This window comes from Carcharodon carcharias, chromosome 3, assembly GCF_017639515.1.
Source record: "Carcharodon carcharias isolate sCarCar2 chromosome 3, sCarCar2.pri, whole genome shotgun sequence".
Taxonomy (NCBI): Eukaryota; Metazoa; Chordata; class Chondrichthyes; order Lamniformes; family Lamnidae; genus Carcharodon; species Carcharodon carcharias.
Window position 1 is genome coordinate 86,744,477 of NC_054469.1, and position 72,089 is coordinate 86,816,565.

Here is a 72,089-nt window from a genome sequence, read left to right on the forward strand (position 1 = left end):
CCAGAGGCCTAGGTCACATGATCCCCTGCTCTCCACCAGGTCCTTAACAAAGGATGGGAGGTGGTGGCATAGTGGTATTGTCACTGGACTAGTATTCCAGGGACCTAGGATAATGCTCTGGACACCTGGGTTCAAATCCCACCAAGGCAGATGGTGAAATTTGAATCCAATAAAAATCTGGAATTAAAAATCTAATGATGACCATGAAACCATTGTTATAAAAACCTAAAGGCAAAATACTGCAGATACTGGAAATCTAAGTCCATATGGACTTGAGACGTTAGATCTGTCTTTCTCTCCACTGATGCTGTCAGACCTGCTGAGTTTTTCCAGCATGTTTTGTTTTTCTATCGTAAAAACCTATCTGGGCTCACTAATGTCTCTTACCTGGTCTGGCCTACATGTGACTCCAGACCCACAGCGATGTGGTTGACTCTTAAATGCCCTGGAACAAGGGCAATTATTGATGGGCAATAAATGTTGGCCTAGCCAGCGATCCTCACATCCCATGAATGAATAAATAATTTTTTTAAAATCATCTGGAATTCGACTGGGTCTCAAAGACTGATAAACATCCCAGCCATTATGAATTGAAATGAATTTTTGAGGGCCTTTTGTCTTAACAGACCTTCTGTCTCTTGCAAGCCAACTAGGTTATCAATTTCAAATTACCTTTGTGTAGCTCTCATTAAAGTTGAGCTGTGTAGTCAATGGGTGATTGTTAGTGGCTCCTCAGAGATAATGAGATGTGTGTTTTCCAAAACTGCAAAGTGGCGTCTTTTGTTCTGGGGTCACAGACTGACATAGGTTCACCCATTTTAAGGATCTTATTCAGCCAAGTTCCAGCTTTAAAATTTTGCAATAGCAATTTTGTTATCTTGTAAAGAGAGTACAAGAAGTCCCTAAGTCACATTCTCTTTTGCAAAACTGACCAGTTATTCCAATAACAGTATTCCAGTGTTAAGTGAAGTTGGTCTTCATGTGGAATATGATGATACATCCCATTAGTTTCCAATGGCAGTAGTAGGAGGGAACAAAGTCTTTCTGATGGAAAGAAATTGGCTCAAGAAAATATGGTTAAACTTGGAGAAGTTATTTACAGTAGGGACCAGTAAGAGTACATCTGGCAAGGAGAAAGTGCAAAGACAGCACAAATGCAAGTGCAAGGAAGACCAGATGATAAAATTAGCCACCAGTACAATGTTAAATATCATAAGTCAGCAGGTGGTGCAAACACAGACATTCTTTCAAGATTCCCAATATTCATTTCTAGACACTGAGTTACTTATGAATTACTTTACATATACAAATGACATGCCAGTGTTTGCCAGAGAAATTAGTGAAGAAACTCCCAAGGATGTGGTGCTTAGTATAGTGCTCAATGATGACTGGCCTGAAGAGTGTGATAATAAGAAATATTTCAGGAGTATTTCACACAGAAATGAACTGAGTGTAGATGAAGGCTGTATCCTATGGGGTTTAAGAATCATTATTCCACCAAGGTTTAGAAAGAGATCGTTACAGGAACTTTGTCAAGGCATCACAGGGATGGTCCTTATGAAAGTGGTGGCAAGAAGCTATTTTTAGGTATCCATAGAACCATAGAAAAGTTACGGTGCAGAAAGAGGCCATTCAGCCCAATGTGTCTGCACCGGCCACAAAGAGAAAAAAGAAACAGGCCGCTCATTTTAATCCCACTGTCCAGCACCTGGTCTGTAGCCTTGCAGGTTATAGCATTTCAGATGCAGATCTGGGTACCTTTTTGAATTAGTCCAAATGTAGATAGACATATTAAAGAGTTTGTGAAAATTTGTGAAGTATGTCTCAGTGTGAGAAATGATCCAAGCAAGGTTCCTCCCATACCATTGTTACAACCAGCTGAGGAGGAGTGAACTGGTTTCCCTCTATTCAGCCCCCTCAGTTGGTCACAAAAATGGTTTTAATTTTTTTTCCCCATGGATGCCTGTTCCAAATCCAAATGTATTTTTACTATCTCTGCAATGAACAATAAGGAGCCAATAATTAGGTTTTCTTGAGTCCAAGAAAGAGCAAGTTTATTAGCTATGAAATCCGAGGGAAAAAAATAAAAGATGCCACACACACACACACACACACACACAAACACACACACACACATATATATATATCAGAAGTAAGGAAAGTGAGAGTCCAAATAAAAAGTTAAAATAATATACGGTTAATTCCTTTGCTTGTCCTTGAGACATAGATTGTTGAATGCTGCGGCCATTTTAAGTTGGCTGGTCTCGTTCCTTCAAAATCCCAGAGTTAAATAGATGTCCATGTAACTGCATTTGCTGAAGACAATTTCCTTTCTTTAAATCCGTAATCCGCCTTCCAGAAATCAGAGTTCCTCCTGGAGTTTTTTCCGATGGACATGCAATGTCTCTTGTGCTGGAATTTTAGACTTTAGAGATAGGGCTTTACTTAATTGGAGAGAGAAAGAGAAATTTCATACTGCTCTACTAGCTGCTTCTCCAGATTCCTCTGTTTCTGCTTGGCAAACCCAGTTCTTAAAACCCTGTTTGCTGTATATTCCAAAGAGATTTTATTACCATGTCTGCTGTAGTCATTGTAAAACAAGTAGTCACATTTCAATGTTTCATCTCAGAAACCTTTTACACATTTCAAGATAGTAGAAACCAACAGGAATTGGGGTTCTTTCATCCTCTCCAGGGGGTTTGAGTGTCTGTTGGTTGTAAATTCTGGCTCACTAGCAGTTCCCCATAATAGGATTACAGTTGATTGAAGTCCAGCACTTTGCCTTTTTAATATCTTCCTTAGTGTTGAGGTATGATGTCTCACTTCACAATTCCTTGTTTTTGGGGGATGGGTGGGGAGGATGATGGTGGTCTTGGCTGCTTTTCTCACCTTTGGATTGGAAGGCAGCCTTGCATTTTTAAAGCAGTTTGTTCTGTCTTATTTCAAATTACAGAGTTGTTGCAGGATTTTATAACTCACTTCCTGATTCCCCAAAGCTTATCCACTATCTACAATGCACAAGTCAGGAGTATGATAGAATACCCTCCACTTGCCTGGATGAGCACAGCTCCACCAACACTCAAGAAGCTTGACACCATCCGGAACAAAGCTGCCCGCTTGACTGGCACCACATCCACAAACATTCACTCTCTCCACCATCGATGAACAGTGGCAGCAGTGTGTACCATCTACAAGATGTGCTGCAGAAATTCACCAAGACTCTTTAGACAACATCTTCCAAATCCACAATCACTACCAGCTAGAAGTACAGGAGTAGCAGACACATGGGAACACCACAACCTGGAAGTTCCCCTCTAAGCCACTCACCATCCTGCCTTGGAAATATATCACTGTTCCCTCACAGTTGCTGGGAAAATCCTGTAACTCCCTCCCTAACAGCACTGTGGGTGTACCTATACCACATGGACTGCAGCGGTTCAAGAAGGCAGTTCACCGCCACCTTCTCAAGGGCAATGGGGGATGGACCAATAAATGCTGGCCTAGCCAATGATGCCCTCATCTCGTGAATGAATTTTTAAAAAGTTGATAGCTATGGCAGGTGAATAAATGACCAGTCTATGCCTAATACCACAACTGCCAAAACTGTTGAGGTTTTAAGATGTTGATTTGCATTTTATGGGCTGCCGGAGGTTTTGGTGTCAAATAATGGCCCACAGTTTACGATCAGAAAATTTGAAATATTTCTGAGTAAGAATGGAGTCAAATACATCCTCATACCTCCTCATCAGCATTGAATGGTGCTGCAGAAAGAATCTTACAGATTGTGAAGCGGTCTTTGCAGAAGTATCTACTAGGTGACAAGCTAGGCAGGAATTTCCATGTTTCACTTCCACACAGGTTAGAAATTTTCTGTTCTCTTACAGAATAAGGCCACAGTCTACAACAAATTGCCTACCTTACAAGTTAGTGTTTAAGCACAATCCTAGGACAAGGTTGAGTTTGGTTAAACCCAATATCCATAGCAAAGTAAGAGAAAAGGCAGATGAGGTGAAGATGAGCCATGGTACACGAGGCATGAAACTTAGGGTTCAGTGCTAGCCAGAAGATCAAGGTGAAAAACCACTGAGGTAATGAGGATAAGTATGTGATTGGAGTTTTGTAAAGAGACTAGGTGTCAGGTGAAGACTGGAGAGAGTCTCTGTCAGTGTCATGTAGATCATTTGCTTGAAAGAAGAAATCTGACAAATGAAGAGCATGATAAACCTCCTGGATCAAATTCCTCCCATAGTCCAAACAGAAAGTCAGAAAGGAAGTGAAAGTCACAAAGAAGATGAGAGTTTGCCAGCATCTCAGACTCAAGCTCTGGAGTGAGACTTGAATCCACAAACCTCTAACTCAGAGGCTACTAACTGAGCCTCAGCTGACACAAAGCCACATATTCACAGCTTGTTTTATCCAAAATACAAAAGAATGATTGACCAAAGGTCTAAATGTGGATTGCAGGATAATAGTAAGATTTCTTGTATTTGGGCAGTATAATGTATTCTACATATGAACGTACAAATTAGGAGCAGGAGTAGGCCACTTGGCCCCTCGAGCCTGCTCCACCACTCAATAAGATCACGGCTGATATGAAAGTAACCTCAACCCCACATTTCTGCCTACCCCCGATAACCTTTCACCCCCTTGTTAATCAATAATCTACCTAGCTCTGCCTTAAAAATATTCAAAGACTCTGCTTCCACCGCCTTTTGAGGAAGAGAGTCCCAAAGATTCTATAAATAGCTGTCAAAACTACTGTAGAAATTCGCTAGTTAGAGTATATTTCTGTGGAGGTTCTCCTTTGGAAGATTCACTTATAAAAAATTAAATTAGAAGTGTATTTGGAAATAAACGTGAATGTTTTCTTGTTTCTTGCTTCTATGCACAAATATATTTATCTCAAGTTGAAGTTCTGTTTCATAGAGTCATACAGCACAAATGGAGGCCATTCAGCCTATTCCGCCTGTGCCAGCTTTTTGAAAGAGCTATCCAATTTTCATTTATTCTTTTATGGGATGTGGGTATTGATGGCAATGCCCATCCCTAATTACCCTTGAGAAATTGATGGTGAGCTACCTTCGTAAACTGCTGAAGTCAATCTAGTGCAGGTACAATCATTGTGCTGCTGGGATGCCAGACAGTGCGTCAGATTTAATTCCAATTTGACTTTTTATGGTGGTCTGGCCATTTCAGAAGGCAGTTAAGAGTCAACCACATTGCTGTAGGTCTGGAAGCCAGACCAGATAAGGATGGCAGATTTCCTTCATTAGTGAACCAGATGGGTTTTATGACGATCGATGATAATTTAATTGCACCATTACTGAGACTGGCTTTCAAATCCAGATTTTTAAAAATTAATTAATTGAATTTAAATTCCACAAGCTTCCCTGGTGGGATCTGAACTCATGTTCCCAGGGCATTAGCCTACGCCTATGCATTACTCGTCCAGTGACATTACCACTTCAATACCACAATGACATTGTTAGTTACACTCCTGTGTTCTTTCCTCATTAACATGCAAATTTTTCCTATTAAGGTGTTTATCCTTTTCCCTTTTAAAAGTTACTATTGAATCTGCTTCCACCACTTTTTCCAGTGGCGCATTCAAGATCATAACAATTTGCTGTATGAAGACATGTTCACCACATCTTCCTTCTGAGGGCAGAGTTGGCTGGAGTGGGTGGGCTGGGAAAGGAGTTTAACAGAAAAGACAGGTGATGAACAATAGCAGACGTTTAAGAAAATAGTTCTTGACTCACAGCAAAGATATATCCCAGTGAGGAAAAAGGATTATAGGAAGGGCTAAACCAACCATGGTTAACCAAAGAAGTTAAGGATAGTATCAAAGTGAAAGAAAAAACATACAATGTGGCAAAGATTAGTGGTAATCCAGAGGATTGGGAAAGTTTTAAAAACCAACAGAAGATGACAAAAAAAAACGAGGGGGAAAATAAACTTTGAGGGCAAACTAGCAAGTAATATAAAAACGGACAGTAAGAGCTTCTTTAAATATATAAAAAGGAAGAGAGGCCAAAATCAATATAGGCCCCTTAGAGAATGAGGCTGTGGAAAAAATAATGGAGAACCAAGAAATGGCAGAGGAGTTGAATGAATACTTTGCATCAGTCTTCACGGAGAAAAAGTGCTAGGAAAACTAATGGGGCTAAAAGCCAATAAGTCACCTGGACCTGATGGGTTGCATCCTAGAATATTAAAGGAAATAGCTGCAGTGGATGCACTGGTAGCAATCTTCCAAGAGTCCTTAGATTCTGGAAAAGTCCTAGAGAATTGGAAAACTGCCAAAGTACCACCCTTATTCAAAAAGGGAGGGAAATTAAAAAAAAACAGGTAACTATATGCCAGCTAGCTTAACATTTGTCATTGGGAAAATGTTAGAGTCTATTATAAAGGATGTAATAGCAGAGCATTTAGAAATGCATAATCTAAGCAAGCAGAGTCAGCATGGCTTCATGAAGGGGAAATCATGCCTGACAAATTTATTAGATTTCTTTGAGGAATAAAGGGGAACCAGTAGGTGTAATATATTTGGCATTCCAAAAGGCATTCTATAAGGTACCACACATAAGACTATTTGATAAGATAAGAGCCCCTGGCGTTCGGGGAAGTATATTAGCATGGATAGAGGACTGGCTAACTAATAGAAGTCAGAGAGTTGGGAGATGGTGGGGTGCATTTTCAGGATGGCAACCTGTAACTAGTGGAGTGCCCCAGGGATCAGTGCTGGTGCCACAATTATTTACAATATATATTAATGATTTGAATGAGGGGAATGAATGTACTATCACCAAGTTTGCGGATGACTCAAAAATAGATAGGAAGACAAGTGGTGAGGATGACACAAAGAGTCTACAGAGGAATATAGACAGGTTAAGTGAGTGGGCAAAAATATGGCAGATGGAATATAATGTGGGAAAGTGTGAGGTTATGCACGTTGGCAGGAAGAATAGAGGAGCTGAATAATATTTAAATAGAGAAAAAAAATAAAAACAAAAAAACTGCGGATGCTGGAAATCCAAAACAAAAACAGAATTACCTGGAAAAACTCAGCAGTCTGGCAGCATCGGCGGAGAAGAAAAGAGTTGACGTTTCGAGTCCTCATGACCCTTCGACAGTTCTGGAGTTGAGGATTGTCAGATCAGCCATGATCTCATTGAATGGTGGAGAAGACTCAATGGACCGAATGGCCTACTTCTGCTCCTACGTTTTAAGGTCTTATAGTTCTTTTGCCAAATATCTTAAATCCTTGTCCTCTAGTTAACCACTGTCCAGCCAGTGGACGTAGTTTATCTTTATCTATTCATGCTTCATACTGTTTCATTTTTTTAAATTGGGTTATTTAAGTTTATGTATCAAGGATGAGAAAACGCATCCATGCTCACTCACATCATTGCCTTAATTAATCCCCAGCTCAACCTTTCCCCACCACCTGGGAGAAGAAAAAGCATTCAGAGTTAAAGGCAAAATAGCTCTGAAGAAGAGTTATACGGACTCAAAACATTAACTCTGTCTTTCTCTCCACAGGCGCTGTCAGACCTGCTGCGTTTTTCCAGCATTTTTTGTTTTTGTTTGGAAAAGCATTCAGAGACCTGTTTTCTCACTGACTAAACTATTTGAATCAAATATGCACAGTTTCAGAGCAATAGTTTGCAAACTGAAGATAATCCTGCCATGACTATCATGAACTATCAGAAGTGCTATGCTTCCAGAAGAAATAACCTGCAATTGGAAGTGTAATCTTATTTGGACAGATGTCTACTGGTTGAGTTATTTGACGTTTCCATCATGTTTACAATTTGAAATGAACATGAATGTAAAAGAGTTGATCAGAATATTACAAGTATTGGCTAATAAACCTCATGCAACTCAATTCTCTTTTTCATATCCACTTATTTCAATTTTCATTTCCTGGCCTCTAACCTTGTGATATTTTATAGTATTTATATTACAAATCTAAAAAAAAAAATCTTCAAAACTAAAACATGAATTGCAATTTTGACTAAAAATGCATTTGTCCATAACTGAATTATATTTGTTTGATTTATTTTGAGTCATATTCATTACATACAACCGTAATAGCACAAAGCAAGCCTACACACAAACCCGTGTATTTGCAGCAGCTTTGAAAATTATGGTTGTAATAAAATAAGTTATTAAACTCTTGTAGAAATAGACTGTCAAAATCTGTAAAAAAAAAACAGAAAAAAAAATCTAGGAGCGAAGCAGTCTGGATGATTTCTGTTTTGAAATCTACTTCAGCATTTATGTGAATAGCTTTATTGTTACAGCTTGTTGTCTAAAGGTTGACAGAATGTTCCTTGGGAATTATCTTTTCCAAACAAGCCAGATTTCCCAATGATGAAAATGGTACATTTACCTAACCTGTGAAACTGTTGAGATTGAATAAATAAGTACATCCTTAATGGTTTTGAATCTCAAATATCACTTTAAAAAATTGCTTGACAAAGTAAATGACTTATAAAAATGTTTGCTGTATCCATGGGACTCATAATGGTTTAACTAATTATGTTGAGTAGGTGCCATATATTGGTCCAACATGCACATGTAACTGAAACACAGACTGCCGCACATTTACATTACAACCCACAATGTGGCTCACCGAGTTCCTTGAATTATTGAATTCGATGAAATGTAGAAGAATGGATACCTGAGTGTGAATTTACAAGACGGAATACATGATTAGTTGACATAATAAACCACAAAGTTGGTTTGGGGGAACTATTGTGAAAGCTCAAAATCATGAGGGGTCTAGATGAAGTAGATAGGGAGAAACTGTCCCCATCAGTGGAAGGGTCAAAAACCAGAGGACATGAATTTAAGGTGATTGGCAACAGATGCAATAGTAACATGAGGAAAAGCATTTTTATGCTTACAGGTGATTAGAATCTGGAATGCACTGCCTGAGAGTATGGTGGAAGCTGATTCAATATTGGTTTTCAAAAAGGAATTGGAAAAGCCCCAAGACAGAAAAGGCTGGGGAGTGGCACTAACAGAGTTGTTATTATGGAGTGCCAGTACAAACAGGACAGGCCGAATTGCCTCCTTCTGTGCTATAACCTTTCTAGATTTAATGATGTGATTCAAAGCAATTACAGAGTCTCCCTTCCATACTAAATAACATCCACAAAGAACATTGAACTGGTTTGTGATTTACTACCTGAGATTTAAAAGAATATATTTAGCAGTAGTTGACAGGAAGATTCTACAGACATTTATTTATATGATATTAAATATCATGTAGGTTAACAGATGGCTGGGAACATGCTGCAAGGGAACATCTCAATTGAGAGGTTTGGATGATGCTCTTGGAGTTTGTAAGTCCTACCCAAATGATGTAAACCTGAACGAAGTTTATAAACAATGGATATTTCTGTGTTTGATCTTAAGATTTCAAATTCTGTATTATTTGAATGTTATTTCAGAAATAGTGTTGCACTCAGCTGCCCTGTGAGAGGATGTTTCACAGGATGGCAATTTTCAAGTGGCTACTTAAGAATCTCTTCCTGCCTCCATTGGCATAACATCAAAGGTGGGGGGCCCTCTGCCGTGTAGGGAGAGACCACCAGGTAAAACCCTGGTGGCCTCCCATCAGGCTCTGGGGGAGGGGGTGTCCTCCTTTTTGGGTGTTCTTTGGCTGAAGATAAGGCTCCCTGACAGCAATGGCCACCCGCTTGGCATCAGCAATGCCTGTGCTCATGAACCCCAGACACCCACCAGGGCCTGCCTGACAGACCCCAGTGCCTCCAGACCCCATTTACATAAGTTTGTGTACTCCTCCTCCAGTACAGCCACAGCAGTGGTAGCTATTTGGGGTGGGCTACTGTCCTTAATAGAATTACAGGCCCAGGGGCAGTCACCTGGCTGGCTGCTGCCCATAAAATGTGACCTGGGTCATGCCACCCACCCAGGGGGTGGTTGCCTCCTGTTTTTGGATCTGTTGGAAGAATTCCTACTGCTTCCCAATTCAGGAGAGCTGAGGGTGGTAGCCATGGCAATCAGAGGGGAACCCCCTCATGGGGGATTATTGGGACCAAGGAGGCTGCCTTACCTGCCCCTGGTGCTCTCTGTGAGACTTGGAATCTCCAGCTCTGCCCCCTGGACTGCTGCAAGGAGAGGTCGGTGCACTTCCAAATGCCGGAAGGCCCTTAATTATACAGATTGACTGCCTGCCCTTGTGGAATGGGCAGCCGACCCTACCTTGCAGCCAGCCATTGGGAAACTTCCCTGGCAGAGGAACATTGACAGAGAGTCATCCCAACGCAGGTCCCCAATATTCCCCCCCCACCCCTCACCTCCCCCACCTGCCACTTTGGTTCCTGCCACCCAAGGGTCAGTAAAATTCAGTCCATACTAACTTGTCAAGTTATCATCTTTCTGTATATATTATTACATTAGATAGCTACGTGATTAATCACAGTGTTCAGTGAGAAAATTGCACTAGAATCTTTAATTGCAGTGTCCATATACCTCTTTTTTGACATTCCCTAAGCTGTCATAGTGTGTTGAACTCATCAAACGTATGTCAATTATCATATTTTTACTGCATTGATAAGCGGTTTATCAGCTAGCTTCAGTTACTTGCAAAAGAAGCTAATGGCACAACAAATGCGGTGATATATGTAAATAACTTGCGTGCATTATTGCATAAATAGCCCTAGGTGACTTTACTAATGTTTCATTTTGTTTTATCTGGAATGTAACTAACTTTGGTAGCATCTACTGCATTGAGACTTTGAGTTCTCTCATTGGCAGAACACCTGATGCTGTCCAGAAAATAGTGGCATAAAATTGGCCTGATCATTTTATTAGTGTGATCCAGCAATTTTTCAATATGTAGGGACCACTGTTGCCCATTTGAGACCTTATTTTGACCAAATTTAATCAATGTTAGTCCCTGTTTAGAAACGTAGGCCATAGCCCTAAGGGCCGACTCTTAACCCTGGTGAGAGTCATACAGGCAGTGCCAAGGCAGGCAGTAAACTGCTGGCCTTCCTCAGCATTGGATCTTATCTGCATAGCCCATACCTGTCTCCCATCTGAAGCCAATGGGAAAAATTATCTGGCCAATGGACAGGGAGGGGACTGCGGTGGCAGGACATTGTTACCAGGGACCTGATGAAGTGCAAGTGGTTAAGAAGATGTTGGAAGATCATCACAATTAGGGAAACGAGAGGGTAGCCCAGAACAGGTGATGTAAATGCTTTCCTTGGGATGCTTGAAGAAGCACATCTACTTTTCCTGGCTTGCAAGGAAACCATTTTCTGGCTCGACTGAATTGTGACACAGTTCTGTGGTTAAAAATATGGTCAGCCCCAGTGACATCATGGTATGCCACTCTGAAAATTTACCGCAGGATCTCATTGCCTTCCAGTGGGTGTCACACTTACCTGCTCCAAGGAGCATGTTAAAAATCCAACCAGTGGAATGGCAGGGGCGAAGTTGCCACAGTAACTTCAAATTCTCACCAGCCCATTCCCTACCTTTTAGAATGGGGGTGAAACCTTTTACAAACAAAGTAAATGAGAATTTTTTAAAAATTAATTCACGGGATATGGGTTTCACTGGCTGGGCCACCATTTATTGCTCATCCCTAGTTGCCCTTGAGAAGGTGGTGATGAGCTGCCTTCTTGAACCGCTGCAGTCCATGTGGTGTAGGTACACCTACAGTGCGGTTGGGAAGGGAGTTCCAGGATTTTGACCTAGGGACAGTGAAGGAACAGCAATAGAAACAGCCAGGATGGTGAGTTACTTGGAGGGGAACCTTCAGATGGTGGTGTTCCCATCTATCTGCTGCCCTTATCCTTCTAGATGGTATTAGTTGTGGGTTTGGAAGGTGCTGTCTAAGGAGCCTTGGTGAATTCCGTATAATATTTATTGAAGCTAAAACAGTGAAAATAAATAAAAGTTGAAGGACAAGGAAACATAAAAAATATTTGCTTTCGTAACACAACACTAATAATGCAATATGAAAGCTACTCCTGGTACCTGCATAGTACTGTAGAGCCACAGACATTACAACACAGAAGGATGCCATTTGCCAATAATGCCTTCTACCCATTCTCCACATCTTTTTTAGTCCTTTTCAATTCCCTCCAAAATGAAGATGTAGCCTGTTTCATTCCAGAAAGTCAGTTGGTTGGTTAGAAGGCCGGCATTGGTTCTCTGGATTTCTTCACAGTTGTTTTTGAGGTTGATAGACCCTCTGGCCCTCAGAGCCTCTCAACTCCACCATACCTATGTCCCCTCATATCCCACATGCCAACTGAGTGCCAATTCATGCCCCTCACCCATCTCCATGCCCCCTCATACTCCTCCATGCCACTTCTAAAGCCACTCACCCACTATTCCCCATGGGCAGACCTCATTTCCACATGGAAATTAAAAATCTAAACTTTTAAAAATCTAATACAGATTTCTGTCCTACATATTTGATAGTGAAAAAATTGCCACTTATAAGATCTATTTAAAGATTTTAACCTGATTCCATGAAAATAAGACCCACGGTCTCTACTTTGTAGCTGGTTGTGGTAAAGCTTGCCATGTTCTAACTTCTCATGTACTCTTCTCATATAGACTTCAGTCTATTGCCCCTTCTTAGTGATTTGGAAACAGTGGCAGTAAATCTTTGATGCTTAAGCTCTGAAAACATTGCTTTTTAAAATAGACTTGTTTGGATCTATCTTTAACCTCTTTTCCAGTGGAAAAAATGTCCTTTTCTCACCCTTTCTTCATGACTATAATCTAATTCTTGACATCATCATGCTCGTGAATTGTTCATATATCTATATCTACACTTGAAAAGTATTTTATTGGTTGTGATGTGCTTTTGGATGTCCTGAGGTCATGAGAAACACTGTATAAGTACAAGTCTCTCCTTATTTTATCCTTGCCATGACTCTTAAACCTTTCTTCAATGAAGTGCACAGAATTGCAAAATTAATCCAGCTGTGGCCTAACCAATGTCATATACAAATTTAATGTCAACTCCTTACATTTATATTTAATGTGCTTATGTATAAAACCCAGAATCCTATTGCCTTTTTATGACCCTTCCTAACTGTTCTTCCACCTTCAAAGATGTGTGTGTACTACCACAAATCTCTCAAGGGGAATTTCTCTCTAAAGTTTCAATAAATTTTAAAATTGCTTTGATCATAATACTGCTGATACATCAATTTGTCTTAGCCTCATGTGTATGGTTACTGCCTTCACCTTGTCATGTTTCATTTCATTTAATTGGAACACCGCATCTGTCTTTTGCTGTTTTAATATAACAGTTTGTTATGGTGATGTGAGAGCAGATCAGAAGCTTTGTTCAAATTGCTTCACAGTTAATGGTTATCACCTCTTATGTGAGACTCTTTATTACCATGTGTAAAGCTTTGCCACTAGTATTTAACAGGCCTGCATTAAAATACTGGCAACAACACAGAGATTTAACTAGATTTTTTGATAGACTGGCTAAAGCAGGACTGTATTGAATCTGATTTATACTGTAAAAACAATTGTAACTTATTTAATTAAACTGTAGTCGCTTTTTGAGGAATTGCAAGATTGATGGTATAATGATGCATGATATAATGTTATTTTGTAACATAAAGCACAATTCTCCGAGCCATATATCACAGATAGACATTTAATGGAACTGAGAGTCACATTAAATGATTATGTATTAAATTCAAAATCCTTATTTTCATCTAAAATTTTCTTCCAAAGACGGCCTCACCCTATCCCCATGCTCTCTTTTAGCCAACTATTCCTTCGCTAATGCACCATTCTTCTGACTTCAGCTTTCTCCCCCTTTGCTACACCATAGGTGGCTGGTACATTTGTTGCCTCAGAAACTTACTAGAAATTTCCCCCTAAGCTCCACAACCTCGATCACCAGCTTTAAACTCTCTCCCCAAAATTCACCTCTTCAGCCTAGTTTTTGATTGCCCCCATTTAATTTCCTCTTTCGTGACTTGGCATTCATTGCTCTTTCTGTTACTCATGAAGGGTCTTGGGCATTTCTACACTCAAAAGAAACAAGTTATTTTTGAGGTAAGATTTAACAGTTAAAACAGCAACACTAAAGGATTTGAATGTGGAAGCATAATTTAATGGTTCTTACGACATGAAAAGAAATCCAATGCTGCATGTTTAAAAGCTTTATTCTTATTGTAATTTTTTTTAATGGATTTTCTGTGGAACCAAAAAGGATGGCTGCTAACAAGTCACATGATCACAACCCTTTGTTCCAGGAGCTACCACCAGGAGTTATAAGAACTCAGTCTGTGGAATCTCACAACCCATTGTGCAGACCCCCTGTAATTAATGAAAGCAGAGGAAGTCAAGATGAACTGGCTTTCCCAACCAGAACAATTACAAAAGAGTGAGAGAAACTGTTTATACTGGAAGAAATGCTAATAACCATTAGTCTCACTCCTAAGGAAGGACAATGAAATTCTGGCCAGAAGCATAGAAACTGATTGCTAAGCTGGAATTAACCATTAATGCAACATGTCACATGATCCAAGCCTCTGGCCATTTTTGGACAGTTTTAACATTACATCTTTAGCCTCACAAGCAGTCAGCTGTTTAACATCCAACTGGTGAACCACTAAGAAGCAACCCTTCAGGCAGCACATCAGCCTGCTGCTCAAGCCTGTCTCTGCTAGAAGATTTCCTACCATCGCCTGCAGAACCGAACCAGTCTCTGGGCAGAATTTTGATGTGCAGAGTGTGAGCCCTGCACATCCGCATGTAAAATGATGCGCGGTGACATCGGGCGAGTGTCCCGACGTCAGCGCGCGCCATCGCAATATCTCGCTGGGTGGGTGTGCGATGAAGTTCGATGCCTGCCCGCCATTAATTAACAGGCCACTTAAGACCCTTTAGGCTTTAATTGATGTTGAATTTTCAGCGCCCGTGCAATCTTCGGATCGCAACGGGCAGGCGGATAGGAGACATTTATATTAACCTCATCCACAGGTGGGATAAGAGGGCTCAGTGGGGTCGTGAATCTGCTCTGTGGAGTATTTATTGGTGAAAGTTTTTCAAACTTGCTTGTGTGATCTGCAACTTCAGAACGCATCCCAGCTGCTTTTTCTGGACACTTAACCTTCAGGTCAGCACTCTGCATTGAGGAATCTTTTCCGGGCTTGCAGGTTTCAGGAAGCCTCCTCTTAGCCTGGGTTTGGGAGCTGATCTGTCCACTGGAGGCAGCTCCTCTGAGGAGGAAGGGAGGGCTAGAAGGGGGAGGAGGCCAGGAGTGCACATTCAGCCTCCAGGGGAGTCACCTTTGGGAGTACTGGTGCAGGCACAAGGGGCACAGGGCCAAGAGGTAGTCCAAGGCGGAAAGTGCCGCAGAAAATGCCACCATCCTGCTGCCAGGGTATACAGGTGGCAAGCAGTTACCTCAATATGACTGAGGTGCAGTGCCGAAGGAGGCTCTGACTCTCAAGAGAGATGGTCAACTATATCTGTCAGATGATTGAACCTGAGATCTCCCCTAACTGTGTGGGCGGACACCCCATGCCAGTGGCCCTGAAGGTCACAGCTGTCCTCTGGCTCCTTCCAGGGCTCAGTGGGTGATCTTTGCGGTGTCTCTCAATCAGCTGTCCACACTTGTGTCAAGCAGGCCACAGATGCTCTGTTCAGGCATGCATTGACCTTCACCCACTTCCGCTGGGACCAGGCATGCCAGACACAGTGAGCCAGAGGCTTCACAGTGATTGCTGGCTTCCCCCGTGTCCAAGGTGCTATAGGCTGCACACATGTGGCCACCAAGGCACCGGCAGGTGAGCCCGGTGCCTTTGTCAACAGGAAGGGCTTCTACTCCATGAATGTGTAGATAGTGTGTGATCACAGGATGCAGATTCTGCAAGGTACCCAGGCAGCTTCAATGATGTCAACATCTTGAGACAGTCCCTGGTGCCGAGGCTCTTCAGTGCTCCAGCCCAACTGGACAGATGGCTCCCACCATGCCTGTATCCTCAGACATTCCCAGGTGCTGGGCCACTTCAGTGCTCTGACCCGGCTTGATTGATGGCTGCTGGACAAGGGCTATTCCCTCAGAAGGCTCATGACGCCTCTCTGCCATCCAAGAACAGAAGCTGAGCAGTGGTACAATAGGAGCCACGCCTCCACAAGGGCTGTAGTGGAGAGAGCCATTGGTCTTCTCAAGATGCGCTTCCGATACCTGCACCATTCAGGGGGCACACTCCAGTACTCCCCAGATCGTGTCTCGGTGAAAGTGGTTGCAAGCTGCGCCCTCCATAATCTTGTGTTGGAAAGGAGGGACGCAGTGGACAATGAGGACATCGACGCAGTGTCTACGGCTGCACAAGATGAGTCCAGCAGTGATTCCGAGGATAAGCATGCACAGGGAAATGTTGAGGGGGTAGATGCTGACCCGGGACTACTCCAGGGAGGCAGGTACACCCGAGATGCGTTAATCCAACGAACCTCCAGCTAGCACAACACAGATGGGTCACCAGGACAAGCCTGGGCTGCCGCCTCAATACTCGACACCCAAGTGCAAAAGCTGCCAGATCAGCAGCAGTAATTATGGGCCTTGTACATAAAGCTGAATGTCCAACAAATCACTCATTACACTTTTCTTCAACATATACATGCAGAAGAAATGAGGCACCCTCAGCCATGGTTACACATCTAGCATTTAATGTGTGAAGCAGAAGTTATCACAAATAGAAAACAATAGTATAAAGAACCAAAAATAAATCATAAGGACCTAATCTCGGGCCAACGCAAAAGCACGAGTGAAAAACCCATGGTGTGCCTCAGGTGCCTTATGCTTTCGTTTACGGGTGCTACATCTTGGCGCTGCCCCATCGCTTGGAGTGGCATCTGAGACAGCCTGCTGACTCTGCTGTCCTGTTGGCCATGATGACCTTGGCTGTCGTCCTCTGGCCCATGGAGACTGTGCTGGCCCCGCCTGGGAGGGAGCTGCCTGTTCCACAGTTGGCATCTGCCCAGTCGTCACAGCCTCACCAGATGAAACGGTCACTGGGAGAGGGGTGGAGGAGCTGCCGCCCTCATCGGGAGAGGGGTGGAGGAGCTGCCGCCCTCATCCGGAGCGCCCTGAGAGGGGCCCGCAGAGACGACAGGCAGTTGCTGCATCGACGTAAGATTGCTTCATACCTTGCTGCTCACAGTGGATGGATGGGCGCCAAGCTTGGAAAGTTGATGCCCAAACCATTTCCCACACGGCACTGACCAGCTGAGATCAATGCCCATGTGACGGCTTGCTGGTCAGAGTACATCCCTAGGAAGCCCTGACAGGTCTCCTGGAGGAGGCTCTCCACGAGAGTCGCCACTATCTCCATGGAGGACGCATGGCGCTCGAACATGTGGCTCATTGCTCTGGCAATCGTCCGTGTGCTCTCCTCCACCACAGACACCATGCCAAGCACAGCCTTATGTATCACTCTGAGATGCTCTCGCACACCTGGCCGTATTTCCTGCACCTGCTGCATCACAGACGACTCCAGAGGCACATCATCAGGCACTGACTGAGCATGTGCCTGGTCCCCTGCAGTCCTCTGACTGCTGGTGCCATGGGCACTCTCTGGGCAGAATTTTGCCCTTGGTGGGTGTGAGGTCCTGACCGGCTATGTGCTTCCTGTGTAGGGGGGGGAGGGAATGCCCAGCTGTCAAAGTGCGCTCTTTCACGCATGTGCATGAGAGCATTGCTCCCTGAGACCAAGTGCTGTCTGAGGGAGGTTAGTGACAGTCTAAAAAACTTAAAAAATAGAAAAATAAAAATATTATTAACGTGTCCTCCTCATATGACAATGTCACACGAGATGGGACATGTTAATAATAAGCACAGAAACTTTATTACACTTTTAAAAAAGGACATGAAACCTCATCTTGCCGGTGGATGAGGTTTCTTGTATTATCAGAAGCCTGTGGGGGCTCCTGGCCTGTCCGCCAGCATTAAGGTTGGACGGGCTGGTCTCAATTAGCCTATCAATGGCCTAAATTGGTCATTGACAGCTCGGCGGGCGGACAGCTAATTTCGCTGTCCGCCTGCTTTCCTAAAAATTTAAAGGATGACGTCAGGGGTTCCTCCCAACATCATTCCATGTCATTTTCCCATCGGCGAGTGGCCCCGCCCCCAAATTGCCGACGGGAAAATTCTGGCCTCTGTCTCTGCCAGCTCCTCCAGCAAGTGTGAAGTGCCAAATCGAAAATCCTGGCCTCTGTGTACCTATTTCACCTTGTGATATCAGCATCAACTCTAAAGCCAATTCTACAACTCTGGTTGTCAGCCAGCTGAACTCGAAATGCTATGAAAGAATTCCTCATTGGATTTTGACTCTGAACGCTGGAAATCAAATGGACAAATATTCATTTCTGTGGTTCATGTATTGTTACTATCCATGGTGTAAAACTCCTTTCCTTATCCCATCCCCTCCTGTTGTGTGTGTCTAGTGGAGTGCGAAGTTGCATAGACACATAGAAAATAAGAGCAGAATAGGTCATTTGGCCCTTCAACCTAATCTGCCATTCAATGTAATCATGGCTGTTCCTTTATCTCTACACCATAATCCCGCTCTCTCCCCATACCCCTTGATGCCTTTAGAATCTAGAAATCTATTCATTTCCATCCTGAATATATTCAGTGACTTGGCATCCATAGCCTTATGTGGTAGAGAATTCCACAGATTCACCACCATCTGATGAAGAGGTTTTTCTTCACCGCAGTCCTAAATAGCCTACCGCTTATCCTGAGACTGTGACCACTTGTTCTAGACCCCACAGCAAGAGGAAACATCATCCCTGCATCCAGCCCTGTCAGAATTCTGTACCTTTCAATGAGATCCCCTCTCATTCTACTAAACTCCAGTGAATACAGACCTAGCCGACTCAATCCCTCCTCAAAAGACAATCCTGCCATCACAGCAATCCATCTGCTGAACCTTCGTTGCACTCCGTCTATGGCAAGTATAAATTTCTTAGGTAAGGAGACCAAAACTGTACACAATACTCCAGGTGCGGTCTCACCAGGCCCTGTACTGCTGCAGTAAGATGCCCCTGTATCAAGTCTTGCAATGAAGGCCAACATACCATTTGCCTTCTTAACTGCTTGCTTTCAATGATTGGTATATAAGGACACCCAGGCCCCTTTGTACATGAACATTTTCCAATCTATTGCCATTTAAATAATACACAATTATTTTTCCTACCGAAGTGGATAACTTTACACTTATCCATGTTACACTGCATCTGCCATGGATTTGCCCACACACTCAACTTGTCTAAATCGCCTTGAAGCCTGTTAGCATCCTCCTCACCACTCACCTTCTCACCAAGTTTCGTGTCGTCAGCAAACCTGGAAATATTATATATGGTTCCCTCATCCAAAACATTAAAATCTATTGTGAATAGCTGGGGTCTAAGCACTTTTCCCTGCGGTACCCCACTAGTTACTGCCTGCTACTCCAAAAAAGACCAATTTATTCCTATTCTCTGTTTCCTGTCTGCTAACCAATTCTCAGTCCATGCCAACATATTACCCCCAATCCCATGTGCTTTAATTTTGTGCACTAACCTCTTTAGTGGGACACAGACACATAGAAACTAGGAGCAGAGGTAGGCCATTCGGCCCTTTGAGCCTGCTCCGCCATTCAAAAAGATCATGGATGATCCTGTATCTCAACGCCATATTACCACATTCTCTCCATACCCCTTGATGCCTCTAATATCCAAAAAAATATCAATTTCTTTCTTGAATGTACTCAGTGACCTAGCCTCCACAGCCTTCTGTAGTAGAGAATTCCACAGATCGACCACCCTCTGAGTGAAGAAATATTTCCTCATCTCAGTCCTAAGTGGCTTGCCCAATATCCTGAGAATGTGGCCACTGGTTTTAGACTCCCCAACCAGGGGGAACATCCTCCCTGAATCCAGTCTGTCTAGCACTGTTAGAATTTTACATGTTTCATTCAGATCCCCTCTCATTCTTCTAAACTGTACTGAATACAGGCCCAGTCAAACCAGTCCTGGCATCCCGGTATCAGCCTCGTGAACCTCCACTGCACTCCCTCCATGGCAAGTACATCTTTTCTTAAGGTAGGGAGACCAAAACTGCACACAATACTCCAGGTGTGGACTCATCAAGGCCTTGTGTAACTGCAGTAAAACATCCCTACTTCTGACTTAAATCCTCTTGCAACATACCATTTGCCTTCCTAATTGCTTGCTGCACCTGCCTATTTACTTTCATTGACTGCTGTACCAGGACACCCAGCTCCCATTGTATATCCATATTTCCCAATATATCACTATTTAAATAATACCCCGCCTTTCTGTTCTTCACACTGAAACGTAATAACTTCACATTGATCCACGTTATACTACATCTGCCATGTGTTTATATGCACACAACTTGTCTAAATCACCCTGAAGCCTCCTTGCATCCTCGTCACAACTCACAACCCCGCCCAGTTTTGTGTCATTAGAAAACTTGGAAATATTGCATTTGGTTTCCTCAGCCATATCATTTATATATATCGTGAATAGCTGGAGCCCAAGCACAGATCCCTGCGGTACACCACTAGTCACTGTCTGCCATCTGGAAAAAGACCCATTTATTTCCACTCTCTGTTTCCAATCTGTCAACCAATTCTCAATCCATGCCAGCATATTACCCCCAATCCCATGTGATTTAATTTTGCCCACCAGCCTCTTATGTGGGACCTTATCAAAACCCTTCTTGAAATCCAAATACGCCACATCCATTGGTTCTCTCTTATCTATTCTACTAGTTACGTCCTCAAAAAACTCCAGTAGATTAGTTAAGCATGATTTCCCTTTCATAAACCCATACTGACTTTGTCTAATCCCATTAATGTGTTCCAAATGTTCTGTTACCATACCTTTTATAATAGACTCTAGCATTTTCCCACTACTGATGTTAGGCTAACTGGTCTGTAATTCTCTGTTTTTTCTCTCCCTCCTTTTTTAAATAGTGTGATTACATTTGCCACCCCCAATCTGTAGGAACTGCTCCAGAATCTAAAGAATTTTGGAAGATGACCACCAATATTTCCATGGCTACTTCCTTTCGTACTCTGGGATGTAGGTTATCAGGCCCTGGGGATTTTTCAGCCTTTAACCCCATTAATTTCTCTAGCACCATTTTTTTACTAATACTAATATTCTTCAATTCCTCCCTCTCACTAGACCCTTGGTTCCTTTACATCTCTGAGAAATTATTTGTGTCATCTTTTGTGTAGACAGAACCAAAATATGCGTTCAATTCTTCTGCCATTTCTTTGTTCCCCATTATATTTTCCCCCGTTTCTGACTGTAAGGGGCCCACAGCTAATCTTTTTCTCTTCACACATTTATAGAAGCTTTTACAGTCAGTTTTTATGTTCCCTGCAAGTTTACTCTCATACTCCATTTTCCCCGTCTTGATCAATATTTTTGTTCACTTTTGCTGAATTCTAAACTGCTCCCAATCCTCAGGCTTGCTGCTTTTTCTGATAATTTTATATGTCTTCTCTTTGGAGCTATTACTATCATTAACTTCTTTTGTAATCCATGTTTGAGCCACCTTTCTTGTTTTATTTTTGCGCCATACAGGAATGAATAATTGTTGTAATTAATGCATACTTTGCTTAAATATTAGCCATTGCCTATTCACTATCAACCCTTTTAGTAAGATTCCCCAATCCATCATTGCCAACTTGCACCTCATACCCTTGCAGTTCTCTTTATTTAGATTCAAGACCCTAGTTTTGGATTCAACTTCATCACTCTCCATCTTAATGAACAACTCTATCATTTTATGGTCGCTCTTACCCAAGGGACCCATTGCAACAAGATTGTTAATTAATTCTTTCTCATTGCACAATACGCACTCTAAGGTAGCCTGCCCTCTGGTTGGTTCCTCAACGTATTGACCAAAAAAACCATCACGTACACAGTCCAGGAAATCCTCCTCCACAGTATTATTGCTGGTTTGGTTTGTCCATCCTATATGTAGATTAAATTCACCCATGATTACAGTTGTATCCTTATAACATGCATCTCTAATTTCCTGCTTAATTGTTCCCTTACATTTCCATTACTGTTTGGGGGCCTATAGACAACATCCACCAACATTTTGTGCCCTTGATGTTTCTTATCTCCACCCAAACAGATTCCACATTATGATTTTCCAAGCCAATATCCTTCCCCACTATTGAATGTATTTCTTCCTTTACTAACAGTGCTACCCCACTTCCTTTCCCTATTTGTCTGTCCTTCCTAAACATTGAATATCCCTGGATGTTCAGTTCTCATCCTTGGTCACCCTGCAGCCATGTCTCTATAATTGCAACTGTATCTAACTATTTATATCTATTTGCACTGTTAATTCATCTATCTTATTGCAAATGCCCCACACATTAAGATACAATGCCTTTGGACTTGTCTTTTTAACTTTATTAGTTACCATATCTTTATTTTGCACTATGATCCCGTTTGTTTATCGCCCTTGTTTTATTGTGCATTCCACTATTGCTTCTTACTTTTCTATCTTTCGTTTCTATCCTTGTTTTCCCTTCCTTAGGTTCCCATCCCCCTGCCATTCTGGTTTAAACCCTCCCTGCCCACACTAGCAAACAGCAACCCCCCCCCCCCCACCCCACCTCCGCCAAGGACATTGATCCCGGTCCTGTCGAGATGCAACCTTCCCCAGAACCAGCCACAATGTCCCAGGAATTTGAATTCCTCCCCACTATACCATTTCTTCAGCCAAGTATTCATTCGATATATAAAAGCTTTCTGAAAATTTAAATACACCACATCCACTGGTACTCCCTTATCTATTCTGCTAATTACATCCTCCAAAAACTCCAGTAGGTTTGTCAAACGTGATTTCCCTTTCATAAATCCATGTTGACTTTGTCTAATCCTATTGATATTTTCTAAGTGTCCTGTTATCACATCCTTTAGAATAGACTAGCATTTTCCCTGCTACTGATGCAAACACTCTTTCTCCATGGTTTGAACGTGAAATAAACTAACCTTCTGAGTTAATCATAAGGTGAGATTGCTGCAGATTATTAAATTGGATCATACAAACCAAGGGTTTGAGAAAGAACACCACTGCTTACTTTAAAAGTAATTCAAAACATCTTCTGCTTACAGACAGGTGGTGAGAGGAATTAAGTGCAATTTGCCTGTCTCTCTCCTGTCCATAACAGTGCATAAGAATCAATGCACATAAGCATGTGAACAGAGTTGGCCATTCTGGAAAACATGGACTCCAAGGTTGTGCAAAGTCTGTGCCAACTTGGTGCTGGACACTTCTATGCTTTTTGATGTTGAATGCAGGCTCTCTAATAGACCACCCAGTGCACCAAGCATTTTACTATGCATACCCATCAGCCTTCTTCTGTAGACTGCCACATCAGAGTCATCACCTGAGTCCTCTGGAACTGAAACCATGTGCAGCCCCACCCTCTGTCATGTTGTTGCCTGCACTATGCTTGTTCTCTGCCCTGGCTGCAGGCCATTCATGCCCTGTGTCTCACCACAGGCAGATTTCACGGCTATGCTATCCTCTAAAGTATGTGCAGTGTCATCTCTGAGCTAGTGACTATGAGCATAAAGTCAAGTATTGTGTGTTTCATTATCACTGTTTTATTGCTATTCCTCCACTGTCTGGACAGGTTGCACTCCTTGGGTATCTGAACAGAGAAAGGCACAAAGGTAAAATTGAAGTATTGGGTGGAGAGAAAGTAAGAGGTGCATGTTTTTGCATATTTGCGTCTTGGAAGTCAGAGAAAAGTGTGGGATAAGAAGGAAGTGGCATGTTAGAAGGGCTCTTTCCCAGCCGACAGCAATGCAACTTGTCTAGCAAAAGGTGGTGCCAGGCTCAATGGTCTGTATAGTAAGTACATGGTGTCATCTATGATGCTTTGTATTCTTTGGACTACTGTGATCCAGAAGCGGTCCTGAGACATACCTTGGGCAATAAATGCAGGACCTTCAGTAATAAATAGATAGATGATATTTGAGATATAGTAACATCTGTCTTTTCTTGTCCCCTGAGGAACTCCTCTTCCTCTCTAAATTCAGAAGTGTCAATGGAACTCTCAGAGGAATTCTCATCCTGTTCACTTTGGTAGCTGGAAGCGAAATTGCGGTTAACAGCAAGATAGTTGGAAAAAACAGATTCTGAAATAACAGTCCTAGGATGCAGAATAAACTGACCTGAGCAAGTACAAAAAGTAATACACCAATAAAATGCAAATAAAACATTATTAACAAATGCAGACTTTTCCATCAATAATTATGAAGCAATACTCACCAAGCCATCTGCATATTGCTGCATCAAAAATGAGTGAGTGGTACTGCCAACTCTGAAAACTGCTGAGTCCAGGGTCAGGCTAAAATAAAAGCAAAATACTGCGGATGCTGGAAATCTAGAACAAAAACAAAAATACCTGGAAAAACTCAGCAGGTCTGACAGCATCTGCGGAGAGGGATACAGTTGACATTTCAAGTCCATATGACCCTTCATCAGAACTAAGACATATAGAAATGAGATGGAATATAAGCTGTAGAAGGGGGTGGGACAGGAGAGCTTGATAGGGGGCCAGTGATAGGTGGAGGCCAAGATGAGATTGCCAAAGATGTCATAGACAAAAGGACAAAGGGGTGTTGATGGTGTGATATTATCTAAAGGATGTGCTAATGGGGACAGTAAGGGAAGCAAACTAGTGGCAGATGGCCCTAGTGCGGGTGGGGTGGGGGCAAGGGATCAAAATGGGCTAAAAGGTGGAGATGAAACAATAGATCGAAATAAACGTAAAAATAGGAGGGAAAAAATAGACTTGTAAAAAAATTATAAATTATTGGAAAGAGGGGGATTGGAAAGGGGGTGGGGATGGAGGAAAGAGTTCATGATCTGAAACTGTTGAACTCAATATTAAGTCCAGAAGACTGTAAAGTGCCTAGTCGAAAGATGAGGTGTTGTTCCTCCAGTTTGGGTTGAGCTTCACTAGAACATTGCAGCAGGCCAAGGACAGACATGTGGGCATGAGAGCAGGGTGGTGTGTCTTCCTTCTTCCTTAAGTGAGGTTTTCCACCCACGGTGGTTGACAGGGCCCTCAACCGTGTCTGGCCCATCTCCTGTGCATCTGCCCTCACACCTTCCTCTCCCTCCCAGAACCATAATAGGGTCCCCCTTGTCCTCACTTATCACCCCTCCAGCCTCCGTGTTCAAAGGATCATCCTCCGCCATTTCCGCCAAATCCAGCATGATGCCACCACCAAACACATCTTCCCATCACCACCTCCCCCCCCCCACCCCCGGCAGCTTTCTGCAGGGATCGTTTCCTTGGGGACACCCTAGTCCACTCCTCCATCACCCCTTACACCTCATTCGCTGCTCCCAATGCAGTCTCCTCTACATTGGAGAGACCAAACACAGACTGGGTGACTGCTTTGCGGAACACCTTCGGTCTGTCCACAAGCTTGACTCAGACCTCCCTGTCGCTTGCCGTTTCAACACACCACCCTGCCCTCATGCCCACATGTCCGTCCTTGGCCTGCTGCAATGTTCCAGTGAAGCTCAACGCATACTGGAGGAACAGCACCTCATCTTCCAACTAGGCACTTTACAATCTTCCGGACTTAATATTGAGTTCAACAATTTCAGATCATGAGCTCTCTCCTCCATCCCCACCCCCTTTCCGAACCCCCTCTTTCCAATAATTTATAATTTTTTTACCACTATATTTTTTTCTTTTCCCTCCTATTTTTAAAATTTATTTCGATCTATTGTTTCATTTCCATCTTTTAGCCCATTTTGATCCCTTCTCCCCATCCCACCCACACTAGGGCTATCTGCTACTAGCTTGCTTCCCTTACTGTCCCCATTAGCACATCCTTTAGATAATATCACCACTGGTCAACACCCCTTTGTCCTTTTGTCTATAACATCTTTGGCATTCTTGGCCTCCACCTATCACTGGCCCTTTATCGAGCTCTCCTGTCCCACCCCCTTCTACCAGCTCATATTTCATCTCATTTCTATATGTCTTAGTTCTGATGAAGAGTCATACGGACTTGAAACATCAACTGTTTCCCTCTCTGCAGGTGCTGTCAGACCTGTTGAGTTTTTCCAGGTATTTTTATTCTTGTTAGGCTAAAATAGATGTTTTTGTAGATTTAATGGGTGTGTGCACCTACCCAGTGAAACCTCCAAAATTCTGGAATTTCCTGGCTGCAAAACAGTACCTAATCACTTGATTTTGTGAACTAGCTCTGCACAATTATCAAAGACTCACAAAAGCAAAGCTATTATTTTGTGAATAATTTCCAAGTGGCATAATTTTCCAAACTAAAACCACATTTCAATAAATGTAAACCTTATTTTTAAATCAGAGCAGATAATTCCATTATGCTATTCCCAAAATACTCCCACAGTACTAGAAAATGAGTTAATGTTAGCTTCTGGTACGTGCTTTTGTGTAAAGCAGAAAAATGCTTCTATACACTGAAGGACAATCGTTTTGGCTCTGTAGAATAGATTTGGAAAAGTCATGTCATTTATGTAATTTGGTTAGAAGTTACTATTTGGATGAAGTTACTAATCATTTAATCATCCATTTAAAAGACAACTGAGCTTTGCAAATGTTTCCATAAATGAAAACAATCTAAACTTAATCTAAGCACTCAATACCTTTATTCAAAATAGTACTTTTCCTCAAATTTTTTCTATTGTTATTATGATCATAAAACTTATGCAACCACAGAATGGGATCCCCCAAACATGAGTAAAAATCCCAGAGCCTCATGTATTTAACATAAAATTTGGCTTATTTATTCTCTAAATCCTGATTATTAAACATACTTGATCCTATCGAGAAATAAAAAATGGGTTAAGGCATTTACAACTGTTTGCTTGTGTGGAAAGTGAAAGCTGTCACAGGCTGGTTGGGCCAACTGGCCTGTTTTCATGTTGTAAACTCTATGTATTTTTATCTAAATATTTAGAGGTCAGCAATTATGGTGCAAATAGGACTTTCAAAAATCAGAAAACTATATTTTAATTTTATCTTTCCTATAAAATATCCTGGTTAGATCATAGATTATTAAATATATTAATGGATGGTGACAAAATATAATCTTTGATTTATTCAATGATGTCTGACCCCTGCTGAGTTTCTGGTCCAGGGGTCATTTTAATTTTCCAAGTAGGCAGAGATCGGCTTCTGCAACAAAGCATGACCACCTTTAAAAGCTTCAAAAATATCTTCTTTGTTATTTTTAAATAAAAGCAACTCAGCACAAATGACTGGTTGTCCAGTAATTGATTTTCAGGGCTCTAAGCATTTAAATTCTAAATCCCCTTCATTGCGCAGGGCAATGTTAAATACCAGTCATTTATTTCTGGCATTTGCACAATATTATAACATCCAAATCCATATTTGGATTGCAATTTAAATATACTCAGTCATTTCTGATGGGAGATTGGGTGGCAGCAAAATAAGCGAATATACAGCAGAACAGGGATTGACTCACTTTTCACACTGGCCCAAAGCAGTTTTGCCTATCTTTTTACGGTGGATAATTCGGGCTAAATTCTACATTGAATGACTCAGCCCTGGAATGATGCTGAAATAAGGAGTGATGAAATAACTAAAACATAGGGCTAGAACTGGACCTCTCCATTCAAGAGTTAAAGTTGTTCCACATTTTGAGCTACTGAGCTATTTTCTCTCTTAACTTTGCTAAACATTTTACTATGCTTTTCAAAACCTGCTTATAATTACCACATTAAGTTGGCTTCGTGACCATTTTTTTTTCTTCCTCCTTCTCCCTTTTATTTGGTGAGTCTATCAACTTTTGAAAAAAAATTGAGAAAAATTAAACCCTGATTTAAATATCTTTAAGTAATCCATGTTCAAAAATCTTTTCTTAGTTCATGACCTTTACTTTGAGTTTGAAGGTTGTAGCTTCACAGTCCCGCTACAGAACTTGAGTATATAAAGCTAGGCTGATACTTTAATATATATTAGGAGGGTGTGCTGTCCGAAATGCTGAGCAGAATTTAATCGTTGTGGTGGGGGGCCCGTCCACCAATTGAAACCACACCAAGGTCGCTGCTGGGCAGCCTGATTGAATTAAGAACCATTTGGGCACTTACCTTCCCATTATCCAGCTTCCTGGCTACTTTGAGGGGAACTTTCCCTCCAAGAAATCCTTACGTGGGGTGGATATCCCGACCCCGAGAGTTGCTGGTAGGTTGGAGGCTGGCAGCTCTCCTGCACTGGCAGCATCGCTGGGAGCAGTGGCCACTGCCAGGACTGCAGATGTCCCAGCCAGAGGATCAGTGATAGAGCCCCAGGGCTCAGATAATTGGGGCATGTTTGTCAGGATAAGATGGGAGGTCTGGTGAGAGGGAGAGGGGCGTTTAGTATTTAGGGAAGGTGGGGGTCTTCACCCTTTAGTAGCTCATTCCTCTGCTGAGTCTCTCCATTAGACACGGGCTGCCCAAGTAGAAGGGACTCCAAATTACCGTGCCCCGTCACCACCCCCCCACCCCCCACCCCCAGCCCCCCCCCCTCCCCAACAGGCCACATGTTGGGTCTCCCACTGACCACTGGTTAAATACCAGAAATGGCAAGGTGAGGCCCTTAAATGACCTTATATTTTGAAAGACTCTGGAGTATGTTAAGCACTTCCCATACCTTGGCAGCCACCTCTTTCAAATGGCCACCATTGACGAGAAGATCCACCACCAGATCAGCTGCATCAATTCAGGTTTCTACAAACTACAGCAGTGAGTGTTTGACAACAAAGACCTCTGCAAGTCAACAAAAGGCCTAGTGTACAGAACAGTTGTCATCGCCACACTCCTGTACTGCAGTCAGACTCGGGCTGTGTGCCAGTGACACATAACATATGAAATAGGAGTAGAAGTAGGCCATGTGACCTCGAGCCTACACTTCCATTCAGTAAGATCATGGCTGATCTGTTTGTGTTTCGAGTTCTACATTCCCATCTACCCAGGAACCTTTGATTCCCTTGCCTAACATGAATCTATCTGCCTCTGCCTTAAAAATATTCAGTGACCCCACTTCCACTGCCTTCTGAGGCAGAGATTTCCAAAGTCGCACAGCCCTCACGGAAAAAAAAAAATTCTCCTCATTAGGGGACCCCTAATTTTGAAACAGTGTTCCCTAGTTCTGACTCTCCCACAAGAAGAAATATCCTTTCCACGCCCATCTTGTCAAGACCATTCTGAATCTTATATACTCCAATCAAGTCTCCCGTCACTCTTCTAAACTCCAGTGGAAACAAACCCAGCCTGTCCAGCCTATCCTATAAGAGCGTTAGAGAAATTCCATCAGCAGAACTTCTGCCACGCCATCTGGATTCAATGGGAAGGCAATCAAACAATCCCTAGTGTCTTTCTTGAATCCAGGTCCACATGAATTCAGGCAAAACTCCTGCAAAATCAACTTTGAGGGCACTATGACGGATGACTGAAAACCATCTCTCCCGGCAGGTCCTGTTCTCTCAACTCTCAAGAGGCTAATGTTCCAGGAGAGGGAAAGGAAAACATGTAAGAGACACCCTGAAGCTCTCCTTGAAGTGTAGTGGCATTAACATTATTGACTGGGAGGAGCTTGCACCAATCGTTCAAAATGGTGACAATTTGTCCATCAAAAATCTTCATGATGAGGCAGAACGGCGGCAAAGGAAGAAAAATAAGGAAGCAAATCCAGCTTTCCTGATCCAGCTACCTTGTGCAACATCCTGTCCATGTGCCCAAAGACCTAAAGGTTGAAAATTGGTCTGTTCAGTCACATGAATACCCATAGCAGAAACTTGTGACCCTGAATGGACATGATCCTTCAATCAAGGGACAGCTGATGATGACGATGATTGCAGCTGTGCACTGGAACTGGCAAAGTGCAGGTGATGTCACCTATGGCAACCTGGAAGGAGGCTAAGGTGAAAAAGCTCAGGGTGCTGATGACTTTGCCACTGGAATAGCAAGCCTCCTGCTCTTGGAGATTGCATAGGCCTGTTACAGACTGGTGGCAACTAATGAAGCACAGCTTCCTGATTTACAGTTCCTGTGAGATGTCCAGAAAAGTAACTTTTAGCCTTTAGATGTTGTTGGCTAGCTAAGACCATCTGTGAGCAGCCCCCCATCACCTGCTGTGCCCTAATGGACCTCTGCTCCTCTTGGTTGTGGAGACTGCTGCTGGTCCTCTTCCTCCAATGGTCCAATCCAGATTAATGAAGCAGAAATGGCACCCATGATTATCTGAAAAGGCTTAATCAGAATGAATCAGGTAAATGAATAAAAAAGAAATAATCTCCCACTTCTGAAATGTGTTGGCATTCACAAAGCACAGAGATCCATATGCCTGCAGTTGAGTACCTCTTTAAGCAGCTTTTCCAGTCACGTCAATCAATTTCTGAAACCAATCCCATGAGGATTTACTGAGTGGGTTGGCCGGTGGATGGATTTCTGTCCTACCAAAGTAAAATAACGTTGGTGTCCCATTGACATTATATGATCCCAATTTGAATATATTCATCAGAGACAAGCCTCTTTTCAGTGGGTGCATTTTTCACCTCAGCCAGTGGGATAATTAAAATCATGATCGGGGAGTTTGCCTCAGGAATGGGACTGTAAGTCAATTGCTGCTATGTTCTTTCCCTCTCTCCTGCCATGTTCCTGTCAGATAGATAGAATTACAGTTGGGGTTTAATACAAAAGTACTGGATGCATTTATCATCCAGCCACAGCTCTCTCAACTGCAGTTCGACCAAATTTGACCAAAGTGCCACCAAGCAAAAATTTGACTTTGAATTAGCAAGGCTGACTGATAAAATAGGCGCTTAAATATCACAGCAAGAAACTCTGCAATTCTTAAGTATTTTTTGCAAAGGATGGAGAGGCTAAGGTAATATCTGCCTCTTCTAAAATTTCATTTGTGGATGCTTGGTGATTAAATCTCTTTGTAGGAAATGGGTTTGGCTCCAAGGGAAAGTGAGAAAGTGGAGGGAAGAGATAACGTTGCTAAGTGAAGAGAGTGAAATGGTCTTGGAGAGATTATACGGATAGAGCTGAGACTTCCGTTCACTGAACTCCGGGAGATCAATAAAATTCGGACAAAATCCATATTTTATCAGTGAAAATGTTTTTTTTAAACTTTAGCCCACAGTGAAGGTCAATGCCAACATTGAAAGGAGAAGATGAGATAATACAAGAAACAGTCAAATATTTTGGGGAAAATTAATTCTGTTTTATATTTGTTTTAATGAATACTACATATAGGGAAGGATGTTTTAAAATGTAAGTTAAGTGCATTATATTTAACTGTCTTTTCATTGCGTTATTTTTTTATTTGAACTGTGAATCTTGAAACTTTTGGGAGAATTGGTTTTAGAAAATTCTTGAATCAGATATTCTGCTGAAGATGAATTAACAGTCATGGTTGAAATGATCAGAGAACATAGAAGCATTCTCCTGATATTAATTCAGCTCTCACAAAGACTCAGGCACACACACTGTTCCAAGTTAGCTACTCAAGGCAGTCATCAGATGTTGAGCAAAAGTATTTATCATATCAACAGAAATGAGCAAAGCATTTGTCAAAGTTAATTTATCGCAGATCTTTGAAACTGTTTTGAAGGATGTGACGAAAATATGGAAGATTGGGGAAATTTTAGTTCTATTAAGCAATTCTACTCAAGCAGGTCCTTCTGTTTATTCCTATGTTTACAGATCTTAGCAATATTGGCCATTTAGGTCCAAATCTCCTAAACCTGAAGGGGATGAAGCCAGCACTTTAGTTATGTTCATATGCTTTGTAAGTGGAATCCTACCACATTTGAAGGTTGTATGAGGTCAGGACAAAAAGTGGGTTTTCCCGCTTTCACTAGAGGCGGACAGTTAATGCGCCACCTCCGGGACTGCCGTCCAATTAAGGACAGCAGGTAGAACCTCAAGGTAGAGATGCCCTCTAAAGATGTGATATTAAAAAAAGCTCATAATTGTCGCAGAGGCTTTACAGCGATTGCCATTTTTGAATAGGCCGCCGGGTTGCCATTGGACCCGGCAGTCATTGGCCTCCTGCCGCCGCCCGCCCCAATCCGCTGATCTCGGGAGCCACGGGCCCACCTGCGTAAAATGACGGCACAGAGCCAATCACGGGCGGCCGCCCACGCCCACTCCAGGCCAGCCCACCAGCCAAAAGTAAAATCCAGGCCTATGTCTTCAAGCCCACTTCCACAGGATCGGGAAGATTCCAGCTGTGGGATGAGAAAAAAATAGCACAGGGTTTTAGTCCTTTAAAATGATGAGATATATTAAATTTGTCGAACTTAGTGGATTCTTTGACTGTGAGTTTGCAGAAATAGAAATATGAAAATTCGAGATGCTTTAAGCGAGATGAGAGCTTAAAATCAATAAATATGCATAGTTGTATTGATTAATTCAAAGAGAATGTGGCTCAGTGGAAGATTTAAACTAAATAGGAAAGGACGGGCATAAGCGATGAAATTTTCTTTGCAGTGCAGCAAGAACTTCATGGGCAGGTTTTTCCGGTCAGTGAGCGGGGACGGAGCCCACTCGACAACGCGTAAAATGACGCGGAGATAGGTTGGGGGTGCGTCCCAACATCACCTCACACCATTTAGATTTTCAGTTCAGTGGGCGAGCAGCCAAGCTGTCAACAGCCTGTTAAGGCCATTAAAAAACTAATTAACCTCAATCTTAAGATTGGCAGGCAGGCTGGGAGCCCAGGCGGGCCTCGTTAAAAGCATGAAACCTCATCCACGGGCGGGATGAGGTTTCATGAGGGTATTTAAATTTTTAAGAAAGGTTTCAATAAAACTTATGGACATGTCCCAACATGAGGGGGCATGGCAGGGAAAAATTTTAAACATGTTTCTTAAAAGTTTTAAATCGGAGCCGATCTCCCTGAGGCAGCGCTTTGTTTGCACGAAAGAGCGCACTCCCAGCTGAGGGAATGCCCCCCCCCACCCAGCCTGCACAGGAAGCGTATAGCGCTTCCTGGCAGACATCACGCTGGGCGGGCCTTAATTGGCCCGCCTACTTAAAATGGCTGCGCTCCCCCTGACTGGGGGCGCCGATCAGAAGGCCGGCCACTGGCGCCCGCTCCTGCACTTCCCCCCCCAACAGGGGGAAAATATTGCCCTGTGAGTCACGCATGCATTTGGTCAGAATTGAATATTGTGGTTGTAATATTTAGTTCATATATTGGAGCTTCATTCCATTAAGTTCTGACATCAGGGATAATGTTACTTGTTGATTTGTGTTTGGTTGCCTCTCTCAGGAAATTGAGTATGTCGAATATTAAGGCAAATGGTTGTTTAAAAGTTTCTTTTTCTTCCTATTTTTTAATTTTGTCTCCAATGACTGTTGCATTTTTCAGAAACTACTCAAGTTGTCCAGATAACATAATGCAAAAAACAGGCCAAGTTCAGCTCATTGGCTTTCTGAATGTCCTGAGGCTAGTTAATTCCTCTCATGTGGCTATCAGATGATATTTCCCATATTGGGAACTTGTTATAAAACTGCAAGCCCCGTATAGGTTGACTTTGTTGATAGTTCTGAAAGCACTTCTGAATGTTCATGTATCCCAAGGATACATCCTCTTTTCCTCCTAAATATGTTCCTATTCTGATTTGTCTTTTTCATGTAACTTATAGTGATTTGGTTGTGTGTCACAACTTTTTAATCTGGTTAATGGCAAAAACAAACGCAAAGATCTCAAAATGTTCAGCAAAGTCAGCTGCAACATTGAGATAAAAACAGAGATAAGCTTGTTTGTCGCTACAACCACACCAACCCCCTCCACCTCTCTGTCTCTCTATCTCTCCGCCCCCCACACACACACCTTAAACCAGCTTATATTTCAGCTCTTTCCTGGACTCGAACTCAAGTTCTGTCGAAGGGTCATGAGGACTCGAAACGTCAACTCTTTTCTTCTCCGCCGATGCTGCCAGACCTGCTGAGTTTTTCCAGGTAATTCTGTTTTTGTTTCAGCTGCAACATTGTTTGAAATCCATGGTGCATGATGATTTCCAGATTACATTAATGCCCATTATTTATTTTCAACTTGATTTAAGTCAAGCTTTGACTAAGCTTTGTAACTGATTTAATGATATTCTATGCATTTACTGTGGGGATGAGTTATGTGTAATAACATTTTAAACAAATTCAGGAATGTTTTCTCTAGTTAGAATTTTGAACAGTCACAAATGCTTCAAAAAAGATTAAGTTTAATTTCACAAGAACTTTTGACCACAGTAAACCATCCTCCAATGTGAACCATTATTTCAGGAATGCATCACTGAAAGAAAAGTTGAAGAAAAGTAGACCAGTTTGGAGATTCATTCATAAAGGTAAATATCATAATGGTTAAACTAAAGTTTGAAATACTTAAGAAAAGGTCAAACAGGTGGTTTAATTGTGCTAGACAGAAACAAAAATATAAAGAGCAGCTGAAGGTTGAGCTGAGCAAGTATATTAGTTGAAGACCATCAATTACATGGTTATGGAAGAGTTGGCAGCTGATATGATATTAGGAAAGGGCAGTAAGAGCACTGAAAGGAGGAACTAAACTGGAGATGTTGATGGATAGGAAAATATTATCTGTATTTTGGAGGCTAAGCCTGACAATGAACATCAAACCCAGTAAATCCATAATAAATGTGCTATTTGTTCTGGAAAACAGGACTAGGCATTGTTGCATTTCAGTCACATCTAATCATATGTCATTCACTTTTGTGCCATCTTAACTTTCCATACTGGATTTACTGGGCTTGATGTTTGTGTGTCAGGATTTGGCTCCTAAACCCAACAACACCTACATTTTCGATCTTGCTTTTAGTGTTGCAGTTTATTCAATTCAAAGAGAATAACAAAGCCAAAGTGTTCAATCAACTTTAAACTTAGAAATTACTGTTTGAGGAAAATTTTCAGGGGCAAAGGAAGTGCATTGTACTCAATGAAATTAATTAGTGCGTGAATATCCTGTGGGTTCTCATCTACATACTGAAGAATGGTTTTAATTCACATGATTGGGCATAGTCCACAAGAGAGAAAGTTCAGGAACAATTCAGCAGGCCTCAATGACTTAAATGCCATTAGAGGGGCAGGTACATTATAATTCCATGCCAGAATGACATTCTGGTATCTGTTTATATATTTTTGACCTAATTTTTAATCTAGCGGCTGAAATGAATAAGTCTGACTTCAATTCATTACAGAAGCAAAAATTTGAAAATCTGTTCTTATATGAATATTTTCTGCTGCTGTGCTGCTGGGGTGATTATTGCACTGTATCATGAAAGAATTACAAGGGGATGGCACCATTGTGCCAAGCAATAGGTAGAAGAATGGGTAAAACAAGTGTGGAAATGAAGGACAATTATGTTGGTGCTGATTTGACTTTGAGGCTTCTCTTATTTCAGAATACACAGAGCGAGCGGACAGTCATGGAGAAGTAGTAATTCCTACTCTGTGGTAAAATAAATTGTTGGTGGTCGAGAGGTCCAGATGAATGACTTAAGTGGCTATAAAGAAGTTGTGGCAGTTTGCCCATGTCTGCTTCCAAATAAATCATGTTACAAAAAAGTGGGGTAGCACACTAATAACCACAAACACAATCACTCGTGTAAAACACAGTGATTTGCAACATATCCTAAAGCTGCAAAACTCTTTTGACTTTTTGGTCAAATAACCAGTCTATCTCTTTAGAGAGCTTATGTACAAGCGGGAGCAATTGGACTAGATTTGTATGGAAGCAATCTGTTCCTGAACAACACTAGGCACTATTATAGGAAATCTGAATGCAGGAACACCTGGCTATGATTTGCTTGTTCTTTACATATTCACAGCCGCTTCAGCTACAGACATCCTAAAAGTTGTAGAGAAGCCTGTGCTGTTCAGGCACAAAGTGGCAACAAACATTTACTGTCCAATTTTCCTGTGTTTAGCACTTGTTTTTTCAGGCGCTATTCGCCATGAAAACCAGAAAAAATTGACACTATTATTGAATTTATTGATTTTTTTTGCCTTCATTACCTTTTGAATGTTTTGCAACAGAAGTACATACATGAGAAACAAAAGACTGGTTGTAATGCTGGATGTTAACTTGGGAATCTGTAATCAACATCAACTGACTGATTGCTTAAATCACACTTTAAAAGAAACCAAGCAGCATAGTGATGCAGTGTATAACTAAAAGAAATAACTTAAAAAGATCCTTCTATCAGTCAGGTATTTGCATACTCGCAGCTTTTGCAGCTACTCAGTAACATTGTTGAGAGTTGTTTCAGACCTTCTGGAGTGAAAATGCTGCATGCACATTATAAGGTATAAATATTTCTGGCACGCTTTTGCCTCTTGTGGGTTAGAGTTTAGGGAATTTCTTAGTGTTTAAGCTTTCCATTGCTACCATTTTTAAAAATCATTTCTATCCAACAGTCAAATGTCATTAACAACATTTTCTCCCATATGTTCAAGATTAATAGGTTAGAATTTTTGCCTACTTAATTATGTTAGCTAATATTGTGTAACTCAAATGACATTGTTGACATTGAACATTTTATTGTATATTGAATATGACAAAATGATAAATCTGGTTATAAAGAACCAAACTTTTTGACAAAGGAAATGTCTTGCCTCAGAGATCAAGGCCCATACAATACTATGCGGTATTAAAATGTCTATCCTCAATGTTCTCTGACCCCTAAAGTGTAACATTTTCATTCCTAGTTGTTGTTAATGATATATTAATTGGGTGTCAAATTGTCTTTGGGTGGTGTTCATTAACCGGAGATTCACTTGTGCTTCTATGTGTAGGTGCAGACTAAAACTGTGTTGGTTGTGTTTGGAGGTGCATTTTTGTAATGTATGTCCCAGTAATAAAGCTTATATGTGTGTAAAGACTAGGCTCCATTTGTGCACTTGACCACCTGGAGATAGAGTGTATCAATTTTCTGCACTGCAAGTCACGGTACATTGTACTTTAGATTGTGATACAAGCACCAGTTAGCAGATATACCTCTGGAATGTAATTTAGCCCAGTGGATAGGTGTTTTACAGTGCCTGAGAATTACTTTTGTAGTTTTTGGTGCCATCTGATACCTTTGTGTTACCTCCTGTAACTCCTTCCTGTCCAAATCTTTTGTTTGTTAGTACATCTCCCACAGCATTGCTAACATTGAGTCATGGATTGGAAGTTACGTACTCATCTCACTGAAAAAAAAACTTGTAATAATGTTTGAATGATATCTCCTCCAAAGGCAGCTTTTCCCTTAGGTGTTTCCCTTACCCACTGCAAATAGATAAATTAAAGCACCTATAAAACCATTTGCAATGCATTTTGTAAATTAAAGTGCATATCTTCAAAGTAATTTTCATTACTCACAATCACTTGAATATAATAACTTTTGTCTTTTTTACAAATGTTACATCTCAGCAGAAGTTGAAAATTATTTTTTTTGTTTTAGATGGATAAAGGAAATACCTACTTAATTTGCTGTTTTCAAAAATAATTTATTTTTATCAGTTTGTTTTGAATCTAAGTGAATCTCCTGGCTGAGGGCGGGGCCCACAAGCAGTTACTAGCAATACATTCTGTGAGTGGGCAGTTATACTGTCAATTATTTAGACAATACTTAGTGTTCCCAGCCCAGGTGCATGCTGGAAATTATAGATTGTTAGGTTTATGACCCTCTTCAGCTAACTGTGATGACTGTGGAAAATCATATGAGCTGTAGCTCCAGGCTTGTTAGACAGATATAGGTTTCAGACAAAGAGTGCTATTGCATTTCAAAATGATAATGTTTGGATAGGTTTAATCATTTTAATGGTCATTTTGTATTTTTATGTATTAAGCAATTTAATTATTTTACCATTTTGTTGCAAAGTTTTGGTGACTGCTCATTCTGGATTTGCTGTTTTCATAATTACTCAATATTTTTAAATTGAAGTTTTTACTCACATTTCTACATTTTCATTTGGTGTGTTACCTATCTGTACAGTAATGACATTTCATGAAATATGAGCCAATTATATGCAATTGTGCCATAGAAATTGTTAGAAGAAGAAGACCACATGGTCCGTTGAGCCTGCTCTACCATTCTGTACGACCTTGGTTGATCTTGGACTTCAACTCCACTTTCCTGCTCTCTATAACCATTGACTAAAAATCCATCTATCTTAGCCTTAAATATATTCAATGATGGCAGGGAATTCCAGAGGTTAACAACTGAGTGTAAATTAGCAGCTCCCTACTTGTAGACATTTAGTAGTGTAGAACTTAAGTATTGCTGAAAAAAGAGACATGCTGTTGAAGTTTTTGTCTTGTACTCATTAGGACAGACTCACAAGAATACAAAATTTCAAAGGGGAACAACAACTTATAGTGCATGAGAAGAGGGTGCCGAGTGGTTGGCAAGTGGACTCTTATTGGTAGAGACATTGCCATGGAAAATGTGCCAGTGAACAGTTATCTGCCAAGCTTCTTAAATTCAAACCAGGCAGATTGACTCTAGTCAAGGCATTGCCATGGGGAATGAGCCAGGGAATGGCTGTCCCCAAACTTTTGTTTAGTTGAAAAAGGTGCAATGCGTTGACACATTCTTTCTGTTTGCAAAGGACAGGGCCCGCTGTGTGAATATATGTAGCTTCTAGCACGCGTAAGTGAGCCATATTACAAGCCGGACTGATCTGTCCTGATGAATGCAAGACAAAATACTTCAACAGGATCTCTTTTTTCTCCACAGCAATCCCTACTTATGTTATTTATGATAAGCTGCATTTCCATTTGTTCTCTGGATGTGAGAATTTCTGGCAGGTCCAGGTTTATTACCCATGCCTAGTTTTTCTGGGAAGGTGGTGACAAATCTTCTTGAATCACAGCAATTCATGTAGTGATGGTGCACCCACAATACTGTTAGATACAATTTTCCAGGATTTTGATCCTGTGCCAATGAAGGAACATTGTGGTATGTCTTAGTCAGGATGGTGTGTGATTTAGGAAACTTGGAGGTGATGGTGTTCCCATGCACCTAACGTGGATGTTATGCATTTGGGAAATGCTGTCAAAAGCCTTGGTGACTTGCTGAGATGAATTTGTTTCTGTTTTACAAACCAGGAGATAAAGCTTGAAATTAATTAGATAAAGAAACCATACAATATGCAAACAGTATAGTATATTGCCAGAGTTCCTTGGGACTTACAGGGAGCCGGTGGCATAGTGGTAATGTCACTGGATTAATAATCTAAAGTCCTAGATTAATTCTTTGGGGACTTGGATTCAAATCTCACCTTAGTAGCTGATGGAATTTAAATTCAATTCATAAAATCAGGAATTGAAAGCTAGTCTTAGTCATGGTGACCATGACAATTATCTCCAATTGTTATAAAAACCCCATCTGGCTCACTGATGTTCTCTAAGAAAGAAAATCTGCCATCCTTGGTCTAGCTTGCTTGGTCTAGCCTACATGTGAAGATCCACAGCAATATCTTTGTCTCTTAACTGCCCTAACAAACTAATAACCCTAGACAATCAGAGATGTTAGAAAATTCACACATGCCAGCCTTGCCCACATCCCATGAAAGAATAAATAATATCCTAGGCCCAACTCTCCTCAGCCGCTTCACCTTTTTTTTTTCATTGTAAAATCAGAAGTGGAGATGCTTGTGCAATGTTCAATTCCATTCAGAAACCCTCAGATTATGAAGCATAACATGCAGCAAGACTGGGACAACATGCAGAACTTGCCACTCGAAGCATAAAACTGCCAGGCAATGGCTATCTCCAACAACAGAGTCTAACCACCTTCCCGTAAAGTTCATTGGCATTACCATCACCAAATACCCCACCATCAACATTCTGGGGCTTGCCATTGAATACATTGCAGACAAGATGGAGGAGGTGGCTAATGTTTAGGGCAGTGAATGAGCTGTTGATAAAGTGCATTGCTTTGTCCTGGATTGTGTTAAGCTTCTTGGATGCAGATGCAATAACGTTCATGCAGTCAAAATGGAGAGTATTCCACACTGCTTTGTGCATTGTAACTGGTTGAGAGACTTTGGGAAGTCAGGGTGTGAGCCAAGTAGCTGCAGAATACTCAGCCCTAACCTGCTCTCATAGCTGCACAATATTTATGTGGCTGACCCAGTTAAGTTTCTGACCAATAGTTCGGCCAAGGCCCATGTTCTGAGGAACTCTGACAGTATGCTATACTGTTTGTATATTGTACTTTGTTTCTTCATCTAACTTATTCCAAGCTTTATCTCCTGGTTCTTAATACCATAAACGTAAACTCGTCTCTGTGCTTTTGTCAGGGACTGGCATTTCTCATGTTTTTATATGTTAGAATAAATTTTTTTTGTAATTACTCTGTTACTCTGCATTTAAAGCACTTAGCTTGCCTTATCAAATATTTTCAGTGAAGCGTGACATTCATAGATAAGTTATCTTGTATGAATTCATTCTGGACAGGTGCATATATCTAATAATCAAATCAGTTGTCACATTACAATGTACTACAGACCGCAATGATATAATAGTGTAAAGCAAGGGAACTGTGGTGGCACAAAGACAGCATGGACTTACTCTCACTTAATTGTAAAACCATAAAACCAGATCCTCTGCCTTTCACCAATGGCTATTACATATCTCCAGATTCCAGTGGGGCTTGACTAAAGGAGCACTACCAGGTCAACATGGTGAGCAGCACATGGAAATTGCATATCGTGACTCGAACGCCATTCATCTGAGGTCCACTAAGGTAATGGAAAAGTGTATTTGACCACATAGTCCTGACAGTTGCATTATCTCCTTGGTACAGGATTTAACCACATTTGAGAATTATTGCCTGGCTGTTTATGGTCAGAGAATCCACTGGCTTTTATTTCTGGCCTCTGCACCATTAGCTCTGGTGTTCGATAAGGATTTTGTCTTCTTGTGTGAAAGGGTTTAGATGGGGTTTGGGGATCATCTAGTCTCCCAAAAGAATGCTACTGAAGTCCATAGCGCCTTTAACCAGAACTATTTATTTACAGCAAGTATTTACACATTTGGACCTTCACGTGAAGTAAGAGCTTCTGCTTGCTTATTTCAGTCATGTGATCTGACATTATTACATCATCATGTATGCTTCTGATGTTAACCCTTTACTTTGCAGACCTATCCTTGGCCCCGTCCTATTTCTCACCTACCTAAACTTGGCTATTTCAAGAAATTCCTCCAGACTGGCATTAGAATATAAGAACTAGGAGCAGTTCAGGCAATTCAGCCCCTCGAGCCTGCCCCACCATTCATTATGATCATGGCTGATCTCATTTTGGTCTCAACTCCAATTTCCCACCCTCTTCCCATAACCTTTCAACCCATTACTAATTAAAAATCTGTCTATCTCCTCCTTAAATGTATTCAGCGTCCCAGCATCCACTGCACTCTGAGGTAGTGAATTCCACAGATTTATGACACTTTGAGAAAAGTAATTCCTCCTCAACTCTGATTTAAATCTACCACCCCTTAGCCTAAAACTAAGGCCTCTCATTCTAGAATGCCCCAGAAGGGGACACATCCACTCCATGTCTACTTTGTCTATCCCCTTTAGCATCTTATATACCTCAATTTGATCTCCTCTCATCCTTCTAAACTCTAGCGAGTATAGGCCTAAACTGCTCAATCTCTCCTTTTAAGACAAGCCCCACATCTCCAGAATCAATCTGGTGAACCTCCTCTGAACCGCCACCAGTGCAACTACATCCTTCCTCAAGTAAGGGGACCAAAACTGTGCACAGTACTCCAGGTGCGGTCTCACCAATGCCTTATACAGCTGCAACAACACTTCCCTATTTTTATACTGTATTCCTTTAGCAATAAATGCCAAAATTCCATTTGCTCCCTTATTACTTGCTGTACCTGCATTCTAGCTTTCAGCGACTCATGCACGAGTACAGCTAATGTGGTTCCGCTATTTAAGAAGGGCTGTAGAGATAAGCCAGGGAACTACAGGCCAGTGAGTCTCACTTTAGTGCTAGGGAAACTATTGGAGAAAATTCTGAAGGACAGTATCCATCTCCACTTGGAGAGGCAAAGTTTGATCAGGGATAGTCAGCATGGCTTTGTCAGAGGGAGGTCATGCCTAACAAATTTGATTGAATTTTTTGAGGTGACCAGGTGTGTAGATGAGGTTAGTGCAGTTGATGTAGTTTATATGTATTTCAGCAAAGCCTTTGACAAGGTCCCACATGGGAGACTTATAAAGAAGGCAACTGCACATGGGATACAGGGTAATTTGATAAGGTGGATTCAAAATTGGCTTAGTTGTAGGAGGCAGAGGGTGATAACAGAAGGATGCTTTAGTGACTGGAAGCCCGTGTCCATTATTTGTCATTTATATAAACGACATAGATGACTATGTGGGGGGTAGGATTAGTAAGTTTGTGGATGACACAAAGATTGGCCGGGTGGTTAACAGTGAGTTTGAGTGTCTTGGGCTACAGGAAGATATAGTCGGGGTGGTCAAATGGGCAGATAAGTGGCAGATGAAATTTAACTCTGAAAAGTGTGAGGTGATACACTTTGGAAGGAGTAATTTGACAAGGAAGTATTCAATGAACGGCATGACACTCGGAAGTTCTGAGGAACAAAGGGACCTTGGCGTGTGTGTCCAAAGATCTCTGAAGCCGGAGGGGCATGTTAGTGGGGTGGTGAAAAAGGCATATAGGACACTTGCCTTTACCAATCAAGGCGTAGATTACAAAAGTAGGGAGATCATGTTGGAGTTGTACAAAACCTTGGTGAGGCCACAGCTGGAGTACTATGTGCAGTTCTGGTTGCCACATTATAGGAAGGATGTGCTTGCACTGGAGGGGGTGCAGAGGAGATTCACCAGGATGTTGCCTGGGATGAAACATTCAAGTTATGAAGAGAGGTTGGATAGACTTGGGTTGTTTTCGTTGGAGCAGAGAAGACTGAGGGGCGACCTGATCAAGGTGTACAAGATTATGAGGGGCACGGACAGGGTGGATAGGGAGCAGCTGTTCCCCTTAGTTGAAGGGTCAGTCACGAGGGGACATAAGTTCAAGGTGTAGGGCAGGAGGTTTAGGGATGATGTCAGGAAAAGCTTTTTTTACCCAGAGGGTGGTGACGGTCTGGAATGCACTGCCTGGGAGGGTGGTGGAGGCAGGTTGCCTCACATCCTTTAAAAAGTACCTGGATGAGCACTTGGCATGTCATAACATTCAAGGCTATGGGCCAAGTGCTGGTAAATGGGGTTAGGTAGGTAGGTCAGGTGTTTCTCACGTGTCGGTGCAGAATCGATGGGCCGAAGGGCCTCTTCTGCACTGTGTGATTCTGTGACACCCAGATCCCTCTTCACTGAAGCATTCTGATGTTTCTCCCCATTTAAATATTAAGTCGCCTTTTTAATCTTCCGACTAAGATATATAACCTCCACTTATCCACATTAAACTCCATCTGCCAAATTTTGGCCCATTCACCTAACCTGTCCATATCCATTGTAAATTTCTTATCCCTTCATTGCAACTTACTTTCCCACCTATTTTGGTGTGATCTGCAAATTTAGCTATAGTATCATCCCTGAATCCAAGTCATTAATATAGATTGTAAATAGTTGGGGCCCAAGGACCAAACCCTCTGTCACCCAACTAGTTATAGCTTGCCATCCAGAAAAAGACCCATTTATCCCATCTCTCTGCTTTCTGTTGGTTAGCCAATCCTCTATCCAAGTTAATATATTATCCCTAACTCCGTGTGATCTTATCTTGTGTATTAACCTTTTGTGTGGCACCTTATCAAAGGCCTTCTGGAAGTCTCGGTATACTACATCTACAGGATCCCCATTATCCACTTTGATTGTCACATCTTCAAAGAACTTCCACCATCCGTAAAGCTGAGGTCATCCAAAACTCTGCTGCCCATATCTTATTTGTACCAGGTCCTGTTTACTCATCACCTCTGTACTTAACTATCTATGTTGGCTCACAGTTAAGCAAAGCCTTCATTTTAAAATTCTCATCCTAGTTTTTAAATTCCTCCAAGGTCTTATCCCTCTCTGGCTCTAATCTCGCCCAGCCCCGCAGCCCTTCGAAATGTTTACATGTCGACAATCCTCTTCTGTTTGCACCCTCTATTTTAATCGCTCCACCATTGGCAGCTGTGCTTTCTGCTGCTGAGCAATTGAGCTCTGGAATTCACCCCTCCACCTCTCTCCTTTTTCTTTCTTTTTTAAGATGCTCCTTAAAACCTACTTCTCCTTTGACCAAGCTTTTGGCCACCTATGCCTCTATCTCCTTCTGTGACTTGGTATCAAATCTTGTTTGTTATTGCTCCTGTGAAGCACCTTGGGACATTTTACTTTACTAAAGGTGCTATATAAATGCTAGGAACAGGAGTAGGCCCTTTTAGCCTCTCAAGCTTATTCCTCCAGTCGATGAGCTCATGGCTGATTTGTGACCTAACTCCACGTGCCCGCCTTTGCCCCATTTTCCTTAATACTTTTAGTTAACAAAAATCTAGCAATTTCGCATTTAAAATTAACTATTGATCCAGCGTTAAATGCATTTGGGGAGGGAGTTTCAAATATGTATCACCCTCTATGTTATTATGTAGCAATCCCATAGGGACCAATAACTTTTTAAGAGATTTTCCACGAATTATAGGAATAACTGAAGGAAAAGATTCCAAGTTAACATTTTTACTGTAACAAACAAAGTAAAATTAACAGATCAGACATTACTTAACAAGCAACTAATATATCAAACTATAGAAAAAGTACTTTTGCATTATCTAATCAATGTAACAAGATACTTCTTACAATGCCATTTGCTGTACACTGTGCTTCTGGTATATGTATATTACAGGAACAAGTCGAGAGTGACACCCAGCTTTCCAGCAGGCTCACCTCAGCCACACTAAGTCAAAACTTCCAGTGTCCTTCAGAAATCATTCCATTCAGCCTGTATCTTCGCAGTCTGATTTTCCACCAGCAAGACCCCTTGTTCCTTAAATCTCCAGACATCCTGTCAGTTCTGACCCCTTCCTTTCGTATAGTGAGCCAACCCTTTGAAGCATCCTTCTTGGTTGTTAACACCAAAACAGTTCATCCTGCTCTCACAGCAGGAGCTTTGTTGCTTCTCTGAACAGCAGTCTTTGCCTTCGCTCTTGCTCTCGCTCTATTTATAACAATAATCTCTTTTCAAGAACCCTACCCTCACCAGTTACCATCCCATTTTCAACCTCCTTTCCCTCTCTAACATTCTTAAAGATGATGTCACCACTATTCCTTCCCAAACCCTATCCCCCATCTCTCCTGTAATTCCTTGTTTGAATCCCTCAAATTTGGCCGCTACTTTCTGTAGCGTAGAAATTAACAGAAATTAACAACCAAAAGAAGTGGTGAATGATGTCCCCTAGTGAGAGCATGATGCTTTATCAATCCTTGAATTATCTTCACCATCCCCAAAAGTGGCCATGTACTACTTCTCCACCTCCTCTTCTCCATTATCCGGCTCTGTTGGAATGACTTCCTTCTAGCCAAGTGCAGCCAGCACATCTCCTCAACAGCTTTTCTTACCTGCTCCAAACCTTAACTCCTCGAGTTTCCCTATCATCTATCCTTGGCATGCTCCTTGTCCTTATCTACTGCTTTTCAGTGACAAGATTCACAGACATGAGCTTAACCTGATGACACCCAGTTCTACCTTTCCAGCACCTTTCATGATCCATTAAATGCTTCTAAGCTATTAAATTGCTCGCCTGACAGCCATTCTTTGATGAGCCACAACTTCTCACTTGACAATTCAAAATACAAATGATCTTCTGGCACCTACTGCAAACTCATCCCCTTGCCCCCGATTCCTACCTATTGATGGTTGTCCTTGGAGTTCGAAGAAGATGATGGAAGTACGGATTTGTCAATGATGAATGTGGAGACCGTTATGTAGTCCCAGTCTGGATGCACAGAGTCAGAAATAGTTGTGCAGCGGAACTTGTACGTTGTGACTTGGACTGATGCTGCTCTATGATGTTGTTCATGGGCAGCAATAAAGCATTGATGTTGATCCTTTTTGAAACTGACAGAAGCTGTACGGGATCAGGGCTCTCCAGCAAGTACCTTTCTCATGCTGATTCTTCCAGCTCATTAGGCTTAATGCCGCACCAATTCAATTCCCCTTAAGCATGACTTTGTAACAATTGCGCGTCTGACCTTGAATTTCTTTTGCGAGATGCTAGCTCTCCATACAGCAGCTGTCTTGGAATGTGATGGTCCTCCATTCTAATTGCATGCCCTACCCTGCACAGTTGGACTTTCAGGAGCATTTCCTCAATGCTTGTTGACTGTTCTCGGTCTATGATTTTGAGGTTTGTGATCAGGTCTTGCCAGCAGATGCCGAGGATGGAGCGAAGACGACACATGTGAAATTGTTCCAACTGCCTATATGTTTGTGATATAAGGTCCAGGACTCTCAGCCATACAGGAGGGAAGCAATGGCAAAAGCGTTGTATGCTTGATCTTTCTGGACATTCTAAAGCTGTGGTGGGTTATTACTCTGGTGTGAAGCCTTCTGAGCACCTGGCTCACCTTGCTGATCCCAACTGATATCTCATTATCAAGCAAACTGTCATTGGAGATAATTTCACAAACCTTAGAACCATTATCAGCATTCTTCAGCTTTGTATCATTGATAGAGATGTCTGGTTGAACAATGCTGGAATTTGGCTAGAACTGGTATAGAACCTCAGTCTTATTCAATTCAAACAGCTTTGAAGCCTCTGTAAATCTATCAACCATGATCTGCAAATCTCTTGTTTGGTGAGCCATTAAGGTACAATCATCGGCAAAAAGTACTTCTAGCATAAGTTTATCAGTCTTGGTTTAGCACTGACAGGCCATAAGTCAGAGTGAGCCACCAAAGTGATATCAGAGATGCATTCCCTCTTCAAGTTAAGTGACAGCACAGTTAAGGACACAGGCGAAGATCGGGTTAGAGAGGGCTGGTGCAAGAACGAAGCCCTGCTTCATTCTGTTTGGGATCTCAAAGGAAGCTGATTCGCCATGTAGAAGGACTTGGCCTGTCATCCCATGTGGAAAAGCTGTAAGATTTTGACAAATTGTTTTGGCAAACAAGCCAGACATTCCAGATTCCGGAGGCGGCAACACTTATTTTCTGCAAGGGAAAATTGGAGGCTGAGGACAGGATCCATGGTGTAGGATTTGCGATCGAGTTATCCTTGATGAAAGACATTACTAGACTTACTGTCGGGATCAACGAGCACCTCACGAATTTACATTTTCCACTCGACCAAACACACCACGTGAACATCATCAGTGCCTATGCACCAACTCTCAACAGCCCTGTGGATATGAAAGAATTGTTCTACAAGAATCTGGATCAACTCATTAGGTCTGCCCCTGTCAATGATAAACTCATGGTCCTGGGAGAGTTCAGTGCCTGTATGGGGCAAGTCACAGATAATTAGAAATGAGTCCTGGGTAATCACCAGTGATGGCCTGTTATTCCTGAGCAAATGTGCTGAGCACAATCTTTGCGTTACCATCACAATGTTCAGACAAGCTGATAAGTACAAGACTATCCAAGGTCAAAACAGTGGCACATGATCCAGAGGGCCTCCCTGTTGACTGTGTCACAGGCCTTTGTGAGGTCAACAAAAATGAAGTAAAGGGCTATGTTCTGCTTGAGGTATTTTTCTTGGACTTATCTCACATCATATTCACTTTGCTGCGACGTGAAAGCCACACTTAGCCTCAGGTTGGTTTGTTTCTACCATGATGGTAAGCCTGTTCAGGATGATGCAAGCAAGGATCTTTCCAACTATGGACAGAAGTGAGGCACCTTTGTAGTTGCCACACTCTGCTTTACTGCCTTTTTTTTTGTATACAGCAACAATTATTGAATTGCGAAAGTCATTTGGTATCTTTTCTTCGTTACAAATGCACAAGAGTATATCATGGAAAACCACTAGCATGTCAGGGGCTGCACTTTGAAAATTTCCAATGGGATTCCATCTTTTCCTGAAGCCTTGCCTGAGTTCATTGGCTTCCTGGTTTTCTTGATCTCATCAGCAGAAAGAGGCAAGTTGAGCTCATCTAGGACGGGTTGCTGAGGAATCTGGTTGAGGACTGTAGGGTTGACGGTAGACGGTTTGTTCAGCAGACTGCTGAAGTGTTCCACCCATCTGTCCTTATTTCTGCCTGATTTTTGATTAAGGATGACACATTGGCTGAGAGCAGTGGTGTGGGGCCTGCCCTAGAACGTCCATATACAGATTTGATAGAACTGTAGAACTTATTTGACTTGAGAGTCTGCATATTGCTGTAATTCTTCAGCTTTCCTGTCTCACAATCTGTCTTCTATCACATGCAGTTTCCGCTCAGGTGTTGAAACTTGTCTCTTTTGGAGGTTGAGGTTGGATCATTCTGCCACTCCTATATGCTTTATTTTTGGCCTGCAGGATTTGAGCGATGTTTTCGTCATTTTCATGGAACCAATCCTGATGCATTTGCTTCTTCAGTCTAAGAACAGTGTTTGCTGTTTCAGTGACAATGTCTTTAAATTTGCTCCAATTCCCAATGCAGTCTCCAACTAGGGGTATGCTAGCTTTGAGTTTTTGATTGTGTGTTCTGAAACTGGTTGTTGCAAGCAACGTTACTCAGTTTAGCCATATTGAAATAAGCGCTGATGACGTTTGATCGCTTACACTGAGTTGGAGCAATTCACAAATTGAGAAATGCTCCGATTAGTCTGTGGCCTGCATTCTGCACCTCGCATTGTGCTGGTAATTTGTACATCCTGGAGATCCGTCTGATGCATGATGATGTAATTGATCATGTGCCACTGTTTTGACCTTGGATGCATCTAAGTAGTCTTGTACTTATCAGCTTGTCTGAACATTGCGTTGGTAATGCAAAGATTGTGCTCAGTACATTTGCTCAGGAATAACAGGCCATCGCTGGTGATTACCCAGAACTCATTTCCAGTTATCTGTGACTTTCCCCATATGGGCATTGAAGTCTCCTAGGACCATGAGCTTATCATTGACAGACATGGACTTAATGAGTTGATCCAGATCGTCGTAGAACAGTTCTTTCTTGTCCTCAGGGCTGTTGAGAGTTGGTACATAGGCACTGATGGTCATGTGGTGTGCTTGGTTGAGTGAGAAATGCAACCTCATGAGGCACTCGTTAATCCTGACAGGAAGTGTAGAAATATCTTTCATCAAAGATTACTTGATCACAAATCTTACACCATGTATCCTGTCCTCATTCTCCATTTTTCCCTTCCAGAAAGAAGCGCAGCCACTTCTGTCTTCCTTTAGTGAGTCCTCATTAGCAAGCCCCATTTCACTCAGTGCCGCAATGTCAAAGCAAAAGCATGCTAGTTCGTTGGACATAAGAGCTGTTCTACTTTCAGGACTTCTTGTGTCATTTCTGCCCAGTAGAGTCCAGACATTCCAAGCTCCAATGGTAAATTATTTTTGTCACTTTTTGATTTTGATGTTATTTGACTGCTTAATGGATGAGCTGCCAGCTGTGGTAAGCCAGCCAGACGTCTGTAGGGTAGGCAATGTTTGGCACACCTAAATCCCTCTCTTACCAAGGGTGGGCACTGTTTCCCTAAAAAGGGCCGCCCATTTGCCCATTATGCTGCCGAACTCGACTGGTACAGAGTCAAGTGGCCACTAGCCCAAGGACCGCCTACGTGTAAGTTTGTAACTACAACTGCTAATGATCACCTCCACCTGTCATTTCACTATAATACTATTGCCACAGGACTTTGGAAGAAAGAAACAAGAATGAGTTTGCACAAAAGCCTGTGTGCGAATGCTTCTCTCTTGGCCACAGAAGCTTGGGTTCAGTGGCTCAGAAAACTCTTAGGACTGAAGACTTCTTTGGCTGCCATGGTTGACCACGACATCTTTTATGCCTTGTCATGCTCGTAACGCTCCACGGCGCTATGCTGGACCACCTTTTTGACCACTGAACCAATCAAGTGATTTCTCCTGCCCAGTCCATGAGAGCGGTCTTCACGTGCTTCTACCTTCCCTCCTCACCTCTGACTGGCCCAGCACAACTCTCCTCTTCTACTTTCATACATCCCAACTTCTCTCATCTCACTGGTCCCACCTCTCCTCACACACATCCCATTCTCCCTCTCCCTCTCACACATTTCTTGGTCTCCCTCCCTCCTCACATGACCCATTCTACCTTGTCCCTGGTTCTATTCTCTCACCCTTTTTACATGTCATATTCTACCACTCCTCACACATCCCATTCTTCCTCTCCTCATGTATCCAATTCCATCTCTACCCATCTCCCATTCTAACTCTCTGCTCACTGGTTGCATTCTTCTTCTCCTCATATAATCCATTCTACCCCTCCCCTCACATCTGTCTCATTCTACCTGCCCTCTCACATCCCACACCTGGACTGTTCACTCACCTTTTACTGACAAAGGGTTTGCATTTACAAGAGAATAGGTGAAATGCAAAATGAGTGGGGAGAAAACACACAGTTTGTAATCTGGGTTTAGGTCACAAAGAGCCTTAAAAGTCCATTCCCTTTAACAAACAATGAAACAGAACTCTCATCGTCTGGTCTCTTTTCCATTATTTATTAACCTAGACATATTCAATTAATCTGCGGGTTCCAGGCTGGCATCTGTGGCTTACTCAATGACAAAGATCAGTGTTCATTGGCCATGCTCCCTATATATGATCAATAACCAAAACTGCCCCATAGATCAACCCATCAGTAGGCATTAGTTGCTCACGTAGAGCCTGGGTTGAAGTTGATCAATTGATTAAGTCTGTGTGCTTATCTGGCCCTGATGGGTTAATGAGTTGTGTCTTCACTGGATTTGTTTCCTTTAATTACATTGGGCTAGAGTGTTTCATATTTTACAGATTCCTGTTCCTGGCATTGAGCTTCGGCTACCTGCAACTTATACAGGGAACTTATACATGGGGGGTCACAATTCAGAATGCTCTGTGGAGCCGACTAACCTTCATGTTCATATTTCTGATTTATGCTCCCGAGGGACAAACCTCCACACTAGCAAGGCAATTTTGTAAATTTATCCCTAGTAAATGCATAAGCTTGGCTTAGTTAAAAGCACTCTCACTTGCATTGGAAGGTTCTGGGTTCAAGCTCCACTCTCAACCTTGTGCAGATAATCTAGTCTGACACCTCAGTGCAGTACCGAAGGAATGCTGCAGTCTCAGAGGCCTACGAAGGACGTGTTAAATTAAGGCTCTGTCTATTCTGATAGCTCATGTGGTTGTAAAACCTTACGTCAAATTTGATAACGAGTAGGGGATTTTCTTGAGCTACCACTGCCAAAACAGATTGCTGTGCAGTAGCTGTGGTGCTTTTTCTTAAATAATAACTCCCTTTTAAAGGTCAGGCCTTGGTTGTGATGTGCATTGCATCATCCTGAGGATCTGATATGAATCTAAGTTTTACATTGATGGAGTGGCAGGGAAGAGCTCTGTACCTGACTCTCTCTATTTGATACTACTTGCTAACACTGGTATTTAGAAGCAATTCTTGACTAATTTTGCATCCCCTCCCCAGACTAGTCAGACAGAAGTCAATTGCAGCATGGCTTAAAAACATTGAGGACTGGATGCTTTCAAAGATAGAAAGTGTTCAGGAAAGATGGGGCAGAAAGAAAAGAGAGGTGAATTGGCAGTACTGATTAAAGAAGGCATTGTAGCACTCAAAAGAGATGATATCCTTGAGGGGGCAAGGATGTAATCCAGTTGTTTAGAGTTAAGAAGCAAAAACTGATACTAATAATATTCTCTAGGCCTCCAAATAGTATGAGAGAGAATGGGGAGCAAATCTGCATGGAAATTAGAGATGTGCAAGAACTATAGAGTGGTGATATTGGGGGAATTTAATCACCCAAGTATCAATTGGGGAAAATATTAAACTAAAGAGAAAGGAGGGAGAGAAGTGGAGAAGAAAAGAGTTGACGTTTCGAGTCCTCATGACATGAGGACTTGAAACGTCAACTCTTTTCTTCTCTACCGATGCTGCCAGACCTGCTGAGTTCTTCCAGGTGGCTCTGTTTTGTTTTGGATTTCCAGCATCCGCAGTTTTTTTGTTTTTATAGGAGGGAGAGAAGTTTCTGAAATGTCTTCCGTAGAACTTCCTTGGCTAGTATGTTCTCAGTACCACTAGGAAGGAGGCATTGCTGGATCTGGTCCTGGGAAATGAGGTGGGCCAAGTGGATGAAGTGTCTCTGGACGAACACTTGGGTAAGAGTGACCATTACATCAAATTTTGGGGATTAGAAATGGAAACATTCGATGAACAATCAAAAGCAGAACTTCTAAATTGAAGAAGGGCTAACTTCAATGGGATGAGAGGGGATCTTGCCGGGGTAAAATAGAACCAAAGACTGACAGGGAAAATTGTAATAGAACAATGGGTGCTGTTTAAGGAGGAGATGTTTTGGGTAAAGGCAAGGTACATTCCAACAAGAGGGAAAGGCAGGTCATCCAAAGCCATGGCTCCTTGGACGATGAGGTTGACAGAGAATATCACAAAACAAAAAGAGAGGGTGCATGTTGCATGTCAGGTAAATTCTTCACTTCCCCTTTCAATTTACTGCATTTGGCCTGATTTGTGCTTAAAAATGAAATTAAGACTGGCAAAGAGAGAATAGAATGACAATTAACATAAAAGGAAACCCAAAAATCCTCGACCAGCATGTAAACTGTAATAAGAGGTGAGTGGGGCATATTGAGGACCAAAAAAGTGATATATGCTTGAAGTTACGGGGCACGGCTCAAATACTTAATGAGTATTTTGTATTGGTGTTTACTAAGGAAGAAGTTGCTGACAAAATGTCAGTAGATGTGGAGATGGTGGAGGTAATGGATAGGGTGAAACTTGACAGGCAGGATGTACTGTCTAGGCTGTCTATGCTTATATTGGAAAAGTCACCTGGTCTGGATGGTTTGCGTTCTAAGTCACTAAAAGAAATTGGGGTGGGGATAGCAGAAGGTGTCATCATAATCTTCCCTAGATACAGGAGGGGGTGCCAGAGGAATGGAAATGACAAATGTGACACCCTTGTTCAAGAGAGGGTGGAAGGACATTCCCAGTAATGACAAGTCAGTCAGGTTAACATCAGTGGTGTAAGGTTTTAGAAATAATAATTAGGGTAACATTGATATGTACCTGGAGGAAAGGTTAGAGTTAATTGAGAGCCAGGACAGATTTATAAATGGCAGAAGTTCCATTAACCTAATTGAATTTTTTTGATGAGCTAACAGGATGTAGATGAAGGGACTGCAGTGAATGTTGTTCCTGTGGATTCAAGAAAGCATTTGACAACAAACCACGCAAAAGGTTGGTTAACACAATTGAAGCTCATGGAATAAGAGGGTCAATGTAAGCTTGAATAAAAAATTTGTATAAGGGCAGAAAACATCATGTTCTGGTAAAAACAAAAAAACTGCAGATGCTGGAAATCCAAAACAAAAACAGAATTACCTGGAAAAACTCAGCAGGTCTGGCAGCATCGGCGGAGAAGAAAAGAGTTGACGTTTCGAGTCCTCATGACCCTTCGACAGAAATGTTCTGGTAAATGGTTGTTTTTCAGACTGGAGGATGGTAGACAGTGAGGTTCCCCAAGTGCTGGGTACACTGCTTTTCTTGACATATATAAATCAGAATATAGAGTAAAATTTCAAAATTTGCTATTGATACCAAATGTCAAGTTGTGGCAAACAGTAAAGATGAAACCTATCAACTTCAACAGGACATAGATATGTTAGCAGGATGAACAGACAAGTGGTAGAAAGGGAGGAGGTTCTAAGTGGTCTGGCAGGCTTAAAAGTAGATAAATCTCCAGGCCCGGATGAAATGTATCCCAGGCTGTTGAGTGAGGCAAGGGAGGAGATAGGAGCGTTGGCAATAATTTTGAATACCTCTCTGGCCACAGGAGAGGTGCCAGAGGATTGGAGGACAGCCAATATGGTACCGTTATTCAAGAAGGGAGGAAGGGATAAACCAGGGGATTACAGGCCTGCAGTCTAACCTCAGTGGTGGGGAAAGTATTGGAAGCAATTCTGAGGGACACAATTAATCTACACTTGGAGAGGCAGGGATTAATCAAGTCAGTATGGTTTTAGTTAAGGGAGGTCACGTCTGACTAATTTGATTGAATTTTTCAAAGAGGTGACCAGGTGTGTAGATGAGGTCTATACATTTGATGTAGTCTACTTGGACATCAGCAAAGCTTTTGATAAGGTCCCACATGGGAAACTGATAACGAAGGTAAGAGCCCATGGGATCTAAGGCAATTTGGCAAATTGGATCCAGAATTGGCTGAGTAGCAGGAAGCAGAGGGTGATGGTCGAGGGGTGTTTTTGTGACTGGATGCCTGTTTCTAGTGGGGTTCCACAGGGATTGGTGCTGGGTCCCTTGCTGTTTATGGTATATATAAACGATTTAGACTTGAATGTAGGAGGATTGATCAGTAAGTTCGGGAATGACACGAAAATTGGTGTGATGGTAAATAGTGAGGAGGATAGCCTTAGATTACAGGAGGATATAGATAGGCTGGTCTGGTGAGCTGATCAGTGGCAAATGGAATTTAATCTGGATAAGTGTGAGGTGATGCACTTAGGCAGGACAAACAAGGCACGGGAATACACGTTGAATGGTAGAATCTTGGGAAATATCGAGGATCAGAGGGACCTTGGTGTGCATGTCTCCTGGTCCCTTAAGGTAGCGGGACAGATAGATAAGGTGGGTAAGAAGGCATATGGGATACTTGCCTTTATTAGCCAAGGAATAGAATATAAGAGCAGGGAGGTTATGCTGGAGCTGTATAAAACACTGGTTAGGCCACAGCTAGGGTATTGCGTGCAGCTCTGGAATCGGCATTATAGGAAGGATGTGATTGCACTAGAGAGAGTGCAGAGGAGATTTACCAGGATGTTGTCTGTGCTGGAGAGTTTTAGTTATGAAGGGAGATTGGATAGACTGGGGTTATTTTCCCTGGAGCAGAGAAGATAGAGGGGTGACATGATTGAGGTGTATAAAATTGAGGGGCATAGATAGGGCAGACAGGAAGGAACTTTTCCTCTTGGTGGAGGGATCAATAACCAGGGGGCATAAATTTAAGGTAAGGAGCAGGAGGTTTAGAGGGGATGTGAGGAAGAATATTTTCACCCAGATGGTGGTGGGAATCTAGAACTCACTGCCTGAAAGGGTGGTGGAGACAGAAACCCTCATAACATTTAAGAAGTATTTGGATGTGCACTTGTGATGCCATGGCATACAAGGCTATGGGCCTAGTGCTGGAAAATGGGATTTGAGTTGTTAGGTACCTGTTTGACTGGTGCAGACTCAATGGGCCGAAGGGCCTTTTTCTGCGCTGTAGCCCTCTATGACTCTCTGGGCAGAATCTTCTGTTCTGCAAGCAGGGGGCAGGGCCCACTCATCGACGCGTAAAATGACATGAGGTGATGTCGGGCGTGTGTCCTGACGTCACCCCATTAATGGACCTGCCCATCCAACCTTAAGTTTGGCGGGCAGGCCGGGAGCCCAGGCGGGCTTCTGAAAAAACATAAAACCTCATCCACAGGCGGGATGAGGTTTTTTGAGGGTATTAGAAGTTTTTTAAAATGTTTAAATGAAAAAGATTGACCTGTCCCAGCTCATGTGACAGTGACACATGAATGGACATGTCAGTAATTTTTTTCCCCTTTTTTATTGAACCTTTCAAACCTGAGCCAATCTCCCTGAGGTAGCACTTTGCCTCAGGGAGATCTGTGCGCTCTTTTGTGCACATACACGAAAGAGCGCACAGGCCTGCTCAGGGAATCCTCCCCTGCCTGTATAGGGAGCGTAAAGTGCATAACTGGCCTGCCCATGTAAAATGGCAGCGTGCCCCCAACTGGGGGCGCTGATCGGGAACCCGCCTACTTGCATCCACTCCCGCACAACCAATTCCCCCGCCGATGGGGGGGATGATCCTGCTCTTTGACTCTATGATAGATGGGATTTAATACAGTGAATTTTGAGGTGATGCATTTTAGCAGAAGGGTTAAGGAGAGGGAATAGAGATTTAATAGAATAGCTCTAAAGAATATAGGGGTTCGTGTGCACAGATTTCTGAAGGTGGCAGGACATATTAAGAGAGCAGTTAGCAAAGTATATGGGATCTTAGGCTTCATAAAAGAGATATTGATCTCAAAAGCAGGTAAGTTATGTTGACTCTGTGTAAAACTCTGATTAAGCCACTAATAAAAGTATTGCATCCAGTTCTAGTCACCATACTTTAGAAGGAGATTTACTAGAATGGTTCCAAGGATGAGGGAATTTAGCAACAAGGTTAAACTGGAGAAGTTGTGGTTGTTATCCCTAGAGCATAGGAGGCTGAGGGGAGATTTGATTAAGGTGTACAAGGTTATGACAGATTTAGATAAGATAGACAAAGGAAAGCTGTTCTCATCAGTTGCTGGTACAAGTACTAAGGGACACAGATTGAAGGTTTTGTGCAAGAGATACAGGGGAATATGTGAGGAAGGACTCTTTTACACAGTGGCCTGGAATGACCTGGGACGGCCTATGAAGGTGGTGGAAATGGAGTTGATCAATGATTTCAGAAGGTTATTGGATAGGCACTTGAGGGAAATAAACCTGTAGGACTACAAGGATATAGCAGGGAATAGAACTGACTGGGTGGCTCTACGGAGAATCGGCATGGACGCGATGGGCCAAATGACCTCCTCCTCCTCCTGCTGGACTCATTCTAATTCTCTATGTAGGAACCTTAGCCACCCTAGCAGCGATCAGCTGACACTCCATAGACTCAGATCATACATATCTTCTTCATGGGCTGCCTGACTCTGTAGCACACCATTCCATCATTCTTTGAGTCCTCAGTCATTTTGCTCTCCTCTTTTAGTGTAAGTAGAATTAGATACCACAGATGCCGTCTTCAAGTTGTAATTTTTTATGGAGTGGCTTTATGATTTTAATCAGTTTTGGTGATAACTAAACTCCACATAATATTATGTTGTTCATGAAAGGTTGCTGATCAAGATAAGTCAAACTTACTGAAAAACATTTATTTCTAGCAATTCTAAGAGAGACATGCATTATTCGCTACTAAATTTGGATTTTGTGCAGCTGCCTTCAGTATATAATAGCCAGCCATTGCTCAGTGGGTAGCGCTTTCTCCTCTGTGGGATTAAGTCCCACTCAAGGACTTCAGCACTTACTCTAGGCTGACAAACTAGTGCCGTACTGAGGGAATCCTGAACTGTTGCAGGTGCTGCCTTTTAAATGAGATGTTAAACAGAAGTCCAGTCTGCCCTCTCTTATAGGCATAGAGGACCCTGTGGTACTACTTCAAAGAAAAGGGGCGTCCTGGACAATATTCACCTCTCAAACAATGCTCCCTTGAAGGAGATTGCTGTGCAATTTGGCTGCCATTTTCCAAAATTAAACAGTGAGTACACTTCAAAAAGTCCTTCATTGACGAGAAAATGCTTTGAGATTTCCTATGGTTATGAAAGGTGCTCTATACAAATGCAAATCATCCTTACATCCTCGCTTTCGTTCTTTAATCCTTCCATCCTTCCTTTGTGACCTCCACCACAATCCTTAACCTAATGTTAACAACTGCAAAGTTTTAAAAAATCTAACCTAAGCTAATTTAACAATTATTACATTATCCTTCACAGCTTTTGTTCAGTTAACTGAATCCTAACAGTTATGTCTCTTGTGACAGCCTTGAAACTCTTCCCAAATGTGAGATGAATAGAAGATGGCAATAATTACTAAACAGCAGCAGTGTATTTATGGACCAAGTAGAAGGGAAGTTAGTAAAAGAAAATCATCTTCATTGTTTTATAAGATTCAGCATGAGGCAGAAGATCAAAGTGATGACTAAGCATCTAGATTGCAGCACAGAAATTGCTTGTAGTACTGCATATGGAAATGGTAGCAGATTTTATTGATTCCATGGATTTGGCTCTTTGGAGCTCTTGGCTGCAGACAGGGCCTGAAAATGGACAGGGGTATCTCGCTGTGTAATTAATCCATGCCTGTTGCTTCTGATGCAGATAGCACACTAATTTTTGTGCTGCCTGATCATTTGCATGATAACTGAATGCAGCCAGTGCTAAATGCATTGCTGAGTAGCTGCATGCCTCAGCAGGGGTCCCCAAGTTTGTGGGATGCACACGTCATTTCAGTCTAGCCTGCGCTACTTAAAGCCAGCCAACGTCTCTTAAAGGGGCGATGTATTCTGGCTGGAGCAGGTACTGAAACAGGTTGCAGAAGAGATTGTATGCAAGAAGAACACTGAATTACGTTGCAACATGGCAAAAATTGGGCTCCTAGGATCTCTGACATTGTGTTGGACACCTTGGTCGAGGTGGTGCACAAGAGTAGAGATGTCCTCTATCCACAGGGTCCCTTGAGTGTGTTTAGACAAACCATGTGAAAGCATTTGGAGCAAATAGCCACAGAGGTCAATGTCAGGAATCTAACCCTGAGGACTTGATACAGTGCCACAGGAAGTTTGAGACTTCCACTGACTTTGACTGTTTGTGAGGTTATCTTCAAATGCTGCAATCGCACCAACTGCACTATTGACCTCCCACGATGTTTAATGTATCACACCTTCATCACTCACCTATAAACAATGTCTACCAATCGCAACTCGAACCTAAATGCTTCACCTTATCTCCACAAACTTAGACTGCTGCACACCTCATTCCTACACTGCCAATTATTCAACTGTGGCAGCCACATCACCCATACATCTTACATGGCACTCAGTACCTCACTTCCCTTTCTCTTGCAGGGCATGTTATCACATAATCAGCAGGTGCCAAGCACATTGTGTGTCCTAACAGTGATGGAGACAACAGTGGTTGCCATCATCGCTGAAATCAAGGTGGGACTGAAACAATCAGAGATGGAAATATCCTCTTGCTCACATCCATTCTTCCCCTTATCCCGCAATCTCTTCTGATTCACAAGCTGCAGCATGGATTTTTGCATTCTCCCCCACCCCTCCCTTCACCCATGGTGCCTATCTCCTTTCAGTTATCCAAGAACTGGAACCTGGTCACGCAGTGGTGGAGAATGTAGACTGGAAGAACAAGAAGACAGTGATGAGGAAGGTATACAATCAATCACTTTCACACTTGCAGCCACCAACTCCAATAGAGATCACAATTGTACTTTGGCCATTTAGAACGAGGATCTGCATGTGGTGAGACATTGGGTATATGTGACCTGTATCTAGGACAAAGGAAAGAATAGCATAGGTGCCAGCCCACCAAAGGGCGAGATCACACATGAGTTCTACAGCAGAGGACTCGGATGAAGGTTTTGATGGGATGGGGCCTACAGAAGTCGGCAGATGGCATGTATAGTGAAATACTTGGTTCATTGACGGGCCTGCCAGAAAACAACCTGCAAATTATATTGAGGAACATGGAGGAGACTGACACCAACTTGACTCAGGCTTTCTGTAGAGCTTGAAGCTCATCCTTTGCAATTTGGCAGTGATGGCCAATTCTGAGGGCAATTTAGGATCCAACCAAAGCGTAGCATTTGATGGCCAGTGTCCCAGCCTTGTTATGGAATGGCTGATAGTAAATGCCAAGCTGCCCATATCCCAGATGGAAACTTGAAACAACTGCCGAAACAGCTTTTGTGATTTGTATAGTATAAGCAGGGGTTCTGAAATCAGAAAATGATATCCCCCACTACTTGTGGTGATTTTATAGTAGAGTAAGCATTTATTAAAAGAATAAAGCAAAAAAAAAACACAATTACACTTCAGCACAAGAATGGCTTTGCACAAATAAATAGTACTTTAAAACAGTTCCACAAGATCTTAACTTTACCCTCAGGGCTAACCATCCCCTTTTCTGTTCATCAACTATCCTTATAGGTTTTAGAATCTATAAAAGTCCAGTAATTTTTACCACCCAGTGCTTTTACCTTGGGGTGTCTGCTGAGGCTGGCAGCAACTGGTTCTCCCGGTCTGGCCTTTTCACACTATCTTCTGGGAGATCTAAACAGCTACCCCACCTAGGCTTCAGTATTTCCTTAAATGCATTCCTTCCCTTTGATCTCTCTATTGTCTCAACCAGTTTCTTCAGAAATGCTTTGTTTCCAGAACTGAATAGATGCTTCTTTACTTTAGCTATTAGGTTTAAAAAAAAGTAAACTCACCCTATTTTTACATTATTTACTTACACCTTTTTTACTACCTGTATACATCGCCTTTGAACTTAAACAAAATTACTCCTGTTATTGATTTATGTCAAATCCTGATTGAAGTTCCTCTTGGTTCATTAACCTGGTTCAACACTACTCCTCACTGGAGTCACTCTGGGTTTTACTCCAATTACCATATTTACAAATGCTCAATGGCCTGTCTTCCAGGACATAAGAAATATGATGGTTATTATCAGAAGGAAAATATGACAATTTCTTGTTTTCTTGATAGCCTCCATTGCAACAGAGGCCACCCAACATCTGGATGTTGCAGTGTAAGCTCAGACTGAAATCCTGCAAGATCAGCTTGCTGCCTGTATATTCAGACGACTGCCATTGCTGGGTGAAAATAAGGCCTTAAGATGTAGGGGCAGAAGTAGGCCATTTGGCCCATCGAGTCTGCTCTGCCATTCAATGAGATCATGTTTGATTCTGATAATCCTCAACTCCACTTTCCTCCTTTTTCCCCGTAACCCTTGATTCCCTTACTGATTAAAAATCTGTCTATCTCAGCCTTGAATATACTTAACAACCCAGTCTCTACAGCCCTCTGCAATAAAGAATTCCACAGATTAAATACCCTCTGAGAGAAGAAATTCCTCCTCATTTCTGTTTTAAATGGGTGACCTCTTACTCGGAGATTATGCTCTCTGGTCCTAGACTCTCCCACAAGGGGAAACAGCCTCTCAGCATCTACCCTGTCAAGCCCCCTAAGAATCTTGTATGTTTCAATAAGATCGCCTCTCATTCTTCTAAATTCCAATGAGTACAGGCTCAACCTACTCAACCTCTCCTCAGAAGAAAATTCCTCCATACCTGGGATCAACCTAGTGAGCCTTTCCTGGACTGCCTCTAATGTCACTATATCTTTCCTTAGAGAATGGGACCAAAATTGCTCACAGTATTCTAGCTGTGGTCTAACTGGTGTCTTGTTTAGTTTTAGCAAGACTTTCCTATTTTCATACTCCATTCCCTTTGAAATAAAGGTCAACATTCCATTTGCCTTCCCTATTACCTGTTGAACTTGTATATTAGCTTTTTGGGATTCATGCACAAGGACTCCCAAATCCCCCTGTGCTACAGCCTTTTGCAGTCTTTCTCCATTTAAATAATATTTAGCTCCTCTATTCTTCCTGTCAAAGTGCATAACCTCGCATTTTCCCATATTCTATTCCATCTGCCAAGATTTTGCCCACACACTCAACCTGCCTATATCCCTCTGTAGACTCCTTGTGTCCTTACCACTTGCCTTCCCACCTATTTTTGTGCCATTTACAAACTTGATGTTGTACATTCACTTCCCTCATCTAAGTCATTAGTATGTATATTGTAAATATATAGCAATGATCCTTGTGGCACTCCACTAGTTAGAGGTTGCCATCCTGAAAATGCCCTCCTTATCCCAACTCTCTGTCTTCTATTAGTTAGCCAATCCTCTGTCCCTGTTAATACACTACCCCCATCACCATGGACTCTTATCTTATTAAGTAGCCTTATGTGTGGTACCTTATAGAATGCCTTTTGGAAATCCAAATATTTTGGGCTGAATTTTGCTGTTGGCGAGCAGGGGGCGGGGCCAGCTTGCTGATGTGCAAAATAATGCGGGATGACCCGACGTCATCCCACCCCATTTAAATTTTCAGGAAGGCGGGGGCATAGCCATATCAGCTGTGCACCCGCCGACCTGTCAATGGCTAATTAAGGCCATTGACAGGATCATTAAAACAATTAAAGGACCTGCCTATCCAACCTTAATGTTGGTGAGCAGGCCAGAAGCCCTAGCAGGCTTCTGAAAAAACATGAAACCTTATCCACCGGTGGGATGAGGTTTCATTTGGGGGTTACAAAAACTGTAATAAAGTTTTTGTGAAATTTATCAACATGTCCCATCTCGTGTGACATTGTCACATGAGGGGTACGTGTTAAGGTTTTTTTTTTCTATTTTTAGTGTTTTCACAACTTTCAGCGATCTCCCTGAGGCAGCACTTAGCCTCAGGGAGATGTGCGCTCTTTTGTGTGCATTTAGAGAATCCCCCCCCCGCCCCGCCTGCACAGGAAATGCATAACGCTTCCCACCAGGCATCACGCTGGACGGGCCTTAATTGGCCTGCCCACTTAAAATGGCAGCGCTGCCCGCTTCTCCGGCAGGGATCAGCTCCCCGCCCGCCGGAGATTGGGTTGGGCCCGCCCACCTGGCAGGCAGAAAATTCTGGCCATCAAGTCTATTGGTTCCCCTTTATCTATCCTGCTTGTTACCCCCTCAAAAAATTCTAATATATTTGTTAGGCATGACTTCTCCTTCATGAAGCCATGCTGACTCTGCCTGATTAGATTATGTATTTCTAAATGTTCTGCAATTACATCCTTTTTAATAAACTCCAACATTTTCCCAATGACAGATGTTAAACTAACTTGCCTATCATTACCTGTTTTTTGTCTCCCTCCCTTTTTGAATAAGGTTGTTACATTGGCCGTTCTCCAATCTCTGAGACTTTTCCAGAATCTAATGATTCTTCGAAGATTACTACCAATGCATCCACTATCTCTGTAGCTATTTCCTTTAATATCCTAGGATGCAGCCCATCAGGTCCAGGGGACTTATCGGCCTTTAGCCTCAGTAGTTTCCCTAGTACTGGAATTCCCTTCCCAACAGCACTGTGGGTGTACCTACACCATGTGGACTGCAGAGGTTCAAGAAGGCAGCTCACCACCACCTTCTCAAGGGCAAGTAGGGATGGGTAATAAATGCTGGCCTAGCCAACGATGTCCACATCTCATGAGTGAATTTAAGAAAAGACTCATGGTTGTGGATACCAATGTTCGAAAGGCTGAGGCACTATCCTGGAGGAGTGGCAGTGAAGCACGAACCTGCTGTCCTCTCTCAAAGTGACAGCACTGATTCCCTTATGACGACCATATTGCCAGTGTCCTTTTTGTTGCTTATCAGCCAACTCGTACTGCTTCCACTCATGCCAAGGCGTTCTAAACCCACAGCTTTCCCCACTGAAAGTCAGCAGCCTTCCATCAGCCATAGTGCTGCCACTGGAAAACACTGCACTAGAACAGGCAAAGATACAAAGAAAATAGGGACTAATGGAACACACAAAGAGATTTTGTTACCATCTGTATGCAAAACGACAAAGTTTTCTGAATGAATTTGTTTTGGAATATTTGTTTCATGGTGGCTTTTTTTTTGCATTGTAGTTAAGACATTATGAAGGTGTGTGACTGTTGGTGAATGAGGAATTGGGATTGGGTTCACTGGTATTATCATCAGATGAGCCAGTCACAGTCTGACCAGAGAGGGACCGTGTTGGTACCCTCCTCCCATACTCCTCCTCAGCTGGTTGTCGTACAGCTGATGGTAAGGGCTGTGCCCTCAAGCTGGCATGATTGTGTAGCATGGAGCAGATCACAACACATTTGGAAATATGCTGTACCGAGTTCTGCAGGAAATCTCCACACCGTCCGGGCAGCTTTCATGTTATGCATGTTGCTCACATGTGCTTAGGTTCAAAACCCAAGCAATGAGTCATATAGTCAATGGATAGCCATCGTCACCCACGAGCTGCTGTCTGATTTGTCATGGTGGCACAACTGTTGATGGAGCAGTGAACTGCCTCAGAATGAAGGTGCCATGACTATTTCCAGGCATTGATCTGTATGATAGGCTACATATGGTTGCAAATGAGCTGGATATTGAGAGAATGTAATATATTTTTGCTGTCATCTCAGCATTCATATGGGGCACTCACAAAGCCAAGTGTGTGCAATCAGTGGAAAAGCCTGCACCCTGGTGAAGCTGTATACTCACTGTCTGCTTCTCTCTGGTAAGAAAGAATTGCACACAGCTTTTCTGGAACAGAGTCTCAGTAATCTCCCTTAGGCAATGGTGGATGGCGAAGTGGGAGATGTTGCACATAACACTGGCTGTAGCCTGGAAGGAGCCAGACATATAAATGCTCATAGATATTAGCAGTGTGTAATGTGACAGGATTAATTAATGAGCTCAAAGTGAAGGCACCCTTAGATAGCAGCGACCACAATATGATCGAATTTTACATCCAGTTTGGAAGGGAGAAGAGTGGGCCTAAGACTAGTATTTTAAACTTAAATAAGGGCAACTATCTGGGCATGAAAGCAGAGCTAGATGAAGTGAACTGCGATACCAGGCTAGAGGATAGATCAATAGAGATTCAGTGGTAGACATTTAAGGGGATATTTCAGAATACTCAGAATAAGTATATTTGTACTATAATGAAAAATTCTAAGGGAAGGATCCACCATCTGTGGTTACTAAAGAAGTTAAGGAAAGCATCAAACAGGACAAAGGACAAAGTATTTAACTGCACAAAGATAAGTGTGGCAAGTCAGATGATTGGTCAGAATATAAAGAATGGTAGAGAATGACTAAAAGGTTAAGCAGGAGAAAGAAATTAGAGTATGAGAGGAAGCTAGCTAGAAACGTACGAATGGACGGCAAGAGTTCCTGCAGGTATTTAAACAGGAAGAGTAGGTAATGTGAGGGTTGGTCCTCTAGAGAGTGAGAATGGGGAGTTAATAGATAATAAGGAAATGGTGGAAGAAGTGAATAAATATTTTGCTTCTGTCTTCATTGTAGAGGATACAAAAACATTCCAGTAATAGTTGTAAATCAGGAGGTGGAAGGGAGAGGGGAACTTGATGAAATTACAATCACTAGGGAAGCAGTACTGAGCAAACTGATGGAGCTGCAGGTTGACAAGTTGTCAGGTCCTGATGAACTTCACCCTAGGATCTTAAAAGACGTGGCAAATGAGGCAGTAGATGTGTTAGTGTTAATTTTCTAAAATTTGTTGGATCCTGGAAAGGCTCTATCAGACTGGAAAGGAGCAAATGTAACCCCTCTATTCAAGATGGCAGGGAGGCAGAATACAGGAAACTATAGGCCAGTTAGCTTGACATCTATCACAGGGAAGGTGTCAGAATCGATCATTAAGGAGGTTATAGCTGGGCACTTAGAGAAATTCAAGGTAATCATGAAGACTCAGCATGGTTTTGTGATAGGGAAGTCATGTTCAACCAATTTATTAGAGTTCTTTGAAGGAGAAACATAAACTGTGGATAAAGAGGATCCTGAGACATGCTGTACTTGGATTTCCAGAAGGCATTTGATAAGGTGCCACATCAAAGGTTATTGCAGAAAATAAAGCTCATGGTGTATGGGGTAATATATTAGCATGAATAGAAGGGCAAGGTGATGGCATAGTGGTATTGTTGCTGGACTAGTAATCCAGAGACGCAGAGTAATGATCTGGGGACTCGGGTTTGAATCCCACTATGGCAGATGATGGAATTTGAATTTGATAAAAAATCTAGAATTAAAAGTCTAATGATAGCCATGAAACCATTGTTGAATGTTTGAAAAAAAACATCTGGTTTACAAATGTCCTTTAGGGATGGAAATCTGCTGTCCTTACCTGGTCTGGCCTCATGTGACTCCAGGCCTACAGCAATGTGGTTGACTCTTAAATGCCCTCTGATCAAGGGCACTTAGGGACAGGCAGAAAATAGAGAATGGGTCTTTTTTCTTATTGGCAGGATGTGATGATTGGAGTCCCACTGGGACTCAACTTCTTACAATTTTTATCAATGATTTAAATGAGGGGAGTGAAGGCATGGTAGCTAAATTTGCAGATGGCACGAAGATAGATACAAAAGTATGTTGTGAAGAGGACATAAGGAGGTTACAGATGTTCATAGGTTGAGTGAGTGGGCAAAAATCTGGCAGATGGAGTATAGTGTAGGAAAATGTGAAGTTGTTCATTTTGGCAGGAAAAATAAAAAAAAGCAGAGTATTACTGAAACAGAGAATGGCTGCAAAACTCCAAGGTGCAGAGGGATCTAGGTGTTCTAGTGCATGAGCCAAAAAAAATTAGTTTGCAGGTACAGCAAGTAATCAAGAAAGCTAATGGAATACTATCCTTTATTACAAGAGGAATTGAACATAAAAGCAAGTTATGCTTCAGTTATACAGGGCATTGGTGAGACCACATCTAAATAAATACTGTGTGCAGTTTTGGTCCTCTTATTTAAGGAAGGATGTAAATGTGTTGGAGGAGGTTTAGAGGAGGTTTACTAGGTTGATACCTGGAATGAGCGGGTTGTCTTATGAGAAAAGGTTAGACAGACTTGGCTGTTCCTGCCCCATGGATCTCATTTCTTCCTACGTTGACTCTGTTCTTGCTCCCCTTGTCCAGTCTTTCCCCACCTACATCCGCGATTCCTCTGATGCCGTACATCATATCAACAATTTCCAGTTCCCTGGCCCCAGCCGCTTCCACTTCACCATGGACATCCAATCCTTCCACACCTCCATCCCCCACCAGGATGGTCTGAGGGCTCTCTGCTTCTTCCTTGAACAGAGGCCCGAAGAATCCCCATCCACCACCACTCTCCTCCATGTGGCTGAACTTGTTCTCTCACTGAACACTTTCTCTTTAAACTCGTCTCACTTCTTCCAAATAAAAGTGTGGCTATGGGTATCCGCATGGGCCCTAGTTTTGCCTGTCCCTTTATGGGGTATGTGGAACATGCCTTGTTCCCATCCTACTTGGGCCCCCTCCCAAAACTCTTTCTCTGGTACATTGATGACTGCTTCGGTGCCACTTCATGCTCTCATCTGGACCTGGAAAAACGTATTAATTTTGCTTCCAATTTCCATCCCTCCTTCACTTTCACATGGTCTATCACTGACACTTCCTTTCCCTTCCTTGACCTGTCTGTCTCTATTTCTAGGTGATAGACGGTCCACCAATATTCATTACAAGCCTACCGACTCCCACAGCTACAATTGCAGCTCCTCACACCCCGTTTCCTGTAAGGACTCCGTCCCATTCTCTCAGTTCCTTCACCTCCATCGCATCTGTTCCAATGGTACCACTTTCCATAACAGTGCTTCTGACATGTCTTCCTTCTTACTTAACCAAGGTTTCCCACCCACGGTGGTTAACAGGGCCCTCAACTGTCCTCTCCCTCCCAGAACCATGATAGGGTCCCATTGTCCTCACTTTTCACCCCACCAGCCTTCACATTCAAAATATCATCCTCTTCGATTTCTGCCACCTCCAGCATGATGCCACCACAAAACGCATCTTCCCTTCACCCCGCCACCCCCCTCCCCGTCGGCATCCCATAGGGACCATTCCCTTTGGGACACTCTGGTCCACTCCTTGATCTCCTCCAACACCTTCCCATGCAATTGCAGAAGGTGCAACACCTGCCCCTTTACTTACCCCCTCCTCACCGCCCAAGGGCCCAAACACTCCTTTCAAGTGAAGCAGCATTTCACTTGCACTTCCCTCAATTTGTTCTATTGCAATCGCTGCTCCCAATGCGGTTTCCTCTACATTGGAAAGACCAAATGCAGACTGGGTGACCACTGTGTGGAACACCTTCGGTCTATCTGCAAGCAAGACCTTCCCGCCACTTGCCATTTCAACACACCACCCTGCTCTCATGCCCACATGTCCATCCTTGGCTTGCTGCAATGTTCCAGTGAAGCTCAACGCAAATTGGAGGAATAGCGCCTCATCTTCCGATTAGGCACTTTACAGCCTTCCAGACTTAACACTGAGTTCAACAACTTCAGATCATGAACTCTCTCCTCCATCCTAACACCTTTTTGATCCCCTTTTTTGAAATATTTATTGGCCATCTGTCACTTGCTCATTCTGCTTTCTACTCTTAATGTCACCATTAGCACCTCCTTTAGCCAGCATTACCACCATCAACACCCCTTTGACCTTTTGTTTATGACATCTTTCGCAATCTCTCCTTTGCATCCACCTATCACTGGCCTTCTATCCAGCTTCACCTGTCCCACCTTCTTTAACTGTATATATTTCGCCACATTTTTACTTCTCTTTATTTCTGAAGAAGAGTCATATGGACTCAAAACATTAACTCTGTCTTTCTCTCCACAGATGCTGTCAGACCTGCTGAGTTTTTCCAGGTATTTTTATTTTTGTTGTAGATAGATTCTTGTTAGGCAAGAGAATCAAACATTATCAGGGGAAGATGGGAATATGGAATTCAAAACACAAACAGATCAACCATGGTCTTATTGCATGGCAGAGCATGTTCGAGGGATCGAATGATCTACCTATGCTCCTATTTCGTATATTAGTATGTTTCCTTGCTCTGCGCTGAGGCTGCACAGGTAGCTGCAACAGATGGCAGATTTCAGTGAGTACCTCCTTAGTGAATTAGAGACATCTTATACACCGTTCTTCACTGAGGTTCGAATAGAAGAATTACTGCCATTACTGGGTGGAAGTGGCCTTCTATTAAGCCTAATTTCTCCCTTCTCCCTCTTTCAGCAACTTACTCTACTCTATGCTGCCTTCCCTCTTTCTCCCTGCATGCTATAGTCCAAGGGAGATGCAAACTATTACACCCTTATCTGGGAGCAGGGGGTCTGAGGAGAAAGCTTGAAGACTAAACTAAAGCTTTCAGCACATATCACACCATTCCCTGTAGACTTTACAAACTTTAAGCAACTCTGAAAATTACAAGATACATCTACGATGATGGAGCCAGTAGAAATCCATCAGCAACTAACCTGAAAGCAGTTGATGATTCCTTTAAATAGTGCAGGTGGGAATATTCCTCCAGCTGCTGAACACTGATTTATGTCATGATTTGCCTGTTCTGCATACTTCTTGTGGATGCTCCCTGTGTAATCACTAATGCCTTCAACAAAATAACATCCAATGTAACTAGCATCAGAAGAGTGTGTACTTGCACTCTCCACTGATTCCATTTTAGAGGGAACACAGCACCCATAGCACTGAAGAAATGGCTGTTGCCTTTCAGGTAATAATACTTTGTCACAAGAATTATCAAAACAATCATTCAAGAGCATTTTCAGGAAAAAGCATACTGCATTCTTGCAGTTCATTAAGCAGAAGGCTGGCATAATGCTGATAATCTTCTCATCTGATTGTAATCAGGAAGATTACAATAATTAGAAAGTACAATTCATTGGCATTTTGAAAAGCTTTGAAAATAGTAGCATAGTAAACTGTGATCCCCAGACAGGTCATTCATCGAATTGTTTGCACTTTTCGAATATTGGCCTCATACACATCTCATACATACTCAGATTTATTATGTTAAAGGGGCTCTGTAAGAACAAATTGCTGTTACTGATATTAGGTGAATTGGCCTATTATTTTCGGTTTTCTCCCTTCCTCCTTTCTTAAATGGCAGGATTGCCTTTGCAACCTATAAATCCTAGGAACTTTTAGAACCTAAGGAATTCTAGGTGATCAAAATCAATACAGCCACTATCTCCACAACCTAAGATGTAGGTAATGCTGAGCAGAGTAGTTCTGGCATATGCTCCATTCTGGGCAGACAACTTTGCGGAGGAATTCTGAAACTGGTTCAGGACCATCATTTCAATATTGAAACAAGGTGTGTGCTTGTTTCAGGCAGCCACTAGGCAGTAAAGCTGGGTGCACACACAAATCAGAATTTTTTTATTCATTCATGGGATGTGGGCATTGCTGGCTAGGCCAGTATTTATTGCCCATCTCTAATTGCCCTTGAGAAGGTGGTGGTGAGCTGCCTTTTTGAACATCTGCAGTCCACTTGGTGTAGGTACACCCACAGTGCTGTTGTGGAGGGAGTTCTAGGACTTTTACCCAGCAACAACAAAGGAATGGTGATATACTTCCAAGTCAGGATAGTGAGTGACTTGGAGGGGAACTTCCAGGTGGTGGTGTTCCCATCTATCTGCTGTCCTTGTTCTTCTAGATGATAATGGTCGTTGGTTTGGAAGGATTGTCTAAGGAGCCTTGCTAAGGAGTTACTGCATTACATCTTGTAGATGGTACACACTGCTGCTACTGTGCAGCGTTGATGGAGGCAGTGAATGTTTGTGAATGGGGTGCCATCAACAGAGCTGCTTTGTCCTGGATGGTGTCTTGAGTTTTATTAGAGTTGCAGTCATCCAGGCAAGCAGGGAGTATTCCATCACACTTCTGACTGTACCCTTGTAGATGGTGGACAGTCTTTGGGGAGTCAGGAGGTGAGTTACTTGCTGCAGGATCCCTAGCCTTTGACTTATTCTTGTAGCCACAGTGTTTATATGGCTAGTCCAGTTCAGTTTCTGATCAATGGTAACCCACAGGATGGTGATATTGGGGGATTCAGCAATGGTAATAACATTGAATGTCAAGGGATGATGGTGAGATTCTCTCTTGTTACAGATGGTCATTGCCTGACACTTGTATGGCACAAATGTTACTTGCCACTTGTTAGCCCAAGCCTGGATATTGTCCAGGTATTGTTGCATTTGGTGCTGAACATTGTGCAATCGTCAGTGAACATCCCCACTTCTGACCTTATGGTGGAAGGAAGGTCATTGATGAAGCAGCTGAAGATCCTTAGGCCAAGGACACTACTCTGAGGAACTCCTGCATTGATGTCCTGGAATTGAGATGATTGACCTCCAGCAAGCACAGCCATCTTCCTTTATACTAGGTATGACTCCAACCAGCAGAGAGTTTTCCACTTGATTCCTATTGACTCCAGTTTTGCTAGAGTTCCCTGATGCTACAGTTGGTCAAATGCTGCCTTGATGTCAAGGGCAGTCACTCTCACCTCACCTCTGGAGTTCAGCTCCTTTGCCCATGTTTGAACCAAGGCTGTAATGAGGTCAGGAGCTGAGTGACCCTGGCGGAACCCAAACTGGGCATCAGTGAGCAGGTTAATGCTAAGTAAATGTTGCTTGATAACACTGTTGATGACTCCTTCCAGCACTTTACTGATGATCAAGAGTAGACTGATGGAGCGGTGATTGGCCAGGTTGGACTTGTCCTGCTTTTTGTGTAAAAGACTTACCTGCACAATTTTCCACATCATCGTGTGAATGCCAGTGTTATAGCTGTACTGCGGCAAGTCTGGAGCACAAGTCTTCAGTACTATTGCCGGAATCCAGAATTTTGGCAGGTCCCGTAGCCTTTGCAGTATGCAGTGTCTTCAGCCATTTCTTGATATCATGTGGAGTGAATCAAATTGGCTAGAGACTGGCATCTGTGATGCTGGGGACCTCTGGAGGAAGCTAAGATGGATCATAGACTCGGCACTTCTGGCTGAAGATTGTTGCAAATGCTTCATCTTGTCTTTTCCACTGATGTGCTGGACTTTCCCATCATTGAGGATGGGGATATTTGTAGAGCCTCCTCCACCAGTGAGTTGTTTAATTGTCCACTACCATTCACAACTGGATGTATGGATGTGGCAGAACTGTAGAGCTTAGATTTGATCCATTGTTGTGGAATCGCTTAGCTCTGTGTATTGCATACCGCTTATGCTGTTTGGCATGCAATTTGTGGCTTTAGCAGGTTGATGCCTCATTTTTAAGGTCTTGAATTGCTACATCTGTTTGAAATCTATCCCATTTAGCATGGTGGTAGTGCCACATAACACAATGGAGGGCTCCTTAATGTGAAGATGGGACTTTTTCTCCACCCAAGCTATGCAGTGTTACATGGTCATTAGCAGGACATTTTCTTGCCCACGTTTGACCTGATGCCATGAGAGCTCAATGTTTCTAGAGGTTAGAAGAAGGAAATGCTTTCAACATGATTATACTTTACCTTCAGTTTGTTTGTATCTGTCTTTATATGGTTGGAAGTCACAGG